A 72,089-nucleotide genomic window follows, 5' to 3' on the forward strand; every position below is an offset into this window, starting at 1 on the left:
ATGGGTCAAAATGGGTTAATGTTGTGTGTATCATCAGGTCCGGTGACCGGTTCCTCTTATCTTATCTCAGGTCCGGGGACCGGGACCGCTACGGGAGGCTCCGACAGTACGGGCGCCGCTCCATGTCCCGCGACCGCGAGAGGAGGAGGAGGCGGAGCCGAGACGAGGACAAGTTCAAGGGCAGCCTATCAGAGGGCATGAAGGTCGACCAGGAGTCATCGGGAGAGGAAGTGTGAGTGTGTGTGTGTGTGTGTGTGTGTGTGTGTGTGTGTGTGTGTGTGTGTGTGTGTGTGTGTGTGTGTGTGTGTGTGTGTGACTGTGTGTGTGTGTGTGATCTAAGGTGGTTTTTACACGAGAAGGGTGTTCATAAGAAACGGCAAAATAAAGTATCGTTTGCTGGGGTCCGTTTAGACGAGAAGGGTGTTTTCAGGAGGTGAAAACGCAACAAAGTGAAACCACCTCCCAGAGTGGAAATCTTTGAGAACGCCGTTTTATCCCTTCTCCATGTAAACAGGCAAAACGGTGAATCCGCAAAACTTATAACATCATGGCTCACGTTGGCTCGCAGTTCCTGAACAAGCCTCCCTCCTCGCCTACAAAACGCTGCTCATCAGCGATGGTGAATGTAAAACCATGATGTAAATAAAATGCCTTAATCGTGATAGGTGGCAGCCGCGGCAGCATCGTTTATGTAGGCTAATGTATTATAAAATATATAACCATCCCGTGGCACGCTCTGCCTGCATGCTCTGGGCTGTCTGTCAGCCTGTGTGTCACCTCAACGTGTTATAGAAAGCAGGCAGCGAGCGACGGCCACAACCACGTTGTGTTCTGATTTGTTATAGATTTGTAATGTTCTATTATTTTCTATACTAACTATTCTCCAACACATTTCCCAATGGAAATGGAGACATACGGTATTGTTTACTGTCGTGTCTCTTTAGTTTCTAGAGAGAGACAGATCAATATTATTAAAATTCATTTTTTTAACATCCAATATTCAGCTATAATGTAACATTAATGTTGAATAGCAAAACCCCGATAGGATTGCGTGAAGGGGGAGCTGGCTCTTCTTCTTGTACATAATGTGGGTGACTGGTCTATTTGCCACCTAGCGATATTATAGCGTTTTCATAAAGTGTGCGTTCTCGTCTAAAGGGTCAATACAAAATGAGAACGCAACGGGACCGTTTTATCTGGAGATGGTCGCCGTGTAAAAGGAGTCTAAATCATAACGTCTAGTTCTAACCAAAGATCCTGTGTCTGACGGCCCACCGCGGTCCCGTCGCTAGATCCTGTGTCTGACGGCCCACCGCGGTCCCGTCGCTAGATCCTGTGTCTGACGGCCCACCGCGGTCCCGTCGCTAGATCCTGTGTCTGACGGCCCACCGCGGTCCCGTCGCTAGATCCTGTGTCTGACGGCCCACCGCGGTCCCGTCGCTAGATCCTGTGTCTGACGGCCCACCGCGGTCCCGTCGCTAGATCCTGTGTCTGACGGCCCACCGCGGTCCCGTCGCTAGATCCTGTGTCTGACGGCCCACCGCGGTCCCGTCGCTAGATCCTGTGTCAGACGGCCCACCGCGGTCCCGTCGCTAGATCCTGTGTCTGACGGCCCACCGCGGTCCCGTCGCTAGATCCTGTGTCTGACGGCCCACCGCGGTCCCGTCGCTAGATCCTGTGTCTGACGGCCCACCGCGGTCCCGTCGCTAGATCCTGTGTCTGACGGCCCACCGCGGTCCCGTCGCTAGATCCTGTGTCTGACGGCCCACCGCGGTCCCGTCGCTAGATCCTGTGTCTGACGGCCCACCGCGGTCCCGTCGCTAGATCCTGTGTCAGACGGCCCACCGCGGTCCCGTCGCTAGTCGCGTTAGAATTAATCATACCTCCCGTTGTTGTCGATCGCCTCTAGAGTGTTTTGGCTACATTTAGCTGCTCCAGCTACATCCGGGATAACATCCGGTCCGTCGCTAAATGTGCTGCTATAAATCGCTGGGCTCTGATTTAATGGATTAAATAACCTCTGATTTAATGGATTAAATAACCCCGGGTGTTCGGGGTGTTAAAGGACTGTGTCTCTGTGTGTGACCAGGTGTTAAAGGACTGTGTCTCTGTGTGTGACCAGGTGTTAAAGGACTGTGTCTCTGTGTGTCACCAGGTGTTAAAGGACTGTGTCTCTGTGTGTGAACAGGTGTTAAAGGACTGTGTCTCTGTGTGTGAACAGGTGTTAAAGGACTGTGTCTCTCTGTGTGTTAAAGGACTGTGTCACTGTGTGTGACCAGGTGTTAAAGGACTGTGTCTCTTTGTGTGAACAGGTGTTAAAGGACTGTGTCTCTGTGTGTGAACAGGTGTTAAAGGACTGTGTCTCTCTGTGTGTGAACAGGTTGGACTTTGACGACGTTGAAGAGTTGGACGAAGAGGCTCTGATCGAACAGCGACGCCAGCAACGCCTCGCCATCGTCCAGGTCTGGTTCCTATATATTTGGGGGTCCTTGTTTGCGACAAAGTATAAAAAAAGTAGAATTGTCCTCAGGTCTAAATGGGAGGTAATGTTAAATTATTCCAACAGAAATACAAGGCGGGGGTCGGCGGTGGCGAGGACCCCTCCTCCACCAATCAGACGTCGGAGCCCAGCAGCCCTCAGAGCAGCACGCGGAGCCGCTCCCCTTCCCCCGACGACGTGCTGGAGCGCGTGGCGGCCGACGTCAAGGAGTACGAGAGAGAGAACCTCAACACCTTCGAGGCCAACATCAAGGCCAAGCACAACCTCATCGCCACCGAGAAGGACGGTAACTAATGATATTAATAATACAACCTTTACATCAAAGCTAAACACAACCTCATCGCCACCGAGAAGGACGGTAAATAATGATATTAATAATACAACCTTTACATCAAAGCTAAACACAACCTCATCGCCCAGGAGAAGGACGGTAACTAATGATATTAATAATACAACCTTTACATCAAAGCTAAACACAACCTCATCGCCCAGGAGAAGGACGGTAACTAATGATATTAATAATACAACCTTTACATCAAAACTAAGCACAACCTCATCGCCCAGGAGAAGGACGGTAACTAATGATATTAATAATACAACCTTTACATCAAAACTAAACACAACCTCATCGAGGTTTACAGAGTAAAAGCGTCCATGTCTTTCCGGGACCCCGAGCTTCTATTTTGAAGGAATCCCGGCGCTGATTGTGTTAATCCAGAGCGATTTACAGTAAGAAGAACAACACATGGTATTACATCATCAGACCAGCATCCACTAATCACAGAACAACACATGGTATTACATCATCAGACCAGCATCCACTAATCACAGAACAACACATGGTATTACATCATCAGACCAGCAATCACTAATCACAGAACAACACATGGTATTACATCATCAGACCAGCATCCACTAATCACAGACCAACACATGGTATTACATCATCAGACCAGCATCCACTAATCACAGAACACATGGTATTACATCATCAGACCAGCATCCACTAATCACAGAACAACACATGGTATTACATCATCAGACCAGCAATCACTAATCACAGAACAACACATGGTATTACATCATCAGACCAGCATCCACTAATCACAGAACAACACATGGTATTGCATCATCAGACCAGCATCCACTAATCACAGAACACATGGTATTACATCATCAGACCAGCATCCACTAATCACAGAACAACACATGGTATTGCATCATCAGACCAGCATCCACTAATCACAGAACACATGGTATTGCATCATCAGACCAGCATCCACTAATCACACATTATTTTAGATAATCACACTTACTTGTGCATAGTCGTCTTATCGTTTCCATGTTGAGAAATGTCCGGACAGGTTTATCAAAAAATATATATATATTTATTTCACTTTCTGACGTGTTGTGAGCTTGTAGATCTGTGTCTCCACTCACCTCCGTGTTGTGAGCTTGTAGATCTGTCTCCACTCACCTCCGTCTCTCTCTGCTGCCCCCTGCTGTACAGGAGCCAACCCAAAGAAGCCCTCGGCCCCCGACATGTTTACAGAGTCGGACGACATGTTTGCGGCCGACTTCGATGTGAGTCTCACAGGAACTACAATAAATAACAATGTTTATGTTATGTAAAGACTGGGACAGACAGACAGACAGACAGACAGACTGACTGACTGACTGACTGACTGACTGACTGACTGACTGACTGACTGACTGACTGACTGACTGACTGACTGACTGACTGACTGACTGACTGACTGACTGACTGGGACAGAGTAACAGATATTATTGAATTGATTAGAAATAGCTCTGCATTAGATTAGAAAGTCTGAGCAAGGCAGAATATACAGCTCCATCTCAATGAATTAGAATATTGTGTAAAAGCTAATTTTCTTCCGTAATATAATTAAAAAAGTGAAAATTTCATATATTCTCAATTCGTTGTGCATAAAGTGAAGTATTTTTTTTTGTTTTAATCTTGATGGTTATGGCGTACAGCTCATGAAAATCAAAAAAGCCGATCTCAACAAATTAGAATATTTAACGAGGCCACTAAAAAAATGTTTTCTTTTAAACCGACCATCAGAAAAGTATGAATGTATGCAGTCAATACTTGGGGCTACTTTTGAACAAATCATTTCATCAATGGGGCGTGGCATGGAGGTGATCAGCCAATGGGGCGTGGCATGGAGGTGATCAGCCAATGGGGCGTGGCATGGAGGTGATCAGCCTGTGGCACTGTTGAGGTGTTATGGAAGCCCAGGTTTGCTTTGATAACAGCCGTAAATTAATTTAATTTAATTTAGTAATACCATGGTCTGTACACCAATTGTTAGTAGTTTTAACACAGTAATACCATGGTCAGTACACCAGTTACTAGTAGTTTTAACACAGTAATACCATGGTCAGTACACCAGTTACTAGTAGTTTTAACACAGTAATACCATGGTCAGTACACCAGTTACTAGTAGTTTTAACACAGTAATATCATGGTCAGTACACCAGTTACTAGTAGTTTTAACACAGTAATACCATGGTCAGTACACCAGTTACTAGTAGTTTTATCACAGTAATACCATGGTCAGTACACCAGTTACTAGTAGTTTTAACACAGTAATACCATGGTCAGTACACCAGTTACTAGTAGTTTTAACACAGTAATACCATGGTCAGTACACCAGTTACTAGTAGTTTTAACACAGTAATACCACGGTCAGTACACCAGTTACTAGTAGTTTTAACACAGTAATACCATGGTCAGTACACCAGTTACTAGTAGTTTTAACACAGTAATACCATGGTCAGTACACCAGTTACTAGTAGTTTTAACACAGTAATACAATGGTCTGTACACCAGTTGTTAGTAGTTTTAACACAGTAATACCATGGTCAGTACACCAGTTACTAGTAGTTTTAACACAGTAATACCATGGTCAGTACACCAGTTACTAGTAGTTTTAACACAGTAATATCATGGTCAGTACACCAGTTACTAGTAGTTTTAACACAGTAATACCATGGTCAGTACACCAGTTACTAGTAGTTTTATCACAGTAATACCATGGTCAGTACACCAGTTACTAGTAGTTTTAACACAGTAATACCATGGTCAGTACACCAGTTACTAGTAGTTTTAACACAGTAATACCATGGTCAGTACACCAGTTACTAGTAGTTTTAACACAGTAATACCATGGTCAGTACACCAGTTACTAGTAGTTTTAACACAGTAATACCATGGTCTGTACACCAGTTGTTAGTAGTTTTAACACAGTAATACCATGGTCAGTACACCAGTTACTAGTAGTTTTAACACAGTAATACCATGGTCAGTACACCAGTTACTAGTAGTTTTAACACAGTAATACCATGGTCAGTACACCAGTTACTAGTAGTTTTAACACAGTAATATCATGGTCAGTACACCAGTTACTAGTAGTTTTAACACAGTAATACCATGGTCAGTACACCAGTTACTAGTAGTTTTATCACAGTAATACCATGGTCAGTACACCAGTTACTAGTAGTTTTAACACAGTAATACCATGGTCAGTACACCAGTTACTAGTAGTTTTAACACAGTAATACCATGGTCAGTACACCAGTTACTAGTAGTTTTAACACAGTAATACCATGGTCAGTACACCAGTTACTAGTAGTTTTAACACAGTAATACCATGGTCAGTACACCAATTACTAGTAGTTTTAACACAGTAATACCATGGTCAGTACACCAGTTACTAGTAGTTTTAACACAGTAATATCATGGTCAGTGCACCAGTTACTAGTAGTTTTAACACAGTAATACCATGGTCTGTACACCAGTTACTAGTAGTTTTAACACAGTAATATCATGGTCAGTACACCAGTTACTAGTAGTTTTAACACAGTAATACCATGGTCAGTACACCAGTTACTAGTAGTTTTATCACAGTAATACCATGGTCAGTACACCAGTTACTAGTAGTTTTAACACAGTAATACCATGGTCAGTACACCAGTTACTAGTAGTTTTAACACAGTAATACCATGGTCAGTACACCAGTTACTAGTAGTTTTAACACAGTAATACCATGGTCAGTACACCAGTTACTAGTAGTTTTAACACAGTAATACCATGGTCAGTACACCAGTTACTAGTAGTTTTAACACAGTAATACCATGGTCTGTACACCAGTTGTTAGTAGTTTTAACACAGTAATACCATGGTCAGTACACCAGTTACTAGTAGTTTTAACACAGTAATACCATGGTCAGTACACCAGTTACTAGTAGTTTTAACACAGTAATACCATGGTCAGTACACCAGTTACTAGTAGTTTTAACACAGTAATATCATGGTCAGTACACCAGTTACTAGTAGTTTTAACACAGTAATACCATGGTCAGTACACCAGTTACTAGTAGTTTTATCACAGTAATACCATGGTCAGTACACCAGTTACTAGTAGTTTTAACACAGTAATACCATGGTCAGTACACCAGTTACTAGTAGTTTTAACACAGTAATACCATGGTCAGTACACCAGTTACTAGTAGTTTTAACACAGTAATACCATGGTCAGTACACCAGTTACTAGTAGTTTTAACACAGTAATACCATGGTCAGTACACCAGTTACTAGTAGTTTTAACACAGTAATACCATGGTCTGTACACCAGTTGTTAGTAGTTTTAACACAGTAATACCATGGTCAGTACACCAGTTACTAGTAGTTTTAACACAGTAATACCATGGTCAGTACACCAGTTACTAGTAGTTTTAACACAGTAATACCATGGTCAGTACACCAGTTACTAGTAGTTTTAACACAGTAATACCATGGTCAGTACACCAGTTACTAGTAGTTTTAACACAGTAATACCATGGTCAGTACACCAGTTACTAGTAGTTTTGGCTCTGTGGGCAGGTGCCAAATTGAGCTGGAAAGGAAAATTAGCATCTCCATGAAGCTTGTCAACATACTGAAGCACAATGTACTCTAAAAAGATGGCTGTGTTGAAACCATTGTTAACTTTTCACTGTCAGTGGATCAACACCATAGCAGATAACATGGCCTAAATCATCACTGTAGTTTTTGCTCTGTGGGCAGGTGTAGTTTTGGCTCTGTGGGCAGGTGTAGTTTTGGCTCTGTGGGCAGGTGTAGTTTTGGCTCTGTGGGAAGGTGCCAAGTGCTGCTGGAAAAGGAAGATCAGCATCAACATAAAGCTTGTCAATGTACGGAGGCTCACAGTTCTGTAAAATAGATGGTTGATTGTTATATTACCAATTACAGTAAGGATTAAGTAACATTATTGTGTTGATGGTTAACAGAGAGATGAGGTTACTAACTGTAACCTCTGTGTTAACAGAGTGCCAGGATGAGGTTACTAACTGTAACCCTTCTGTTAACAGAGTGATGAGGTTACTAACTGTAACCCCTGTGTTAACAGAGTGCCAGGATGAGAGCAGCAGGCGTTGGGAAGGACTTCAAGGAGAATCCCAACCTGAGAGACAACTGGACGGATGCAGAGGGTTACTATAGTAAGTACACACTATATACTAGTACTACACTAAGTACACACTACAGTATCTAACCCCAACCTGAGAGACAACTGGACGGATGCAGAGGGTTACTATAGTAAGTACACACTATATACTAATACTACACTAAGTACACACTATATACTACTAGTACTACACTAAGTACACACTACAGTATCTAACCCCAACCTGAGAGACAACTGGACGGATGCAGAGGGTTACTATTGTAAGTACACACTATATACTAATACTACACTAAGTACACACTATAAGTACACACTACAGTATCTAACCCCAACCTGAGAGACAACTGGACGGATGCAGAGGGTTACTATAGTAAGTATATACTACTAATACTACACTAAGTACACACTATATACTAATACTACAGTAAGACTCATTTAGTTTAGGGGCGGCGGTGGCTCAGGGGTAGAGTGTCTGGATGGTAACCGTAAGGTTGCCAGTTCGAACCCGGGCTCCCCCAGAGTTACTGTCGAAGTGTCCTTGAGCAAGACACTGAACCCCTAATTGCTCCCGATGTGCTAGTTGGTGCCTTGCATGGTTTCCGCTGTCATCGGTGTGTGAATGGGTGAATGTAATGCACAATCTCTGTAAAGCGCCTTGGATAAAGGCGCTATATAAATGCACCATTTACCATTTACCATTTATTTAGTTTACATTAATACAGCTGGTCCTGGGTGTGGTCCTGGGTGTGACCCACAGAGCTGAGGTGATGAGCGAGCACCCTCACTGCTCACCTCGGTGACCTACAGAGCTGTGGTGATGGGCGAGCACCCTCACTGCTCACCTCGGTGACCCACAGAGCTGAGGTGATGAGCGAGCACCCTCACTGCTCACCTCGGCTCACCTTGCTGTTTGTATTCTTAGTTCCAACTATCTCTAAATGCTCACCTTGCTGTTTGTATTCTTAGTTCCAACTATCTCTAAATGCTCACCTTGCTGTTTGTATTCTTAGTTCCAACTATCTCTAAATGCTCACCTTGATCTTTGTATTCTTAGTTCCAACTATCTCTAAATGCCCACCTTGCTGTTTGTATTCTTAGTTCCAACTATCTAAATGCTCACCTTGATGTTTGTATTCTTAGTTCCAACTATCTAAATGCTCACCTTGATGTTTGTATTCTTAGTTCCAACTATCTCTAAATGCTCACCTTGCTGTTTGTATTCTTAGTTCCAACTATCTCTAAATGCTCACCTTGATCTTTGTATTCTTAGTTCCAACTATCTCTAAATGCCCACCTTGCTGTTTGTATTCTTAGTTCCAACTATCTCTAAATGCTCACCTTGATGTTTGTATTCTTAGTTCCAACTATCTCTAAATGCTCACCTTGATGTTTGTATTCTTAGTTCCAACTATCTCTAAATGCTCACCTTGCTGTTTGTATTCTTAGTTCCAACTATCTCTAAATGCTCACCTTGATGTTTGTATTCTTAGTTCCAACTATCTAAATGCCCACCTTGCTGTTTGTATTCTTAGTTCCAACTATCTCTAAATGCTCACCTTGATGTTTGTATTCTTAGTTCCAACTATCTCTAAATGCTCACCTTGATGTTTGTATTCTTAGTTCCAACTATCTCTAAATGCTCACCTTGATGTTTGTATTCTTAGTTCCAACTATCTCTAAATGCTCACCTTGCTGTTTGTATTCTTAGTTCCAACTATCTCTAAATGCTCACCTTGATGTTTGTATTCTTAGTTCCAACTATCTCTAAATGCTCACCTTGCTGTTTGTATTCTTAGTTCCAACTATCTCTAAATGCTCACCTTGATGTTTGTATTCTTAGTTCCAACTATCTCTAAATGCTCACCTTGATGTTTGTATTCTTAGTTCCAACTATCTCTAAATGCTCACCTTGCTGTTTGTATTCTTAGTTCCAACTATCTCTAAATGCTCACCTTGATGTTTGTATTCTTAGTTCCAACTATCTCTAAATGCTCACCTTGATGTTTGTATTCTTAGTTCCAACTATCTCTAAATGCTCACCTTGATGTTTGTATTCTTCCAACTATCTCTAAATGCTCACCTTGCTGTTTGTATTCTTAGTTCCAACTATCTCTAAATGCTCACCTTGCTGTTTGTATTCTTAGTTCCAACTATCTCTAAATGCTCACCTTGATGTTTGTATTCTTAGTTCCAACTATCTAAATGCTCACCTTGATGTTTGTATTCTTAGTTCCAACTATCTAAATGCTCACCTTGATGTTTGTATTCTTAGTTCCAACTATCTCTAAATGCTCACCTTGATGTTTGTATTCTTAGTTCCAACTATCTCTAAATGCTCACCTTGATGTTTGTATTCTTCCAACTATCTCTAAATGCTCACCTTGATGTTTGTATTCTTCCAACTATCTCTAAATGCTCACCTTGATGTTTGTATTCTTCCAAATATCTCTAAATGCTCACCTTGATGTTTGTATTCTTCCAACTATCTTGTGCAAACCTCCACACGCTGGTCGCAAACATTAACATGTTTTTACCATGTTCCTAGGGGTGAACATCGGGGAGACGCTGGACATTAACATGTTTTTAACGTGTTTAGGGGTGAACATCGGGGAGACTGGACATTAACATGTTTTACCATGTTTCTAGGGGTGAACATCGGGGAGACGCTGGACATTAACATGTTTTTACCATGTTTCTAGGGGTGAACATCGGGGAGACGCTGGACATTAACATGTTTTTAACGTGTTTAGGGGTGAACATCGGGGAGACTGGACATTAACATGTTTTACCATGTTTCTAGGGGTGAACATCGGGGAGACGCTGGACATTAACATGTTTTTACCATGTTTCTAGGGGTGAACATCGGGGAGACGCTGGACATTAACATGTTTTTACCATGTTTCTAGGGGTGAACATCGGGGAGAAGCTGGACATTAACATTTAACGTGTTCCTAGGGGTGAACATCGGAGACATTAACATGTTTTTAACGTGTTTCTAGGGGTGAACATCGGGGAGACTCTGGACAAGCGCTACGACGTGTATGGCTACACGGGTCAGGGCGTGTTCAGCAACGTGATCAGAGCCAGGGACACCGCCCGCGCCGGCCAGGAGGTGGCAGTGAAGATCATCAGGAACAACGAGCTCATGTGAGTCAATGGAGACATAATTCATATGAAACATGACATCATTCAATCAACATTTGGTCTATGAATATGTCTTTGAATCATGTTTATTGGCTGCCCTAAAAGAGGATTTAAAGGTATTTGTAAGTGAAGGTTTTCGGTTAAATTAAAACATGTATCTTTAATATATTCTGATGGGTAATCCTTGCTACAGAGTGATTGTTCTGTAGCAGAGCTCTCCCTGTCTCTCCTCCAGAGTGATTGTTCTGTAGCAGAGCTCTCCCTGTCTCTCCTCCAGAGTGATTGTTCTGTAGCAGAGCTCTCCCTGTCTCTCCTCCAGAGTGATTGTTCTGTAGCAGAGCTCTCCCTGTCTCTCCTCCAGAGTGATTGTTCTGTAGCAGAGCTCTCCCTGTCTCTCCTCCACTAGCCTCGGAAACCCACACCTTTTTATTTACAGGGAGAGAAAAAAAAGTCTGGGTCAGAGTCCACTTCAATCCGGCATAGAGCAGCGCAAACGTCGATCACTCTCTGATTTCTGATCGTCTGCACCTTTGTTAAATTGACGCGCACACACACACACACACACACACACACACACACACACGGGTGAATGTAATGCACACTCCTCTCTCTCTCTGTCGCTCTAATTAATTACCGGTAGTCTCATGTCACGCAACTGCGTCTAGACTGCCAGGCTACTCCTCCACCAACTGATAGTGCTGTTCTGTGATACTCTCATAGATGTTACAGATGTTCTGTGGGGCGGCTGTGGCTCAGGAGGTAGAGTGGGTCGTCCAATGATCCCTGGGTCGGTTGTTCGAATCCTGGCTCCTCCTCCTGAACCCCACACTGCCTCCAATGAGACACTGAACCCCACACTGCCTACAATGAGACACTGAACCCCACCCTGCCTCCAATGAGACACTGAACCCCACCCTGCCTCCAATGAGACACTGAACCCCACCCTGCCTGCAATGAGACACTGAACCCCACTCTATCTCCAATGAGACACTGAACCCCACCCTGTCTCCAATGAGACACTGAACCCCACCCTGCCTCCAATGAGACACTGAACCCCACCCTGCCTACAATGAGACACTGAACCCCACCCTGCCTCCAATGAGACACTGAACCCCACTCTATCTCCAATGAGACACTGAACCGCACACTGTCTCCAATGAGACACTGAACCCCACCCTGCCTCCAATGAGACACTGAACCCCACACTGTCTCCAATGAGACACTGAACCCCACCCTGCCTACAATGAGACACTGAACCCCACACTGCCTCCAATGAAACAGAGCCCCACACTGTCTTCAGTGAAACACTGAACCCCACACTGTCTCCAGTGAGACACTGAACCCCACACTGTCTCCAGTGAGACACTGAACCCCACACTGCCTCCAATGAGACACTGAACCCCACACTGCCTCCAATGAGACACTGAACCCCACCCTGCCTCCAATGAGACACTGAACCCCACACTGTCTCCAGTGAGACACTGAACCCCACACTGCCTCCAATGAGACACTGAACCGCACACTGTCTCCAATGAGACACTGAACCCCACCCTGCCTCCAATGAGACACTGAACCCCACACTGTCTCCAATGAGACACTGAACCCCACCCTGCCTACAATGAGACACTGAACCCCACACTGCCTCCAATGAAACAGAGCCCCACACTGTCTTCAGTGAAACACTGAACCCCACACTGTCTCCAGTGAGACACTGAACCCCACACTGTCTCCAGTGAGACACTGAACCCCACACTGCCTCCAATGAGACACTGAACCCCACACTGCCTCCAATAAGACACTGAACCCCACCCTGCCTCCAATGAGACACTGAACCCCACACTGTCTCCAGTGAGACACTGAACCCCACACTGCCTCCAATGAGACACTGAACCCCACACTGCCTCCAATGAGACACTGAACCCCACACTGCCTCCAGTGAGACACTGAACCCCACACTGCCTCCAATGAGACACTGAACCCCACACTGTCTCCAGTGAGACACTGAACCCCACCCTGCCTCCAATGAGACACTGAACCCCACACTGTCTCCAATGAGACACTGAACCCCACACTGCCTCCAATGAGACACTGAACCCCACTCTATCTCCAATGAGACACTGAACCCCACACTGTCTCCAATGAGACACTGGACCCCACCCTGCCTCCAATGAGACACTGAACCCCACACTGTCTCCAATGAGACACTGAACCCCACCCTGCCTCCAATGAGACACTGAACCCCACCCTGCCTCCAATGAGACACTGAACCCCACACTGCCTCCAATGAGACACTGAACCCCACCCTGCCTCCAATGAGACACTGAACCCCACACTGCCTCCAATGAGACACTGAACCCCACCCTGCCTACAATGAGACACTGAACCCCACCCTGCCTCCAATGAGACACTGAACCCCACCCTGCCTACAATGAGACACTGAACCCCACCCTGCCTCCAATGAGACACTGAACCCCACTCTATCTCCAATGAGACACTGAACCGCACACTGTCTCCAATGAGACACTGAACCCCACCCTGCCTCCAATGAGACACTGAACCCCACACTGTCTCCAATGAGACACTGAACCCCACCCTGCCTACAATGAGACACTGAACCCCACACTGCCTCCAATGAAACAGAGCCCCACACTGTCTTCAGTGAAACACTGAACCCCACACTGTCTCCAGTGAGACACTGAACCCCACACTGTCTCCAGTGAGACACTGAACCCCACACTGCCTCCAATGAGACACTGAACCCCACACTGCCTCCAATGAGACACTGAACCCCACCCTGCCTCCAATGAGACACTGAACCCCACACTGTCTCCAGTGAGACACTGAACCCCACACTGCCTCCAATGAGACACTGAACCCCACACTGCCTCCAATGAGACACTGAACCCCACACTGTCTCCAGTGAGACACTGAACCCCACACTGCCTCCAATGAGACACTGAACCCCACACTGCTTCCAATGAGACACTGAACCCCACCCTGACTCCAGTGAGACACTGAACCCCACCCTGCCTCCAATGAGACACTGAACCCCACCCTGCCTCCAATGAGACACTGAACCCCACACTGTCTCCAGTGAGACACTGAACCCCACCCTGCCTCCAATGAGACACTGAACCACACCCTGCCTCCAGTGAGACACTGAACCCCACACTGTCTCCAATGAGACACTGAACCCCACCCTGCCTCCAATGAGACACTGAACCCCACCCTGACTCCAGTGAGACACTGAACCCCACCCTGCCTCCAATGAGACAATGAACCCCACACTGCCTCCAATGAGACACTGAACCCCACCCTGTCTCCAATGAGACACTGAACCCCACCCTGCCTCCAATGAGACACTGAACCCCACACTGTCTCCAATGAGACACTGAACCCCACCCTGCCTCCAATGAGACACTGAACCACACCCTGCCTCCAGTGAGACACTGAACCCCACACTGTCTCCAGTGAGACACTGAACCCCACCCTGCCTCCAATGAGACACTGAACCCCACCCTGCCTCCAGTGAGACACTGAACCCCACCCTGCCTCCAATGAGACACTGAACCCCACACTGTCTCCAATGAGACACTGAACCCCACCCTGCCTCCAGTGAGACACTGAACCCCACCCTGCCTCCAATGAGACACTGAACCCCACACTGTCTCCAATGAGACACTGAACCCCACACTGCCTCCAATGAGACACTGAACCCCACCCTGCCTCCAATGAGACACTGAACCCCACCCTGCCTCTAATGAGACACTGAACCCCACACTATCTCCAATGATACACTGAACCGCACACTGTCTCCAATGAGACACTGAACCCCACGCTGTCTCCAATGAGACACTGAACCCCACCCTGCTTCCAATGAGACACTGCACCCCACCCTGCCTCCAATGAGACACTGAACCCCACCCTGCCTCCAATGAGACACTGAACCCCACCCTGCCTCCAATGAGACACTGAACCCCACCCTGCCTCCAATGAGACACTGAACCCCACACTGTCTCCAATGAGACACTGAACCCCAACCTGCCTACAATGAGACACTGAACCCCACACTGTATCCAGGGCTCGACGCTTAGCATTTTTCCAAGTAGCACGTGTGCGACTAAGTTGAAAAATCTAGTAGCACACAAATTATTTTAGGAGCACGATGAAAAGTTATCAAATAATGTGTTTTTGAGGGGCGCCAGCCCCTCCCTCCTATATACAGCTGTAGTACCCACACGTCTCAATATCTGCCATTGACAATGAAAGGAGAAATTAGGTCAAAATTCCGCTAAATATGATGTAAATTAAACATCAAAACATTAAACGCCATTGACATTGAAAGGACAATGTATGTCATATGTAAACGAGAAAATCAGCTAACCAATCACAGGCATTCTGATTGGCCAATATTAGATGATTCATGATGATGTATGATGATAAGAGCGCCCTCACTTCACACAGGTGTGATTTTTCTTTAATACAGTGATATGAGGTAGGGGGCGGGCAATATGAAAAAATATTATTATCACAATATCTTTCAGAAATGATCACAATATTGATATTCATCTGGATTTGTTTGTTTTTATATAATCTATATAATCAATTTGTTTTTATGCTGATAGTCTATTCGTTTTTTTATGCAAATAGATAGAGGGATAGATGGATAGATAGATGGATAATCAATTCATTTTATGTTGCTCATGTATGGATGGATGGACAGACAGACAGACAGACAGACAGACTTTCTATCCGTTTTTATCCTGCTGTTCTATCGTGTGAGATTCGGTGCAGGGCACCGCAGACTACTCGATGGTACTATTAGTATTGTAACATTCTCCTTGGCTTTGACTGCTTCAGTTCAGACCATCGTACATAGGCTATACACCTCGGCGTGGTGGAAGGAGGTAGTGGGGGGCTCTTTGCCTTTTTTCCGTCGCTCGTTATGCAGGCTACTGACTAATATGTACCCAGCCAAGTCGGTCATTCGTATTATCATTTGCGCTGCGCACAGGATTTTGTAAGCGAGGTGCTGAGCGATGGTTGTTTTGGTAGAATCCGTGCACGGTGCACACGTGCACTCTTTGCGTGCACGGCCGCACGCTGTTTCACCCACGCTTGGTTAAAAGTTATCGAGTGATGTTTGAACATTAAACTTTCCAAATAACTTTAGTATTCAACGTGTCGGGGTCCTAGCAACTCCTGTGCTATCATGCTATCCTGCAGCTCCGCTGCTGACAGGGAAGAGAAGTACTGAGCAGCAACACATGGAGGGGCGGGGCGGTGGGAGCAAAAGGGACAGATCTTCAAATGAACGCCGCATTGAGTCTCGACACGTTGTTAGCTTGTAGATCTGCTCTTTTTGGCGAACGACACCGCCGTACTATATAAATATAAATGTAGGTATAGAACCGCGACTATAGACTGTGCACTTGCTGTAGAGCCTTGTCTTTATCACGATTGAACGGTCAAATTCTGTAGTCGCACGGGTGCTACAAAGTGAATTTGACAACTCGCACGGTGATATTTTAACTCGCAAATGCGAGTACCTAGTCGCACTGTCGAGCCCTGACTGTATCCAGTGATACACTGAACCCCACACTGCCTCTAATGAGATACAGAACCCCACACTGCCTCCAATGAGACACTGAACCCCACCCTGCCTCCAATGAGACACTGAACCCCACACTGTCTCCAGTGAGACACTGAACCCCACACTGCCTCCAATGAGACACTGAACCCCACACTGCCTCCAATGAGACACTGAACCCCACACTGCTTCCAATGAGACACTGAACCCCACCCTGACTCCAGTGAGACACTGAACCCCACCCTGCCTCCAATGAGACAATGAACCCCACACTGCCTCTAATGAGACGTACGTAATGTCTGGTATTTGAACCTCTAAGGTACGTAATGTCTGGTCTTTGAACCTCTAAGGTACATAATGTCTGGTCTTTGAACCTCTAAGGTACATAATGTCTGGTCTTTGAACCTTTAAGGTACATAATGTCTGGTCTTTGAACCTCTAAGGTATGTATAGAGACCTGTGTCTGGTCTTTGAACCTCTAAGGTATGTACAGAGACCTGTGTATGGTCTTTGAACACTGAACCCCACACTGCCTCCAATGAGACACTGAACCCCACCCTGCCTCCAATGAGACACTGAACCCCACACTGTCTCCAGTGAGACACTGAACCCCACACTGCCTCCAATGAGACACTGAACCCCACACTGCCTCCAATGAGACACTGAACCCCACACTGCTTCCAATGAGACACTGAACCCCACCCTGACTCCAGTGAGACACTGAACCCCACCCTGCCTCCAATGAGACAATTAACCCCACACTGCCTCTAATGAGACACTGAACCCCACACTGCCTCCAGTGAGACACTGAACCCCACACTGCCTCCAATGAGACACTGAACCCCACACTGTCTCCAATGAGACACTGAACCCCACACTGTCTCCAATGAGACAATGAACCCCACACTGCCTCTAATGAGACACTGAACCCCACACTGCCTCCAATGAGACACTGAACCCCACACTGCCTCCAATGAGACACTGAACCCCACCCTGCCTCCAATGAGACAATGAACCCCACACTGCCTCTAATGAGACACTGAACCCCACACTGCCTCCAATGAGACACTGAACCCCACACTGCCTCCAATGAGACACTGAACCCCACACTGCCTCCAATGAGTCTGTCGGTGTGAGCTCGGCACCGTCGGTGTGAGCTCGCCACCGTCGGTGTGAGCTCGCCACCGTCGGTGTGTGAATGTGGGAAGTGAGGACGCTGGCGTCGACTGTTCACCGCTTCACCTCCCAATGTATGAATGAATGGACCGTTGTAAAGTGCTTTGAGTAAGCATAGAAAAGCGCTATAAACATGTAATCCATTATTATTATTATTATTTCCATAAACATGACAGATGTTGTGTTCCGTTTCCAGGCAGAAGACGGGTCTGAAGGAGCTGGAGTTCCTGAAGAAGCTCAACGACGCCGACCCAGACGACAAGTTCCACTGCCTGCGTCTCTTCAGACACTTTTACCACAAGCAGCACCTGTGTCTGGTCTTTGAACCTCTAAGGTACATAATGTCTGGTCTTTGAACCTCTAAGGTATTTACAGAGACCTGTGTCTGGTCTTTGAACCTCTAAGGTACGTAATGTCTGGTCTTTGAACCTCTAAGGTACATAATGTCTGGTCTTTGAACCTCTAAGGTACATAATGTCTGGTCTTTGAACCTCTAAGGTACATAATGTCTGGTCTTTGAACCTCTAAGGTACATAATGTCTGGTCTTTGAACCTCTAAGGTACATAATGTCTGGTCTTTGAACCTCTAAGGTATTTACAGAGACCTGTGTCTGGTCTTTGAACCTCTAAGGTACGTAATGCCTGGTCTTTGAACCTCTAAGGTACATAATGTCTGGTCTTTGAACCTCTAAGGTACATAATGTCTGGTCTTTGAACCTCTAAGGTACATAATGTCTGGTCTTTGAACCTCTAAGGTATGTACAGAGACCTGTGTCTGGTCTTTGAACCTCTAAGGTATTTACAGAGACCTGTGTCTGGTCTTTGAACCTCTAAGGTACGTACAGAGACCTGTGTCTGGTCTTTGAACCTCTAAGGTACGTAATGTCTGGTATTTGAACTTCTAAGGTACGTAATGTCTGGTCTTTGAACCTCTAAGGTACATAATGTCTGGTCTTTGAACCTCTAAGGTACATAATGTCTGGTCTTTGAACCTTTAAGGTACATAATGTCTGGTCTTTGAACCTCTAAGGTATGTACAGAGACCTGTGTCTGGTCTTTGAACCTCTAAGGTATGTACAGAGACCTGTGTCTGGTCTTTGAACCTCTAAGGTATGTACAGAGACCTGTGTCTGGTCTTTGAACCTCTAAGGTATGTACAGAGACCTGTGTCTGGTCTTTGAACCTCTAAGGTACGTACAGAGACCTGTGTCTGGTCTTTGAACCTCTAAGGTACATAATGTCTGGTCTTTGAACCTCTAAGGTACATAATGTCTGGTCTTTGAACCTCTAAGGTACATAATGTCTGGTCTTTGAACCTCTAAGGTACGTAATGTCTGGTCTTTGAACCTCTAAGGTACATAATGTCTGGTCTTTGAACCTCTAAGGTACGTAATGTCTGGTCTTTGAACCTCTAAGGTACATAATGTCTGGTCTTTGAACCTCTAAGGTACATAATGTCTGGTCTTTGAACCTCTAAGGTACGTAATGTCTGGTCTTTGAACCTCTAAGGTACATAATGTCTGGTCTTTGAACCTCTAAGGTACGTAATGTCTGGTCTTTGAACCTCTAAGGTACTTACAGAGACCTGTGTCTGGTGTTTGAGCCTCTAAAGTACGTAGGAGAGGGGGCAGCAGTGGATCAGGGGGTAGAGTGGCCCGTACAGCAGCTGGATAGGAACCGTGAGGTTCCCGTTTTTATCCCTGTGGGCTCCCCCAGAGTTAGTGTGGAAATGTCCTTGAGCAAGACTCTGAACCCCTGAATGCTCCTTGTGTGTGTGTGTGTGTGTGTGTGTGTGTGTGTGTGTGTGTGTGTGTGTGTGTGTGTGTGTGTGTGTGTGTGTGTGTGTGTGTGTGTGTGTGTGTGTGTGTGTGTGTGTGTGTGTGTGTGTGTGTGTGTGTGTGTGTGTGTGTGTGTGTGTAAAGGGCCCTGGATAAAGGCGTGTATATTGAAAAATAGCAGATCTACAAGCTCATAGCGCGCCACCGAGTGGCACGCTACGAGCTTGTAGGTCTGTTATTTTTTGAAAAATCGAAGAACGACTGACATAGAAACATGTCAGGATGTAGAAGACATTTTTAGAATCTGATCTCGGGTCAAAATGGTTTAACTCCTGTTGTGTTGTTCTCTGCAGCATGAACCTGCAGATCTGATCTACAAGCCCTACATTAAGTCCTGTTGTGTTGTTCTCTGCAGCATGAACCTGAAGATCTGATCTACAAGCCCTACATTAACTCCTGTTGTGTTGTTCTCTGCAGTATGAACCTGCGTGAGGTCCTGAAGAAGTACGGTAAAGACGTGGGTCTTCACATCAAGGCGGTTCGCTCCTACAGCCAACAGCTGTTCCTCGCTCTGAAGCTCCTCAAACGATGCAACATCCTCCACGCTGACATCAAACCTGACAACATCCTGGTGAGTCTGTAGTTCTGACACAACATCCTGGTGAGTCTGTAGTTCTGACATCATCCTGGTGAGTCTGTAGTTCTGACACAACATCCTGGTGAGTCTGTAGTTCTGACACAACATCCTGGTGAGTCTGTAGTTCTGACACAACATCCTGGTGAGTCTGTAGTTCTGACACAACATCCTGGTGAGTCTGTAGTTCTGACACAACATCCTGGTGAGTCTGTAGTTCTGACATCATCCTGGTGAGTCTGTAGTTCTGACACAACATCCTGGTGAGTCTGTAGTTCTGACACAACATCCTGGTGAGTCTGTAGTTCTGACGCAACATCCTGGTGAGTCTGTAGTTCTGACACAACATCCTGGTGAGTCTGTAGTTCTGACACAACATCCTGGTGAGTCTGTAGTTCTGACACAACATCCTGGTGAGTCTGTAGTTCTGACACAACATCCTGGTGAGTCTGTAGTTCTGACACAACATCCTGGTGAGTCTGTAGTTCTGACATCATCCTGGTGAGTCTGTAGTTCTGACATCATCCTGGTGAGTCTGTAGTTCTGACATCATCCTGGTGAGTCTGTAGTTCTGACAACATCCTGGTGAGTCTGTAGTTCTGACATCATCCTGGTGAGTCTGTAGTTCTGACACAACATCCTGGTGAGTCTGTAGTTCTGACATCATCCTGGTGAGTCTGTAGTTATGACATCATCCTGGTGAGTCTGTAGTTCTGACACAACATCCTGGTGAGTCTGTAGTTCTGACATCATCCTGGTGAGTCTGTAGTTCTGACACAACATCCTGGTGAGTCTGTAGTTCTGACATCATCCTGGTGAGTCTGTAGTTCTGACACAACATCCTGGTGAGTCTGTAGTTCTGACAACATCCTGGTGAGTCTGTAGTTCTGACAACATCCTGGTGAGTCTGTAGTTCTGACATCATCCTGGTGAGTCTGTAGTTCTGACATCATCCTGGTGAGTCTGTAGTTCTGACATCATCCTGGTGAGTCCGTAGTTCTGACATCATCCTGGTGAGTCTGTAGTTCTGACACAACATCCTGGTGAGTCTGTAGTTCTGACATCATCCTGGTGAGTCTGTAGTTCTGACATCATCCTGGTGAGTCGGTAGTTCTGACATCATCCTGGTGAGTCTGTAGTTCTGACATCATCCTGGTGAGTCTGTAGTTCTGACACAACATCCTGGTGAGTCTGTAGTTCTGACATCACCTGGTGAGTCTGTAGTTCTGACATCATCCTGGTGAGTCGGTAGTTCTGACATCATCCTGGTGAGTCTGTAGTTCTGACATCATCCTGGTGAGTCTGTAGTTCTGCGTAGCTACCTAGTTCAGGCAGACAACTTGTGAGCGCGCCTACCTGATCAGGTGACTAGATGCAGGTGTTACTCTCATAATGGTGTCCTAATGAAACCTGTGTCTCTCTGTGCTGAAGGTGTTACACTCATAACTGTGTCCTAATGAAACGTGTGTCTCTGGGCTGCAGGTGTTACTCTCATAACTGTCCTAATGAAACCTGTGTCTCTCTGTGCTGCAGGTGTTACTCTCATAACTGTCCTAATGAAACGTGTCTCTGGGCGGCAGGTGTTACTCTCATAATGGTGTCCTAATGAAACATGTGTCTCTGGGCTGCAGGTGAACGAGTCGAAGACCATCCTGAAGCTGTGTGACTTTGGCTCAGCGTCTCACGTGGCCGACAACGACATCACTCCCTACCTGGTGAGCCGGTTCTACAGAGCGCCAGAGATCAGTAAGTACACACTCACACCCTAAACCCTATTCGCGTTAGCGCGCGTGCACATTTTTTGAATTAATGAATGAATTAATACTTACTTTTGCCTTCACTTTCCTATTTGTTATAAATATGAAGTATCACATTTGCTTGATTGCCTGCAGACAGTTTGTGATCGATCAAAATTCAATTAGAAAATTGTGAAATCATGACACTGACTGACACTGTGTGTGTGTGTGTGTGTGTGTGTGTGTGTGTGTGTGTGTCTCTCAGTCATAGGGAAGCCGTACGACTACGGCATCGACATGTGGTCGGTCGGCTGCACTCTGTACGAGCTCTACACCGGGAAGATCCTGTTCGCAGGATCCTCCAACAACCACATGGTCAAACTGGCCATGGATCTGAAGGGCAAGATGCCCAACAAGGTACTGCTTTTACCCCCCAGGGCCTAGACACAAGGTACTGCTTTTACCCCCCAGGGCCTAGACACAAGGTACTGATTTTACTCCCCAGGGCCTAGACACAAGGTACTCCTTTTACCCCCCAGGGCCTAGACACAAGGTACTGATTTTACCCCCCAGGGCCTAGACACAAGGTACTCCTTTTACCCCCCAGGGCCTAGACACAAGGTACTGCTTTTACCCCCCAGGGCCTAGACACAAGGTACTGATGTTACCCCCCAGGGCCTAGACACAAGGTACTGATGTTACCCCCAGGGCCTAGACACAAGGTACTGATGTTACCCCCCAGGGCCTAGACACAAGGTACTCCTTTTACCCCCCAGGGCCTAGACACAAGGTACTGATGTTACCCCCAGGGCCTAGACACAAGGTACTGATGTTACCCCCAGGGCCTAGACACAAGGTACTGATGTTACCCCCAGGGCCTAGACACAAGGTACTGATGTTACCCCCCAGGGCCTAGACACAAGGTACTGATGTTACCCCCCAGGGCCTAGACACAAGGTACTGATGTTACCCCCCAGGGCCTAGACACAAGGTACTGATGTTACCCCCTAGGACCTAGACACAAGGTACTGATGTTACCCCCAGGGCCTAGACACAAGGTACTGCTTTTACCCCCAGGGCCTAGACACAAGGTACTGATGTTACCCCCCAGGACCTAGACACAAGGTACTGATGTTACCCCCTAGGGCCTAGACACAAGGTACTGATGTTACCCTCTAGGGCCTAGACACAAGGTACTCCTTTTACCCCCCAGGGCCTAGACACAAGGTACTGATGTTACCCCCCAGGGCCTAGACACAAGGTACTGATGTTACCCCCCAGGGCCTAGACACAAGGTACTGATGTTACCCCCAGGGTCTAGACACAAGGTACTGCTTTTACCCCCCAGGGCCTAGACACAAGGTACTGATGTTACCCCCCAGGGCCTAGACACAAGGTACTGATGTTACCCCCCAGGGCCTAGACACAAGGTACGGATGTTACCCCCCAGGGCCTAGACACAAGGTACTGATGTTACCCCCAGGGCCTAGACACAAGGTACTGATGTTACCCCCCAGGACCTAGACACAAGGTACTGATGTTACCCCCCAGGGCCTAGACACAAGGTACTGATGCTACCCCCTAGGGCCTAGACACAAGGTACTGATGTTACCCCCCAGGGTCTAGACACAAGGTACTGCTTTTACCCCCTAGGGCCCAGACACAAGGTACTGATGTTACCCCCCAGGGTCTAGACACAAGGTACTGATGTTACCCCCCAGGGCCTAGACACAAGGTACTGATGTTACCCCCCAGGGCCTAGACACAAGGTACTGATGTTACCCCCCAGGGCCTAGACACAAGGTACTGATGTTACCCCCCAGGGCCTAGACACAAGGTACTGATGTTACCCTCTAGGGCCTAGACACAAGGTACTGATGTTACCCCCCAGGACCTAGACACAAGGTACTGATGTTACCCCCCAGGGCCTAGACACAAGGTACTGATGTTACCCCCTAGGGCCCAGACACAAGGTACTGATGTTACCCCCCAGGACCTAGACACAAGGTACTGATGTTACCCCCCAGGGCCTAGACACAAGGTACTGATGTTACCCCCCAGGGTCTAGACACAAGGTACTGATGTTACCCCCCAGGACCTAGACACAAGGTACTGATGTTACCCCCCAGGGCCTAGACACAAGGTACTGATGTTACCCCCCAGGGCCTAGACACAAGGTACTGCTTTTACCCCCCAGGGCCTAGACACAAGGTACTGATGTTACCCCCCAGGGCCTAGACACAAGGTACTGATGTTACCCTCTAGGGCCTAGACACAAGGTACTGATGTTACCCCCCAGGGCCTAGACACAAGGTACTGCTTTTACCCCCCAGGGCCTAGACACAAGGTACTGATGTTACCCCCCAGGGCCTAGACACAAGGTACTGATGTTACCCCCCAGGACCTAGACACAAGGTACTGATGTTACCCCCTAGGGCCTAGACACATGGTACTGATGTTACCCCCCAGGGCCTAGACACAAGGTACTGATGTTACCCCCCAGGGTCTAGACACAAGGTACTGATGTTACCCCCCAGGACCTAGACACAAGGTACTGATGTTACCCCCCAGGGCCTAGACACAAGGTACTGATGTTACCCCCCAGGACCTAGACACAAGGTACTGCTTTTACCCCCTAGGGCCTAGACACAAGGTACTGATGTTACCCCCCAGGGCCTAGACACAAGGTACTGATGTTACCCCCCAGGGCCTAGACACAAGGTACTGATGTTACCCCCCAGGGCCTAGACACAAGGTACTGATGTTACCCCCCAGGGTCTAGACACAAGGTACTGATGTTACCCCCCAGGACCTAGACACAAGGTACTGATGTTACCCCCCAGGGCCTAGACACAAGGTACTGATGTTACCCCCCAGGGCCTAGACACAAGGTACTGCTTTTACCCCCCAGGGCCTAGACACAAGGTACTGATGTTACCCCCCAGGGCCTAGACACAAGGTACTGATGTTACCCTCTAGGGCCTAGACACAAGGTACTGATGTTACCCTCTAGGGCCTAGACACAAGGTACTGCTTTTACCCCCCAGGGCCTAGACACAAGGTACTGCTTTTACCCCCCATGGCCTAGACACAAGGTACTGATGTTACCCCCCAGGACCTAGACACAAGGTACTGATGTTACCCCCCAGGGTCTAGACACAAGGTACTGATGTTACCCCCCAGGGCCTAGACACAAGGTACTGATGTTACCCCCTAGGGCCTAGACACAAGGTACTGATGTTACCCCCCAGGGTCTAGACACAAGGTACTGATGTTACCCCCTAGGGCCTAGACACAAGGTACTGATGTTACCCTCTAGGGCCTAGACACAAGGTACTGATGTTACCCCCCAGGGCCTAGACACAAGGTACTGATGCTACCCCCTAGGGCCCAGACACAAGGTACTGATGTTACCCTCTAGGGCCTAGACACAAGGTACTGATGTTACCCTCTAGGGCCTAGACACAAGGTACTCCTTTTACCCCCCAGGGCCTAGACACAAGGTACTGCTTTTACCCCCTAGGACCTAGACACAAGGTACTGATGTTACCCCCCAGGGCCTAGACACAAGGTACTGCTTTTACCCCCCAGGACCTAGACACAAGGTACTGATGTTACCCCCCAGGGCCTAGACACAAGGTACTGCTTTTACCCCCCAGGGCCTAGACACAAGGTACTGATGTTACCCTCTAGGGCCTAGACACAAGGTACTGATGTTACCCCCCAGGGCCTAGACACAAGGTACTGCTTTTACCCCCCAGGGCCTAGACACAAGGTACTGATGTTACCCCCCAGGGCCTAGACACAAGGTACTGATGTTACCCCCCAGGGCCTAGACACAAGGTACTGATGTTACCCTCTAGGGCCTAGACACAAGGTACTGATGTTACCCCCAGGGCCTAGACACAAGGTACTGATGTTACCCCCAGGGCCTAGACACAAGGTACTGCTTTTACCCCCCAGGGCCTAGACACAAGGTACTGCTTTTACCCCCCAGGGCCTAGACACAAGGTACTGATGTTACCCCCCAGGGTCTAGACACAAGGTACTGCTTTTACCCCCCAGGGCCTAGACACAAGGTACTGATGTTACCCCCTAGGGCCTAGACACAAGGTACTGATGTTACCCCCCAGGGCCTAGACACAAGGTACTGCTTTTACCCCCCAGGGCCTAGACACAAGGTACTGATGTTACCCCCCAGGGCCTAGACACAAGGTACTGATGTTACCCCCCAGGGCCTAGACACAAGGTACTGATGTTACCCCCCAGGGCCTAGACACAAGGTACTGATGATACCCCCCACGGCCTAGACATAAGGTACTGATGTTACCCCCAGGGCCTAGACACAAGGTACTGATGTTACCCCCCAGGGCCTAGACACAAGGTACTGATGTTACCCCCCAGGGCCTAGACACAAGGTACTGATGTTACCCTCTAGGGCCTAGACACAAGGTACTGCTTTTACCCCCCAGGGCCTAGACACAAGGTACTGATGTTACCCCCAGGGCCTAGACACAAGGTACTGCTTTTACCCCCCAGGGCCTAGACACAAGGTACTGATGTTACCCCCCAGGACCTAGACACAAGGTACTGATGTTACCCCCCAGGGCCTAGACACAAGGTACTGATGTTACCCCCAGGGCCTAGACACAAGGTACTGATGTTACCCCCCAGGGTCTAGACACAAGGTACTGATGTTACCCCCCAGGGCCTAGACACAAGGTACTGATGTTACCCCCCAGGGCCTAGACACAAGGTACTGCTTTTACCGCCCAGGGCCTAGACACAAGGTACTGCTTTTACCCCCCAGGGCCTAGACACAAGGTACTGCTTTTACCCCCCAGGGCCTAGACACAAGGTACTGCTTTTACCGCCCAGGTAGAGGCACCATATAATCAGTAGCATAATTGGAATCGGCCATAAAAATGCCAGATTGGTATCAAAATAATCACCAGCTAAAAAATCTAAAATAAAAAATCCTCAATGACTTCAATGTAAATCAAGTGTCTAGAACAGTGGTTCTCAACCTAGAACAGTGGTTCTCAACCTAGAACAGTGGTTCTCAACCTAGAACAGGTTCTCAACCTTTTTACACCAAGTACCACCACCGCCAAACGGGTGTGCACGTTTGGCGGAAATTAGGGTTGGGTGACGATACGAATCTATCGTCAATCTGAATGTACGAGAGTCCAATGTACGAGAGTCCAATGTACGAGAGTCCAATCGCCCAATATTTTTATTAGGCGATTTTTCGGGACGATTTTTTTCTTTTGGGCCGGGTGGAAAACCCCTCCTCCGTTATAATGGTATGCTCCCAGTCCCCGCACCGCAGCATCGGGGAACACTCTGGCAGCCAGAGTAAAGGCTGGGAGGGACCGAGCCGAGGGAGGCTACTGTACTGTAGCCTACATGTTGTTTATGCTCCGGAGTCCAGACCCATGCAGTTTAATAATATACAGTCACAACAGAATGCACACTGCTGTCTCGTGTCTCATCACAATCCCAATGCGCCACCCGTGAAGTCGGGGGGAAAATAAAAAACAGGCTGCTAGTGTTAGTGTAGGGTCGGGGATCGTTAGCTTAGCGCTTAGCTTAGCGTGTAGCTACTGATTCAACCCACTGATTGAACTTCATCTCCGCCTGTAATCTAGGTTATTTTTTTATTGACAACGTGAACGAACCCCGACACCAGCTTGTGGATCAGCCTCCCCGACGGTGCGGGGAGGCAAGAGTTCTCCGGGGAGGAGGAGAAGTTACCAGGGCAGGCTACATGTTGCTGCGGCTAACAACACTGTCACCAGCCAGTGGTTGTGATGTTAGCTTGGCTTGCAGCTGCTTGTCCGTTCCAACTTCACTTCATCTCCACCTGTTAACTTATTATTTTTTTTGTTACCCTTGCTGCGCAGCTGCGCAGCTGCGCTGCAAAAATAGACGGATCTACAAGCTCTCAACGCGTAGCGAACGGCGCTGCAAAAACAGGCAGGACGCGGCGCCTTGAGAACTTGTAGATCTGGCTTTTTTGCGACCTGTAGTGAGCTGTTCTCACTTTACTTTTATGACACGAATATATCGTCCATCGGCGATTTTTGGACAAACGATGGGCGATTGAAAACAATTGGCATATCGCCCAACCTTAGCGGAAATCTGCGGTTATTGATGCTTTTTTGGCGGTTTTATGATGGATTTCGGGTACATATATATATATATATACTGTTATCAAAATTATAATGACAATATGACCACCATTATTTCCCCTCCCCACACAAGCCCTTATTTCCCCCCCACACAAGCCCTTATTGGCCCCCACATAAGCCCTTATTGTGTGTGTGTGTGTGTGTGTGTGTGTGTGTGTGTGTGTGTGTGTGTGTGTGTGTGTGTGTGTGTGTGTGTGTGTGTGTGTGTGTGTGTGTGTGTGTGTGTGTGTGTGTGTGTGTGTGTGTGTGTGTGTGTGTGTGTGTGTGTGTGTGTGTGTGTGTGTGTGTGTGTGTGTGTGTGTGTATTCCAGACAGATGAACTGATGTGTGTTTCCTTCCCCAGATGATCCGTAAAGGTCTGTTCAAAGACCAGCACTTCGACCAGAACCTCAACTTCCTGTACATCGAAGTGGACAAAGTGACCGAGAGGGTTAGTTTCCTCTTCCTGTCCTCCTAACTTCCTCTTCCTGTCCTCCTAACGTCCTCTCCACCAGTGTTGTTTTCGTCGACTACCTTTTTCCCACTGACAAAAACGACATTAAAAACGAAATGGTGGAGAAACACTGCTCTCCACTCCTCCTAAAGCACAACACTGCTCTCCACTCCTCCTAAAGCACAACACTGCTCTCCACTCCTCCTAAAGCACAACACTGCTCTCCACTCCTCCTAAAGCACAACACTGCTCTCCACTCCTCCTAAAGCACAACACTGCTCTCCACTCCTCCTAAAGCACAACACTGCTCTCCACTCCTCCTAAAGCACAACACTGCTCTCCACTCCTCCTAAAGCACAACACTGCTCTCCACTCCTCCTAAAGCACAACACTGCTCTCCACTCCTCCTAAAGCACAACACTGCTCTCCACTCCTCCTAAAGCACAACACTGCTCTCCACTCCTCCTAAAGCACAACACTGCTCTCCACTCCTCCTAAAGGAGGAGCACAACACTGCTCTCCACTCCTCCTAAAGGCGATGGTGTCTTTGACCATAGACGATACAGGGCCAGACGATGGTGTCTTTGACCATAGACGATACAGGGCCAGGCGATGGTGTCTTTGACCATAGACGATACAGGGCCAGGCGATGGTGTCTTTGACCATAGACGATACAGGGCCAGGCGATGGTGTCTTTGACCATAGACGATACAGGGCCAGGCGATGGTGTCTTTGACCATAGACGATACAGGGCCAGGCGATGGTGTCTTTGACCATAGACGATACAGGGCCAGGCGATGGTGTCTTTGACCATAGACGATACAGGGCCAGGCGATGGTGTCTTGGACCATAGACGATACAGGGCCAGGCGATGGTGTCTTTGACCATAGACGATACAGGGCCAGGCGATGGTGTCTTTGACCATAGACGATACAGGGCCAGGCGATGGTGTCTTTGACCATAGACGATACAGGGCCAGGCGATGGTGTCTTTGACCATAGACGATACAGGGCCAGGCGATGGTGTCTTTGACCATAGACGATACAGGGCCAGGCGATGGTGTCTTTGACCATAGACGATACAGGGCCAGGCGATGGTGTCTTGGACCATAGACGATACAGGGCCAGGCGATGGTGTCTTTGACCATAGACGATACAGGGCCAGGCGATGGTGTCTTTGACCATAGACGATACAGGGCCAGGCGATGGTGTCTTTGACCATAGACGATACAGGGCCAGGCGATGGTGTCTTTGACCATAGACGATACAGGGCCAGGCGATGGTGTCTTTGACCATAGACGATACAGGGCCAGGCGATGGTGTCTTTGACCATAGACGATACAGGGCCAGGCGATGGTGTCTTTGTATTACAATGTCTACGTATGTGATGTGTTACCTTGTGTGACCAGATTTGACTGAGAGCCTGCCATCGCGCAAATTCCAGCTTTTCACCAGAGGAGAAAAACTTGTTTTTATCCAAAGTGAGTTAATAGCACAGGCAGACTCTTCACATACTAGAGCATGTCTGAAATAAGTGTCAGAGCTGAAATTGGCATGTAAATATGAAATAAATGCTTAAACATGTAGCTAGGTGTAATGTTAGACCACAGAAGACATGTAAATATGAAATAAATGCTTGAACATGTTGCTAGGTGTAATGTTAGAGACCACAGAAGACATGAAATAAATGCTTAAACATGTAGCTAGGTGTAATGTTAGACCACAGAAGACATGTAAATATGAAATAAATGCTTAAACATGTAGCTAGGTGTAATGTTAGACCACAGAAGACATGTAAATATGAAATAAATGCTTGAACATGTAGCTAGGTGTAATGTTAGAGACCACAGAAGACATGAAATAAATGCTTAAACATGTAGCTAGGTGTAATGTTAGAGACCACAGAAGACATGTAAATATGAAATAAATGCTTAAACATGTAGCTAGGTGTAATGTTAGAGTCCACAGAAGACATGTAAATATGAAATAAATGCTTAAACATGTAGCTAGGTGTAATGTTAGAGTCCACAGAAGACATGTAAATATGAAATAAATGCTTAAACATGTAGCTAGGTGTAATGTTAGAGTCCACAGAAGTGAACCTTTCAAGCCTGTTTTCTCAACTCGCTGTTTCTCTGCAAGACATTACTCTATAAGCCATATCTCCAAAACTGGTGGGTCAAACTGAACAACCAATATGTCCATTTGAAGCCCTGCTTTCATATGACATGACAAAAACAAAAATTCAAAACAATCCAATGGCAGCCCCTCAGTCAAATTTGGTCACTTGTGTTGTCCTTGCTTACTGTAAATCGTTCTGGATTGAGAAGTTCTGCTAAATGCCTACATTGTTTCATTTCAATCAATGTTGTTTTTGGCAGCAAATTGTTTTGAATAGTTTTCATTTAGTTTTAGTCACCTTTTAGTCACCTGGAATGTTTTAGTGTTAGTCTAGTTTTAGTCGACTAAATCTACTGTTTTATTCAAAATGTAACAAAATTTTTGGCGGTCCTTGATGCCGTCGTAATGACTGATTTTTTCACTTGCTGAAAATAGACGATCTACAAGCTCACAACGCGTCGCAGCGCGACGCGTTGTGAGCTTGTAGATCGTCTATTTTCAGCATGCAACTAATTATAAAATGACTTATACTGGATCTCTTGTCCACTAGTCCCTTTGTCCACTAGTCCCCTAGTCTAGTTTGTATTTGTTGACTAAATTGTCAGTATATCTAGTCTTAGTTTTAATCATAGCATTTAGTTTTTGTCAGTGGAAAAAGATAGTCGACGAACATCTTTCGTCTTGGTTTTAGACGGCGAGAAAACAACTCTGATTTCAATCTGACCTCCTGACTAACTGTGTTTTTGGCTCCACCTACAGGAGAAGGTGACGGTGATGAGCACCATCAACCCCACCAAGGACCTCCTGACTAACTGTGTGTTTTTGGCTCCACCTACAGGAGAAGGTGACGGTGATGAGCACCATCAACCCCACCAAGGACCTCCTGACCGACATGGTGGGAGGCCAGCGGCTGCCCGAGGACCAGCGGAAGAAGGTCCTGACGCTCAAAGACCTGATCGACGGCACGCTGATGCTGGACCCGGCCAAACGCATCAGCATCAACCAGGCCCTGCAGCACCCATTTATACAGGAGAAGATCTGACCCAGCCCCTTCATCCAGGAGAAGATATGCCCGCTGACCCAGCCCCTTCATCCAGGAGAAGATATGCCCGCTGACCCAGCCCCTTCATCCAGGAGAAGATATGCCCGCTGACCCAGCCCCTTCATCCAGGAGAAGATATGCCCCAACACCCCTTTATACAGTAGATCTGACCCAGCCCCACATCAGCGCCCCCTTCAAACCTGGTCTGGGCAGCATTCCTTTTCGGGTTTTAAGATCCAGTCGGGAGCGGATGATATCGTTACGTCAAGTTGTAGTCATTGTTTTGTAGTCATCAGGATGATATCGTTACGTCATGTAGTCATCAGGATGATGTCATTACGATGTAAGTTACCATCCTGATGACTACAAAACAATGACTACAACATGACGTAACGACATCATCCTGATGACTACAAAACAATGACTACAAAACAATGACTACAACATGACGTAACGACATCATCCTGATGACTACAAAACAATGACTACAACATGACGTAACGACATCCTGATGACTACAAAACAATGACTACAACATGACATAACGATATCATCCTGATGACTACAAAACAATGACTACAACATGACATAACGATATCATCCTGATGACTACAAAACAATGACTACAACATGACATAACGACATCATCCTGATGACTACAAAACAATGACTACAAAACAATGACTACAACATGACGTAACGACATCCTGATGACTACAAAACAATGACTACAACATGACATAACGATATCATCCTGATGACTACAAAACAATGACTACAACATGACATAACGACATCATCCTGATGACTACAAAACAATGACTACAACATGACATAACGATATCATCCTGATGACTACAAAACAATGACTACAACATGACATAACGACATCATCCTGATGACTACAAAACAATGACTACAACATGACATAACGATATCATCCTGATGACTACAAAACAATGACTACAACATGACATAACGACATCATCCTGATGACTACAAAACAATGACTACAAAACAATGACTACAACATGACATAACGACATCATCCTGATGACTACAAAACAATGACTACAAAACAATGACTACAACATGACATAACGACATCATCCGCTGCCGACCGGATCACACAGGGCGATTTAGTAACACACACACACCAGGCTTTCATCCAGGAGAAGATATGCCCCAAGCTCCCTTTCATCCAGGAGAAGATATGCCCCAAGCTCCCCTTCATCCAGGAGAAGATATGCCCCAAGCTCCCCTCCATCCAGGAGAAGATATGCCCCAAGCTCCCCTTCATCCAGGAGAAGATATGCCCCAAGCTCCCCTTCATCCAGGAGAAGATATTCCCCCACGCCACACACACCGACACCCTTCCAGAGCAGAACACACACAGACTTCTGTTTGAGAATGCTATGGATTTTATTTCTCTTTATTTTTTTTCATTATTGTACATAAGCCACTGAAATACGTAGCCATCAGTGTGTGTGTGCGTGATAGTCGTCGTGAACACTTGCCCCCTCCCTCTCCCCCCCCCTCTCTCCCATCCCCACAACGACAAAGTTATGGACTTTTTTTCTATTTAAACTGGCATTGAAGAAAGAAAAGAAGGAAAGAAGAATTCCTGTAAATATGTCTATTATTATTATTATCGCATAATTAATGCTGAGTGTCAGTTTAGTGGGTTTTTTAGTTTATTTTTTCTTCATCGTAGTTGCAAATATCAAACATACACACGTCGCTCTGAGGCGAGGCGCCGGCGTTCACACACGTCGCTCTGAGGCGAGGCGACTGCGTTCACACACGTCACTGCGAGGCGACGGCGTTCACACACATCGCTCTGAGGCGAGGCGACTGCGTTCACACGTCACTGCGAGGCGACGGCGTTCACACACATCGCTCTGAGGCGAGGCGTTCACACACGTCGCTCTGAGGTGAGGCGTTCACACACGTCGCTCTGAAGCGAGGCGTTCACACACGTCGCTCTGAGGCGAGGCGACGGCGTTCACACACATCGCTCTGAGGCGAGGCGTTCACACACGTCGCTCTGAGGCGACGGCGTTCACACACGTCGCTCTGAGGCGAGGCGACTGCGTTCACACACTTTTCTGTGTGTGCTCCGAGTTCTGTGACACGTGTGTGTGCATCAATGCCCCCCCCCCCCCCCCCCCCCCCCCTCCTCTCTTAATGGTCTGCACGTCTGGGGACTCTACCTTCACAGGTGTTAACGATTTTAACGAGGGCTCTGTTCCATTCTGGTCAAACAGAGTTTAACGAAGGCTCTGTTCCATTCTGGTCAAACAGAGTCTAACGAAGGCTCTGTTCCATTCTGGTCAAACAGAGTTTAACGAAGGCTCTGTTCCATTCTGGTCCACCAGGGTCTAACGAAGGCTCTGTTCCATTCTGGTCAAACAGAGTCTAACGAAGGCTCTGTTCCATTCTGGTCAAACAGAGTCTAACGAAGGCTCTGTTCCATTCTGGTCCACCAGGGTCTAACGAAGGCTCTGTTCCATTCTGGTCCACCAGGGTCTAACGAAGGCTCTGTTCCATTCTGGTCCAACAGGGTCTAACGAAGGCTCTGTTCCATTCTGGTCAAACAGAGTCTAACGAAGGCTCTGTTCCATTCTGGTCAAACAGAGTCTAACGAAGGCTCTGTTCCATTCTGGTCCACCAGGGTCTAACGAAGGCTCTGTTCCATTCTGGTCCAACAGGGTCTAACGAAGGCTCTGTTCCATTCTGGTCCACCAGGGTCTAACGAAGGCTCTGTTCCATTCTGGTCCAACAGGGTCTAACGAAGGCTCTGTTCCATTCTGGTCAAACAGAGTCTAACGAAGGCTCTGTTCCATTCTGGTCCAACAGGGTCTAACGAAGGCTCTGTTCCATTCTGGTCAAACAGAGTCTAACGAAGGCTCTGTTCCATTCTGGTCAAACAGAGTCTAACGAAGGCTCTGTTCCATTCTGGTCCACCAGGGTCTGTTCCATTCTGGTCAAACAGAGTCTAACGAAGGCTCTGTTCCATTCTGGTCAAACAGAGTCTAACGAAGGCTCTGTTCCATTCTGGTCAAACAGAGTCTAACGAAGGCTCTGTTCCATTCTGGTCAAACAGAGTCTAACGAAGGCTCTGTTCCATTCTGGTCCACCAGGGTCTAACGAAGGCTCTGTTCCATTCTGGTCCAACAGGGTCTAACGAAGGCTCTGTTCCATTCTGGTCAAACAGAGTCTAACGAAGGCTCTGTTCCATTCTGGTCCACCAGGGTCTAACGAAGGCTCTGTTCCATTCTGGTCCACCAGGGTCTAACGAAGGCTCTGTTCCATTCTGGTCAAACAGAGTCTAACGAAGGCTCTGTTCCATTCTGGTCCACCAGGGTCTGTTCCATTCTGGTCAAACAGAGTCTAACGAAGGCTCTGTTCCATTCTGGTCAAACAGAGTCTAACGAAGGCTCTGTTCCATTCTGGTCAAACAGAGTCTAACGAAGGCTCTGTTCCATTCTGGTCAAACAGAGTTTAACGAAGGCTCTGTTCCATTCTGGTCCACCAGAGTCTAACGAAGGCTCTGTTCCATTCTGGTCCACCAGGGTCTAACGAAGGCTCTGTTCCATTCTGGTCCACCAGGGTCTAACGAAGGCTCTGTTCCATTCTGGTCAAACAGAGTCTAACGAAGGCTCTGTTCCATTCTGGTCCACCAGGGTCTAACGAAGGCTCTGTTCCATTCTGGTCAAACAGAGTCTAACGAAGGCTCTGTTCCATTCTGGTCAAACAGAGTCTAACGAAGGCTCTGTTCCATTCTGGTCAAACAGAGTCTAACGAAGGCTCTGTTCCATTCTGGTCAAACAGAGTCTAACGAAGGCTCTGTTCCATTCTGGTCCAACAGAGTCAGGGTGCTGCTGTTCTGTTGAGAACACTCCGATACCCCCAGTGGGTCCAAATGGAACCCTATTGTGGCTCTGTAACTGAGAGTGGAACACATGTGTACCATGAGTATGACAACCTCATTGCTGTGGCGAACCTCCACCGCCAACAAACAAACCTCCACCGCCAACAAAAACTGAACTGGCAAAAAAAAATGGAGGCGTCTACCTTCCTTTCTGTGTCTGTGGAGATACAGACGGCCCAGAGACGAAGGAGGAGTCTACCTTCCTTTCTGTGTCTGTGGAGATACAGACGGCCCAGAGACGAAGGAGGAGTCTACCTTCCTTTCTGTGTCTGTGGAGATACAGACGGCCCAGAGACGAAGGAGGAGTCTACCTTCCTTTCTGTGTCTGTGGAGATACAGACGGCCCAGAGACGAAGGAGGAGTCTACCTTCCTTTCTGTGTCTGTGGAGATACAGACGGCCCAGAGACGAAGGAGGAGTCTACCTTCCTTTCTGTGTCTGTGGAGATACAGACGGCCCAGAGACGAAGGAGGAGTCTACCTTCCTTTCCCCAGGCGTTAGGCCTACATTCAGTCATCATGGTCTAAATGGACCCATATGTACGTATTGCTGTAAATCCGTTGACAGAATCTTTTTTTATTAATTTTTTTTGAAAGGCGCGCAGCAGTTTTTCTGTTGGTGAACAGATCAATACTTCACGGTTGGTGGTCCCCCCCCCCCCCCCCCCAAGGTCCTCCCCCCCCCAAGGTCCTCTCCCCCCAAGGTCCTCCCCCCCGCAAGGTCCTCTCCCCCCAAGGTCCTCCCCCCCCCCCCCCAAGGTCCTCTCCCCCCAAGGTCCCGGCTCTTTTAGGCTCTCAGATTTTAAGTGCCTCCCGTTAACGAGCCTCGTTTGTTACTCCAACCAACCAACCAATGGCAGCCTGTTCTGTATCTGTCCTCCAACCAACCAACCAATGACAGCATTGTCGACGCCCCCTCTGTATCCGTTGTCCTATCACAACACTGTACATATTCTATTGTTAGCATTGTTTCATGTTTTTTTTATTTTATTTTTATTTTTTTTCCCATTAAAGTGGTAAAAATTGTGATTTCAATAAAGATCTTAGTTGTGAAATGAAGCTCCACCTTCAGTGTAACACAACTTTTAGTAATAAAAAAAAACATTTAATATTCGATAGTGTTTGATTTGTTTAAAATACATTGTTTGACCTGTAGACAGCTATGTGTGTCCCTGGGTCTGTCCCTGTGTCCCTGGCTGTGTCCCTGTGTCCCTGGCTGTGTCCCTGTGTCCCTAACCTATAGAGCGTCGCAGTCCCGCCCCCTACCATGGACCAGGAAATGAAACCCAATGCATTATTCTCATAGACATTTCTTAAAGTATTTATTTAAAGACGGTTACGCCGCGGACAAAGCCAACTCGAGTCGTGACAACTCATGACGACACAAACAATATTTTGGACCAAACAAATAATTACAAAGAAGAAAAACAACAAAAAAAGTGTTGTAACCTTCCGTTTTTTCTTCTTTCTAATTATTTTTTCGGCCCCAAAAATTGTTTGTGTCATGATTTGTCACGACTCGAGTTGGCTTTGTCCGCGGCGTAAACGTCTTTAAATAAATACTTTCTGAAATGTCTGAGGAAAATGAACGGAGAATCATTTCCTGGTCCATGGTAAGGGGCGGGACTGCGACGCTCTATAGACAGCTATGTGTGTCGCTGGGTATGACGCTCTATAGACAGCTATGTGTGTGGCTGGGTATGTCCTCTATAGACAGCTATGTGTGTGGCTGGGTATGTCCTCTATAGACAGCTATGTGTGTGGCTGGGTATGTCCTCTATAGACAGCTATGTGTGTGGCTGGGTATGACGCTCTATAGACAGCTATGTGTGTCGCTGGGTATGTCGCTCTATAGACAGCTATGTGTGTGGCTGGGTATGACGCCCTATAGACAGCTATGTGTGTCGCTGGGTATGTCGCTCTATAGACAGCTATGTGTGTGGCTGGGTATGTCGCTCTATAGACAGCTATGTGTGTCGCTGGGTATGTCGCTCTATAGACAGCTATGTGTGTGGCTGGGTATGACGCCCTATAGACAGCTATGTGTGTCGCTGGGTATGTCGCTCTATAGACAGCTATGTGTGTGGCTGGGTATGTCGCTCTATAGACAGCTATGTGTGTGGCTGGGTATGACGCTCTATAGACAGCTATGTGTGTGGCTGGGTATGACGCTCTATAGACAGCTATGTGTGTGGCTGGGTATGTCGCTCTATAGACAGCTATGTGTGTGGCTGGGTATGACGCTCTATAGACAGCTATGTGTGTGGCTGGGTATGACGCTCTATAGACAGCTATGTGTGTGGCTGGGTATGGCGCTCTATAGACAGCTATGTGTGTGGCTGGGTATGTCCGCTATGCTCTATAGACAGCTATGTGTGTGGCTGGGTATGACGCTCTATAGACAGCTATGTGTGTGGCTGGGTATGACGCTCTATAGACAGCTATGTGTGTGGCTGGGTATGTCCGCTATGCTCTATAGACAGCTATGTGTGTGGCTGGGTATGTCCGCTATGCTCTATAGACAGCTATGTGTGCGGCTGGGTATGTCCGCTATGCTCTATAGACAGCTATGTGTGTGGCTGGGTATGTCCGCTATGCTCTATAGACAGCTATGTGTGTGGCTGGGTATGTCCGCTATGCTCTATAGACAGCTATGTGTGTGGCTGGGTATGTCCGCTATGCTCTATAGACAGCTATGTGTGTGGCTGGGTATGTCCGCTATGCTCTATAGACAGCTATGTGTGTGGCTGGGTATGTCCGCTATGCTCTATAGACAGCTATGTGTGTGGCTGGGTATGTCCGCTATGCTCTATAGACAGCTATGTGTGTGGCTGGGTATGTCCGCTATGCTCTATAGACAGCTATGTGTGTGGCTGGGTATGTCCGCTATAGCATTTTTTTTAAATGAAACCTTTGAACAGGCATTACTCATGTCTCGTTTGCCCAAAAGTGATGGCACTTGTTTCCATGTGTTCTTTGACCAGTAAGCTCCGCCCTTTTGAGCAGAAAAATGCTTTATACCCGATTTTCTACCTGGGTCTACACACAATTCTACGTTCTACACACAATCTATGGACCGTTATCTGAAACCCCAGTTGAATACAAGTTTTTACGTGAAAAAATTTACAGCAAACACACTGTAGAAATGGTTGATGATCCTCAAAAGATACATAATTATCATCACAAACACTGAATGATGTTGCTGTTAACAATATAGAACAACTGATTGTGTCCGGATGACGCGTGCTGTAACTTCTTTGTCGAGCTTGGGCGGCCAATCGCCTTCCTGGATTCTCTGTGCATAGGAAGACGTCCCCGCCTCCAGTGTGGGGGTCTCCGCCTCCAGCCAATCAGGTAAGCCCCTCCCCTGACTACCTTTTAACCTTTCAGGCCACGACCAGCCCCCCTCGAAGGGCCCCTGGGAGGGAGTCAGAACTACAGACTCACTCCCAATCTAAACTATGGAATGAACTTCCCATTGCAGTCAGAACTACAGACTCACTCCCAATCTAAACTATGGAATGAACTTCCCATTACAGTCAGAACTACAGACTCACTCCCAATCTAAACTATGGAATGAACTTCCCATTGCAGTCAGAACTACAGACTCACTCCCAATCTAAACTATGGAATGAACTTCCCATTGCAGTCAGAACTACAGAGTCACTCCCAATCTAAACTATGGAATGAACTTCCCATTGCAGTCAGAACTACAGACTCACTCCCAATCTAAACTATGGAATGAACTTCCCATTACAATCAGAACTACAGACTCACTCCCAATCTAAACTATGGAATGAACTTCCCATTGCAGTCAGAACTACAGACTCACTCCCAATCTAAACTATGGAATGAACTTCCCATTGCAGTCAGAACTACAGACTCACTCCCGATCTAAACTATGGAATGAACTTCCCATTGCAGTCAGAACTACAGACTCACTCCCGATCTAAACTATGGAATGAACTTCCCATTGCAGTCAGAACTACAGACTCACTCCCAATCTAAACTATGGAATGAACTTCCCATTACAATCAGAACTACAGACTCACTCCCAATCTAAACTATGGAATGAACTTCCAATTGCAGTCAGAACTACAGACTCACTCCCAATTTAAACTATGGAATGAACTTCCCATTGCAGTCAGAACTACAGACTCACTCCCAATTTAAACTATGGAATGAACTTCCCATTGCAGTCAGAACTACAGACTCACTCCCAATCTAAACTATGGAATGAACTTCCCATTGCAGTCAGAACTACAGACTCATTCCCAATCTAAACTATGGAATGAACTTCCCATTGCAGTCAGAACTGCAGACTCACTCCCAATCTAAACTATGGAATGAACTTCCCATTGCAGTCAGAACTACAGACTCACTCCCAATCTAAACTATGGAATGAACTTCCCATTGCAGTCAGAACTGCAGACTCACTCCCAATTTAAACTATGGAATGAACTTCCCATTACAATCAGAACTACAGACTCACTCCCAATCTAAACTATGGAATGAACTTCCCATTGCAGTCAGAACTACAGACTCATTCCCAATCTAAACTATGGAATGAACTTCCCATTGCAGTCAGAACTACAGACTCACTCCCAATCTAAACTATGGAATGAACTTCCCATTGCAGTCAGAACTACAGACTCACTCCCAATTTAAACTATGGAATGAATTTCCCATTGCAGTCAGAACTACAGACTCACTCCCAATCTAAACTATGGAATGAACTTCCCATTGCAGTCAGAACTACAGACTCACTCCCAATCTAAACTATGGAATGAACTTCCCATTACAATCAGAACTGCAGACTCACTCCCAATCTAAACTATGGAATGAACTTCCCATTGCAGTCAGAACTGCAGACTCACTCCCAATCTAAACTATGGAATGAACTTCCCATTACAATCAGAACTGCAGACTCACTCCCAATCTTCCGCCGTAGTCTGAAAACCCACCTCTTCAGACTCCATCTTAGGGCGTAGCACTTGCCCTAGCCTCGATGACCTTACAGGCGTATGCATCAACGTATGCATTTCATGTAGTCTAGACATGGACCTCTATAGTGTAGTCTAGACATGGACCTCTATAGTGTAGTCTAGACATGGACCTCTATAGTGTAGTCTAGACATAGACCTCTATAGTGTAGTCTAGACATGGACCTCTATAGTGTAGTCTAGACATGGACCACTATAGTGTAGTCTAGACATGGACCTATATAGTGTAAACTATAGTGTAGTCTAGACATGGACCTCTATAGTGTAAACTATAGTGTAGTCTAGACATGGACCTCTATAGTGTAAACTATAGTGTAGTCTAGACATGGACCTCTATAGTGTAGTCTAGACATGGACCTCTATAGTGTAGTCTAGACATGGACCTCTATAGTGTAGTCTAGACATAGACCTCTATAGTGTAGTCTAGACATGGACCTCTATAGTGTAGTCTAGACATGGACCTCTATAGTGTAGTCTAGACATGGACCTCTATAGTTTAGTCTAGACATGGACCTCTATAGTGTAGTCTAGACATGGACCTCTATAGTGTAGTCTAGACATGGACCTCTCCTGACGTCACTCGCTCATCCCCTCGATTCCCCTGGTTCACGGAAGTAATTTCTCTAGGGAGAATAACATGGGGTGATCTTAAAATCGGTTCATAAGCGTTGTGGTCCAAAAATAAACAAGCTGTCTTGGCTGTTATTGTCAGGGAGGTGTCTCTGTATCGTTATATTGTCAGGGAGGTGTCTCTGTATTGTTATATTGTCAGGGAGGTGTCTCTATCGTTATATTGTCAGGGAGGTGTCTCTGTATCGTTATATTGTCAGGGAGGTGTCTCTGTATTGTTATATTGTCAGGGAGGTGTCTGTATCTTTATATTGTCAGGGAGGTGTCTCTGTATCGTTATATTGTCAGGGAGGTGTCTGTATCTTTATATTGTCAGGGAGGTGTCTCTGTATCGTTATATTGTCAGGGAGGTGTCTCTGTATCTTTATATTGTTAGGGGGTTGTCTCTGTATCGTTATATTGTCAGGGAGGTGTCTCTGTATCGTTGTATTGTCAGGGAGGTGTCTCTGTATCGTTATATTGTCAGGGAGTTGTCTCTGTATCGTTATATTGTCAGGGAGGTGTCTCTGTATCGTTATATTGTCAGGGAGGTGTCTCTGTATCGTTATATTGTCAGGGAGGTGTCTCTGTATCGTTATATTGTCAGGGAGTTGTCTCTGTATCGTTATATTGGGAGTTGTCTCTGTATCGTTATATTGTCAGGGAGTTGTCTCTGTATCGTTATATTGTCAGGTAGGTGTCTCTGTATCGTTATATTGTCAGGGAGGTGTCTCTGTATCGTTATATTGTCAGGGAGGTGTCTCTGTAACGTTATATTGTCAGGGAGGTGTCTCTGTATCGTTATATTGTCAGGGAGTTGTCTCTGTATCGTTATATTGTCGGAGTTGTCTCTGTATCGTTATATTGTCAGGGAGGTGTCTCTGTATCGTTATATTGTCAGGGAGGTGTCTCTGTATCGTTATATTGTCAGGGAGGTGTCTCTGTATCGTTATATTGTCAGGGAGCTGTCTATTTCGTTTGCGACCGTCAGTCACTCATATTTGATACAATCTGTTTCTAGCGAACATGTAACTAATTCAGCAGCAGTAACAATAGCGTTTTCTCTCAGTCAGTTGATTCTTCATATCCATATGAGTGAAACGGCCTGGATGACATGTTTATTTTTCAAACACAGTTATTATATGAGGCGATCTAAAATCCTCCTATGTGGATTACAATGCAAATACTGCAATGGGAAGTTCATTCCATAGTTTAGATTGGGAGTGAGTCTGTAGTTCTGACTGCAATGGGAAGTTCATTCCATAGTTTAGATTGGGAGTGTGTCTGTAGTTCTGACTGCAATGGGAAGTTCATTCCATAGTTTAGATTGGGAGTGAGTCTGTAGTTCTGACTGCAATGGGAAGTTCATTCCATAGTTTAGATTGGGAGTGAGTCTGCAGTTCTGATTGTAATGGGAAGTTCATTCCATAGTTTAGATTGGGAGTGAGTCTGTAGTTCTGACTGTAATGGGAAGTTCATTCCATAGTTTAGATTGGGAGTGAGTCTGCAGTTCTGATTGTAATGGGAAGTTCATTCCATAGTTTAGATTGGGAGTGAGTCTGTACTTCTGACTGCAATGGGAACTTCATTCCATAGTTTAGATTGGGAGTGAGTCTGTAGTTCTGACTGCAATGGGAAGTTCATTCCATAGTTTAGATTGGGTGTGAGTCTGCAGTTCTGATTGTAATGGGAAGTTCATTCCATAGTTTAGATTGGGAGTGAGTCTGTAGTTCTGATTGCAATGGGAAGTTCATTCCATAGTTTCGGAGCCAGAAGGGAGAAGAGTTTGGGACGTGTGGAGCGGTTCCCCAGCGTTCATGTACAATAGACTGTTGTTTCAGTCAAAAGGGAGTCAAATATGTTTACAGATGTCAGATTCAGGAATACTTAAATACTTGCCGTCTATATAAGTCTGTATAAAATGTTATAAAGTGCTATAGGCCATGATGGAGTCTGAACAGGTGGGATTTCAAACTACGGCGCGGAGTGAGTCTGTAGTTCTGACTGTAATGGGAAGTTCATTCCATAGTTTAGATTGGACTGGGAGTGAGTCTGTAGTTCTGACTGTAATGGGAAGTTCATTCCATAGTTTAGATTGGACTGGGAGTGAGTCTGTAGTTCTGACTGCAATGGGAAGTTCATTCCATAGTTTAGATTGGACTGGGAGTGAGTCTGTAGTTCCGACTGTAATGGGAAGTTCATTCCATAGTTTAGATTGGACTGGGAGTGAGTCTGTAGTTCTGACTGCAATGGGAAGTTCATTCCATAGTTTGGATTGGACTGGGAGTGAGTCTGTAGTTCTGACTGCAATGGGAAGTTCATTCCATAGTTTAGATTGGACTGGGAGTGAGTCTGTAGTTCTGACTGCAATGGGAAGTTCATTCCATAGTTTAGATTGGACTGGGAGTGAGTCTGTAGTTCTGACTGTAATGGGAAGTTTATTCCATAGTTTAGATTGGACTGGGAGTGAGTCTGTACTTCTGACTGCAATGGGAAGTTCATTCCATAGTTTAGATTGGACTGGGAGTGAGTCTGTAGTTCTGACTGTAATGGGAAGTTCATTCCATAGTTTAGATTGGACTGGGAGTGAGTCTGTAGTTCTGACTGCAATGGGAAGTTCATTCCATAGTTTAGATTGGACTGGGAGTGAGTCTGTAGTTCTGACTGCAATGGGAAGTTCATTCCATAGTTTAGATTGGACTGGGAGTGAGTCTGTAGTTCTGACTGCAATGGGAAGTTCATTCCATAGTTTAGATTGGACTGGGAGTGAGTCTGTAGTTCTGACTGCAATGGGAAGTTAATTCCATAGTTTAGATTGGACTGGGAGTGAGTCTGTAGTTCTGACTGTAATGGGAAGTTCATTCCATAGTTTAGATTGGACTGGGAGTGAGTCTGTAGTTCTGACTGCAATGGGAAGTTCATTCCATAGTTTAGATTGGACTGGGAGTGAGTCTGTCGTTCTGACTGTAATGGGAAGTTCATTCCATAGTTTAGATTGGACTGGGAGTGAGTCTGTAGTTCTGACTGTAATGGGAAGTTCATTCCATAGTTTAGATTGGACTGGGAGTGAGTCTGAAGTTCATTCCATATTTTAGATTGGACTGGGAGTGAGTCTGTAGTTCTGACTGTAATGGGAAGTTCATTCCATAGTTTAGATTGGACTGGGAGTGAGTCTGTAGTTCTGACTGTAATGGGAAGTTCATTCCATAGTTTAGATTGGACTGGGAGTGAGTCTGTAGTTCTGACTGTAATGGGAAGTTCATTCCATAGTTTAGATTGGACTGGGAGTGAGTCTGTAGTTCTGACTGTAATGGGAAGTTCATTCCATAGTTTAGATTGGACTGGGAGTGAGTCTGTAGTTCTGACTGTAATTGGAAGTTCATTCCATAGTTTAGATTGGACTGGGAGTGAGTCTGTAGTTCTGACTGTAATGGGAAGTTCATTCCATAGTTTAGATTGGACTGGGAGTGAGTCTGTAGTTCTGACTGTAATGGGAAGTTCATTCCATAGTTTAGATTGGACTGGGAGTGAGTCTGTAGTTCTGACTGTAATGGGAAGTTCATTCCATAGTTTAGATTGGACTGGGAGTGAGTCTGTAGTTCTGACTGTAATGGGAAGTTCATTCCATAGTTTAGATTGGACTGGGAGTGAGTCTGTAGTTCTGACTGTAATGGGAAGTTCATTCCATAGTTTAGATTGGACTGGGAGTGAGTCTGTAGTTCTGACTGCAATGGGAAGTTCATTCCATAGTTTAGATTGGACTGGGAGTGAGTCTGTAGTTCTGACTGTAATGGGAAGTTCATTCCATAGTTTAGATTGGACTGGGAGTGAGTCTGTAGTTCTGACTGTAATGGGAAGTTCATTCCATAGTTTAGATTGGACTGGGAGTGAGTCTGTAGTTCTGACTGTAATGGGAAGTTCATTCCATAGTTTAGATTGGACTGGGAGTGAGCGGGAGGGTTTACCGTACAACCCCAGTAGGCCAAGAAAGAAGCTTCACATCTGGATTTGTACGCACGCAGATACAAGTGGTGTGTGTGTTGTGAAGACAGTAGGCTACTCCTGTTAACCTACCAGGTTTATTTAATGTATGGCTTTAGTAGGCTATCCGCTACTTTATAAATGTTTATAAAGTTTATAAATGCTGCAATTCGAAACTGGCCCCCGTAAAATCGGAATCCCCCACCCACCCCTTTTTCCCCTCACTGTGTATGTTTCTTTTCCCTTTTTACTTCCTTTATGATGAATTCCTGTTCTGTTCTTTGGCTATAGCCTATATAGAAGTGTATTTGTACGTCTCTAAATGTTTTGATGAATTGAACAAGGTGGACCCTCTTGTAAACAAGTGTAATGCTTTATGGTGTCGTCCACTCACAGTTAACAGTTTTTGTATTGAATTGTGCTTGAAATGTACTGTAATTCTGCAAACTGTCTCAATCAATCAATCAAATTACAGAGCTGTCTGGGTGCTGTAAATATTGATATGACAATTAACATTTTTATGTTTTATGTTTTTATTTTAAATTATGTTGTATTAGCCTACTGTATGATAGACAATATATTAAAAGTGGGTTTCAGGTGTGGTAATCTGAACACAGCGTCTTTACACTCTAGTGAAATAGTGCATTTCATATTTAATGTAAACATACAACAGGACTAAGGTGAGGCAGTCAGCAGGTCACAGTGATGTGGCTTCAACAGGACTAAGGTGAGGCAGTCAGCAGGTCACAGCGCTGTAGGGCTTCCAACCAGGACTAAGGTGAGGCAGTCAGCAGGGCACAGCGCTGTAGGGCTTCCAACCAGGACTAAGGTGAGGCAGTCAGCAGGTCACAGCTCTGTAGGGCTTCAACAGGACTAAGGTGAGGCAGTCAGCAGGTCACAGCGCTGTAGGGCTTCAACAGGACTAAGGTGAGGCAGTCAGCAGGTCACAGCGCTGTAGGGCTTCCAACCAGGACTAAGGTGAGGCAGTTAGCAGGGCACAGCGCTGTAGGGCTTCAACAGGACTAAGGTGAGGCAGTCAGCAGGTCACAGCGCTGTAGGGCTTCAACAGGACTAAGGTGAGGCAGTCAGCAGGTCACAGCTCTGTAGGGCTTCCAACCAGGACTAAGGTGAGGCAGTCAGCAGGTCACAGCGCTGTAGGGCTTCCAACCAGGACTAAGGTGAGGCAGTCAGCAGGTCACAGCTCTGTAGGGCTTCCAACCAGGACTAAGGTGAGGCAGTCAGCAGGTCACAGCGCTGTAGGGCTTCCAACCAGGACTAAGGTGAGGCAGTCAGCAGGTCACAGCTCTGTAGGGCTTCAACAGGACTAAGGTGAGGCAGTCAGCAGGTCACAGCTCTGTAGGGCTTCAACAGGACTAAGGTGAGGCAGTCAGCAGGTCACAGTGCTGTAGGGCTTCCAACCAGGACTAAGGTGAGGCAGTCAGCAGGTCACAGCTCTGTAGGGCTTCAACAGGACTAAGGTGAGGCAGTCAGCAGGGCACAGCGCTGTAGGGCTTCAACAGGACTAAGGTGAGGCAGTCAGCAGGTCACAGCGCTGTAGGGCTTCAACAGGACTAAGGTGAGGCAGTCAGCAGGTCACAGCGCTGTAGGGCTTCAACAGGACTAAGGTGAGGCAGTCAGCAGGTCACAGTGCTGTAGGGCTTCAACAGGACTAAGGTGAGGCAGTCAGCAGGTCACAGCGCTGTAGGACTTCAACAGGACTAAGGTGAGGCAGTCAGCAGGTCACAGTGCTGTAGGGCTTCCAACCAGGACTAAGGTGAGGCAGTCAGCAGGTCACAGCGCTGTAGGGCTTCAACAGGACTAAGGTGAGGCAGTCAGCAGGTCACAGCTCTGTAGGGCTTCAACAGGACTAAGGTGAGGCAGTCAGCAGGTCACAGTGCTGTAGCGCTTCAACAGGACTAAGGTGAGGCAGTCAGCAGGTCACAGTGCTGTAGGGCTTCAACAGGACTAAGGTGAGGCAGTCAGCAGGTCACAGCGCTGTAGGGCTTCCAACCAGGACTAAGGTGAGGCAATCAGCAGGTCACAGTGCTGTAGGGCTTCCAACCAGGACTAAGGTGAGGCAGTCAGCAGGTCACAGCGCTGTAGGGCTTCAACAGGACTAAGGTGAGGCAGTCAGCAGGTCACAGCGCTGTAGGGCTTCCAACCAGGACTAAGGTGAGGCAGTCAGCAGGTCACAGCGCTGTAGGGCTTCAACAGGACTAAGGTGAGGCAGTCAGCAGGTCACAGTGATGTGGCTTCAACAGGACTAAGGTGAGGCAGTCAGCAGGTCACAGCGCTGTAGGGCTTCAACAGGACTAAGGTGAGGCAGTCAGCAGGTCACAGCGCTGTAGGGCTTCAACAGGACTAAGGTGAGGCAGTCAGCAGGTCACAGCTCTGTAGGGCTTCAACAGGACTAAGGTGAGGCAGTCAGCAGGTCACAGCGCTGTAGGGCTTCAACAGGACTAAGGTGAGGCAGTCAGCAGGTCACAGCTCTGTAGGGCTTCAACAGGACTAAGGTGAGACAGTCAGCAGGTCACAGCTCTGTAGGGCTTCAACAGGACTAAGGTGAGGCAGTCAGCAGGTCACAGCGCTGTAGGGCTTCAACAGGACTAAGGTGAGGCAGTCAGCAGGTCACAGCGCTGTAGGGCTTCAACAGGACTAAGGTGAGGCAGTCAGCAGGTCACAGCTCTGTAGGGCTTCAACAGGACTAAGGTGAGGCAGTCAGCAGGTCACAGCGCTGTAGGGCTTCCAACCAGGACTAAGGTGAGGCAGTCAGCAGGTCACAGCGCTGTAGGGCTTCAACAGGACTAAGGTGAGGCAGTCAGCAGGTCACAGCGCTGTAGGGCTTCAACAGGACTAAGGTGAGGCAGTCAGCGGGTCACAGCGCTGTAGGGCTTCAACAGGACTAAGGTGAGGCAGTCAGCAGGTCACAGTGCTGTAGGGCTTCAACAGGACTAAGGTGAGGCAGTCAGCAGGTCACAGCGCTGTAGGACTTCAACAGGACTAAGGTGAGGCAGTCAGCAGGTCACAGTGCTGTAGGGCTTCCAACCAGGACTAAGGTGAGGCAGTCAGCAGGTCACAGCGCTGTAGGGCTTCAACAGGACTAAGGTGAGGCAGTCAGCAGGTCACAGCTCTGTAGGGCTTCAACAGGACTAAGGTGAGGCAGTCAGCAGGTCACAGTGCTGTAGGGCTTCAACAGGACTAAGGTGAGGCAGTCAGCAGGTCACAGTGCTGTAGGGCTTCAACAGGACTAAGGTGAGGCAGTCAGCAGGTCACAGCGCTGTAGGGCTTCCAACCAGGACTAAGGTGAGGCAATCAGCAGGTCACAGTGCTGTAGGGCTTCCAACCAGGACTAAGGTGAGGCAGTCAGCAGGTCACAGCGCTGTAGGGCTTCAACAGGACTAAGGTGAGGCAGTCAGCAGGTCACAGCGCTGTAGGGCTTCCAACCAGGACTAAGGTGAGGCAGTCAGCAGGTCACAGCGCTGTAGGGCTTCAACAGGACTAAGGTGAGGCAGTCAGCAGGTCACAGTGATGTGGCTTCAACAGGACTAAGGTGAGGCAGTCAGCAGGTCACAGCGCTGTAGGGCTTCAACAGGACTAAGGTGAGGCAGTCAGCAGGTCACAGCGCTGTAGGGCTTCAACAGGACTAAGGTGAGGCAGTCAGCAGGTCACAGCTCTGTAGGGCTTCAACAGGACTAAGGTGAGGCAGTCAGCAGGTCACAGCGCTGTAGGGCTTCAACAGGACTAAGGTGAGGCAGTCAGCAGGTCACAGCTCTGTAGGGCTTCAACAGGACTAAGGTGAGGCAGTCAGCAGGTCACAGCTCTGTAGGGCTTCAACAGGACTAAGGTGAGGCAGTCAGCAGGTCACAGCGCTGTAGGGCTTCAACAGGACTAAGGTGAGGCAGTCAGCAGGTCACAGCGCTGTAGGGCTTCAACAGGACTAAGGTGAGGCAGTCAGCAGGTCACAGCTCTGTAGGGCTTCAACAGGACTAAGGTGAGGCAGTCAGCAGGTCACAGCGCTGTAGGGCTTCCAACCAGGACTAAGGTGAGGCAGTCAGCAGGTCACAGCGCTGTAGGGCTTCCAACCAGGACTAAGGTGAGGCAGTCAGCAGGTCACAGCGCTGTAGGGCTTCAACAGGACTAAGGTGAGGCAGTCAGCGGGTCACAGCGCTGTAGGGCTTCAACAGGACTAAGGTGAGGCAGTCAGCAGGTCACAGCGCTGTAGGGCTTCGAACCCTATATCCAGCAGAAGCTTGGATAGTACTTATTACTACCAGTGCTTTTTTTTGCTTTGCAACACCATGCCTTTACTTGCATGTGAATTATTTTGTTTTGGCGGTACTTGTAGGTTCTATATTTTTGTCTAAATAAAATAGGCTATTCATTTAATCAATCAATCAAAGTAAACCCATTCATTAACCTGTTACCCTCTAGGAGTCTCAATAACAGTTATATTAAAGTAACTGCTGTTTAATGTAGCAGAAGAGGCAATTCATTGAACACAGTTTTGCACAATTGTATCATCCCAGATCGATTGAAATATGAATCCACTGTGCTACACCTCCATGATATCAATATGAATCCACTGTGCTGACTACACCTCCATGATATCAATATGAATCCACTGTGCTGACTACACCTCCATGATGTAAATATGAATCCACTGTGCTGACTACACCTCCATGATATCAATATGAATCCACTGTGCTGACTACACCTCCATGATATAAATTATGAATCCACTGTGCTGACTGACTACACCTCCATGATGTAAATATGAATCCACTGTGCTGACTACACCTCCATGATATCAATATGAATCCACTGTGCTGACTACACCTCCAAGATATCAATATGAATCCACTGTGCTGACTACACCTCCATGATATATGAATCCACTGTGCTGACTACACCTCCATGATATATGAATCCACTGTGCTGACTACACCTCCAAGATATCAATATGAATCCACTGTGCTGACTACACCTCCATGATATATGAATCCACTGTGCTGACTACACCTCCATGATACTGTATATAGGAGCACAATACAATTTACAATTTAGGCATTTATCAGACGCTCTTAATCCAGAGCGATTTACATTAAGCAATAACAAAAAGCATGGCAATACATCACATAGGCCTACATAAAAGTAGTTTATGTATGCATGAAACATGCGTAAGCTAAGAACGTAACAGTGGAATAATTAAACTATACATATATACTATATGCTATACATATGTACTATGAAGTGCTATGACTACATACAATGCAATTCTAATGCTGTCTACGTAACATGCTATAAGTCTGTATCAAATGCTATAATGACAATAACTTTGCATTTTGAATAAAAACGTAACCAGTGTGGTTGCAGTGTAATGCTAAAGGTTTAATCACAGGGCTGTCTGATTATATGTACAACTACAGTACCAGTGCATTCTGGTATTGTGAATCAATGCACCAACTTCAGTGTTTACTGACTTACCTACAATCACAATATATAATAGCACAGTGAGTCTCAGACTGCAGGGTCCGTCCGGGGACCCCCAGATTTCGTGTTTTTTAATATAGCATCAACATCAGCTGTAGCCACTATAAACCCTATAGGCTACACATCGGCTATTTGAAACTAGCCAATCTACGAGCTTGTTGATCAGCCACCTTTAAACTCAGTCAAATACATTTCAAATCATATGAAATAAAACATCGGGTCTTTAGTAGGGTCTAAGGGTCTAAGGGTCTAGGGTCTAAGGGTCTTTAGTAGGGTCTAAGGGTCTTTAGTAGGGTCTAAGGGTCTTTAGTAGGGTCTAAGGGTCTAAGGGTCTTTAGTAGGGTCTAAGGGTCTAAGGGTCTTTAGTAGGGTCTAAGGGTCTTTAGTAGGGTCTAAGGGTCTTTAGTAGGGTCTAAGGGTCTAAGGGTCTAGGGTCTAAGGGTCTTTAGTAGGGTCTAAGGGTCTTTAGTAGGGTCTAAGGGTCTTTAGTAGGGTCTAAGGGTCTTTAGTAGGGTCTAAGGGTCTAAGGGTCTTTAGTAGGGTCTAAGGGTCTTTAGTAGGGTCTAAGGGTCTTTAGTAGGGTCTAAGGGTCTAAGGGTCTTTAGTAGGGTCTAAGGGTCTTTAGTAGGGTCTAAGGGTCTAAGGGTCTTTAGTAGGGTCTAAGGGTCTTTAGCAGGGTCTAAGGGTCTAAGGGTCTTTAGCAGGGTCTAAGGGTCTTTAGTAGGGTCTAAGGGTCTTTAGTAGGGTCTAAGGGTCTTTAGTAGGGTCTAAGGGTCTTTAGTAGGGTCTAAGGGTCTTTAGCAGGGTCTAAGGGTCTTTAGTAGGGTCTAAGGGTCTTTAGCAGGGTCTAAGGGTCTAAGGGTCTTTAGTAGGGTCTAAGGGTCTAAGGGTCTTTAGTAGGGTCTAAGGGTCTTTAGTAGGGTCTAAGGAGTAAACAGTGATCCTGTGAGTTATTATTAATCGTCTGCTGGTTGCTATGCAGCGTTCAGCCCCATCATGTACAGTAACAGTCAGCTGGTTGCTATGCAGCGTTCAGCCCCATCATGTACAGTAACAGTCAGCTGGTTGCTATGCAGCGTTCAGCCCCATCATGTACAGTAACAGTCAGCTGGTTGCTATGCAGCGTTCAGCCCCATCATGTACAGTAACAGTCAGCTGGTTGCTATGCAGCGTTCAGCCCCATCATGTACAGTAACAGTCAGCTGGTTGCTATGCAGCGTTCAGCCCCATCATGTAAAGTAACAGTCAGCCCAGTGGGCTACAGTAGGCCTATTAAGTATTAACAGATCCCTGATTGAAAAAACGAATCCACCATATAGTAATTCACCAAATCACCAAGACTGCAAAGCATTAAAACGTTTCCTTTGGAAAGTCAGAAAGTGATCTATTAGACGTGCAAAATAAAAATAAAATCAGCCAATTTATACACACTACGTTACGTACCTTTTCTGTGGTCAAGAAAAAGCATTTGACCTGTCTAGTCAGTGCTGCTGCTGCTGCTGCTCGGGTCTTGACTCTTCATGTAGCCTATAGCCTAGTTGTGGCGTAAACACTAAATCCAGGCCAAAATCGCGAGATAGTCAGCTAGTCATTAATTCAAGATTCAAGATTGCTTTATTTGTCATTCTTTCCAACTGCAGCAGCAGAAAAAAACGAAATTACGTTTCTCCTAGTTAAAAGACAGCACAGGCTCATACAATAATAAATATATCAAGTGCAAGACAATAATGAATATAAATAAGTCCTAAAAAACTACAGGAGTCCATAAAAAATAAAATAAATAGAATAAGAAAAACATTTAAGAACTGAACATAGAGTTCATGTCATCAGTTCATGGCCTATCTGCCAGGGATACTACAGTTCAAGAGTCTGATTGCCTGGGGAAAGAAGCTGCTCCGCATCCTTTCCGTCCTGGCACTAATGCTCCTGTACCGTTTCCCAGATGGCATAAGGGAGATCAGGCCGTGAGAGGGGTGGGTGGCATCCTCAATGATGAGGAGATCAGGCCGTGAGAGGGGTGGGTGGCATCCTCAATGATGAGGAGATCAGGCTGTGAGAGGGGTGGGTGGCATCCTCAATGATGAGGAGATCAGGCTGTGAGAGGGGTGGGTGGCATCCTCAATGATGAGGAGATCAGGCCGTGAGAGGGGTGGGTGGCATCCTCAATGATGAGGAGATCAGGCTGTGAGAGGGGTGGGTGGCATCCTCAATGATGAGGAGATCAGGCTGTGAGAGGGGTGGGTGGCATCCTCAATGATGAGGAGATCAGGCTGTGAGAGGGGTGGGTGGCATCCTCAATGATGCCAGTTGCTCTCCTCATGCACCTCTGCTTGTATATGTCTGCCAGGGAGGGCAGCGAGGCACCAATGATCTTACTAGCTGTTCTCACCGTCCTGTCCAGCTGTTTTCTCTCCTCAGCTGTGCTGTTTCCATACCAGGAGGTAAAACAGTAGGTGAGAATGCTTTCAATTGTGCCTCTTTAGAACATGGTCAGGGCTGGGACAGGCAGGTCGACTCTCTTCAGCTGACGGAGGGGGTAGAGACGCTGCTGGGCCTTTTTAATGATGGCAGTGGTGTTGCTGCTCGGGGCCAGGTTGTCCGTCAGCAGCACTCCCAAGAATGTAGTGCTTGCTACCCTCTCTACGTCTGAGCCATCGATGGTCATAGGATGGTGTTGTGGCCTGGTTCTCGTCCTGAAGTCGACAATCATTTCCTTGGTCTTTTTGGTGTTGAGGGAAAGATTGTGCGCCTTGCACCAAGCTGCCAACTGTTGGACCTCCTCTCTGTAGGCAGCTTCATCCCCCTTTGTTATGAGGCCGACCACGGTGGTGTCATCAGCAAACTTTATGATGTGGTTGCTTCTGAACCTGGCCCTGCAGTCATGTGTAAGCAGAGTGAACAATAGGGGGCTCAGTACGCACCCCTGAGGAGATCCTGTGTTCACTTCAATGGCCTTGGATGCTTTGTTGCCTACTCTGACTGTTTGCCTCCGCTGTGTCAGGAAATCCAGGATCCAGTTACAGGTACCAGTGTCCACCTTCAACACCCTCAGCTTCTCCACCAGCTGCTGTGGTATGATAGTGTTGAAGGCAGAGCTGAAGTCCAAAAAAAGGATCCTGGCATAGGTGTCTGCCTTTTCCAGATGTGACAGAGTGAGGTGGAGCATGGTGGAAATAGCATCCTCTGTAGACCGGTTTGGTCTATAAGCGAACTGGTATGGGACTATGGGTCCAGGTCGGCGCTGAGGCCTCCTTTAATGCGTTCCATGACCAGCCTCTCGAAGCATTTCATAACGACTGGGGTAAGGGCCACAGGGCGGTAGTCGGTCATGCAGCCTGGGCTGGATTTTTTGGGCACAGGTATAATGGTGGCGCTCTTCCAACAGACAGGCACTCTGGCTTGACTGAGAGAGATGTTGAAAATGTCAGTAAAAACATATTTTAACTGCTCTGCACAGTCTTTCAGCACCCGGCCTGGTATGTTGTCTGGTCCAGTAGCCTTTCGTGGGTTAATGCTGGAAAAGGCCCTCTTAACCTCAGTGGTAGATAGCTGGGGTACCTGGTCTGTGGGTGAGGTTGGAAATCTCTGCACCTCCCTGTCCCTGTGTGTAAAAGGCATTGAGGTTGTCAGGAAGGGATGGATCGGTGGGGACTGGCTGCGAAGCAGGCTTGTAGCCCGTTACTGTGTGAAATCCCTGCCACAGTTGCCGAGTGTCCTTGTTGTCATTAAATAGACTTGCCATCCTTTTCCCATATATTCCTTTTGCCTCTTTTATGCCTCTGTCCAGGTCGTTCCTTGCCTTCCGATAGGCCACTGGATCGCCAGATCTAAAGGTAACATCCCTGGCCCTCAATAGTAGGCGTGTCTTCTTGGTCAGCCATGGTTTTTGGCTAGCACGTACTTGTATCGTCTTCGTTACAGTCACATCGTCTATGCATTTGGTTACATAACCTGTCACAGCCTCTGTGTATTCCTGTAAATCTGTGACCCCCTCACATGTCGCTGCCTCTTTAAACACATGCCATAGTGTACAGTCAAAGCACCCCTGTAATGTTTCTGTAGCCCCCCTTGGCCATATTCTGATCTCCTTTATGACTGGGCGTTCCTGCCTCACCTTTGGTTTATAGGTGGGCGTCAGCATCACAGTCAAGTGGTCAGAACCTCCAATATGTGGTAGGCTACGTGCTCTATATGCTTTTTTAATATTTGTGTACACTTTGTCCAAGGTGTTTTTCCCCCTTGTTGCACATTTAACATGTTGATAGAACTTAGGTAGGACAGATTTCAAATTTGCCTGGTTGAAATCCCCCCCCACCAGATAAAAAGCATCAGGATGAGCCAGTTGTAACTCACTGATGGCACTGTATAACTTGCTCATGGCATCCTTTCCATTTGCGCTGGGTGGGACATAAACAGCAACAATGAAAGCAGCTGTCAGTTCTCGCGGCATGTAAAAGGGACGGCATTTTAAAATCATGTATTCCACATTTTCATCGCAGAATGATGATATTAGCGTGACGTCACGACACCAGGAGTTGTTGGTATACACCAAGGGGGCAGGCAGACTTTCCAACGTTGAAGCTCTGGGTCCTAGTGGTAGGAGGAGGGACTACAGGCGGACCCGTGGATTCATGACCGGGAAACCCCGTGCAGCTGGGCTTTAACGTTGAGCGCTCGGTTGCCCTACGTCACTCAGGACCTCAAAGTTGAGGTCCTGGGAGGGACTTCCGGCAGTCTTCCGGGTGCTTCAAAACGCCACTGAGCAACTTCCACTGACATGAATAGCTGGGGGGGCGGAGCTTCGCGCCAGTTCAGTCTCTATTATATATATACTCTATGGTATACACGGCCACGCCTCCTCCCTTCACTTTTCCCGAAGTAGCAGCTGATCTGTCCGCTCTGTAAAGTGTCAGCCCAGTCTGCTCGATTGCAGCGTCTGTGATGTTGTCCTTCAGAAACGTCTCTGTGAAAGTGAAGACGCAACAGTCTCTCATTTCCCGATGAGATGCTCTCCACAGACTGATATCATCCATTTTGCTTTTCAAAGCACGGACGTTTGCCAACACAACAGTCGGGATTGACGGTTTGGTAGGGTTAGCCTTTAGCCTGACGTTTGCTCCTCCTCGCTTCCCCCTCTTCCGTGCTCTGTCACACCGCTTGCTTGTCCTTCTCACTGACCCTGCAGACGGAGCCGTGTTCTCGGCGCGGCTCGCAGTGCACAGCAGACCCAGTGCGGTCAGCTGCTCCTTTGGAACAATCGGTTGGTGGTTACCACACTGATTCCTTATATCTAATAAAAGCTGCCGACTATATCTAAACTTGGCCTGTTTATAAACGTTGTATGTCAAGCTGTCTGATAACCTATTTTGCACTGTCTGTCTGTCTCTGTGAGGAGTGGCCGCAGCAAGCGTCGGTCGCTTGCTGCCATGTTACAGTGGCAGCGGTGGCCGGACGGATTGCGGAGCGGTCTTGATACCGGAAGGTCGCCAGTTCGAATCAGCGGTCGGACACGTTAAAATTACCACCGCTGAAGTGCCCTTGAACAAGGCATTGAACCACTACGATGAATTGAACATTGTGGACCCTATTGGAAACAATTGTAATGCTTAATTGGGTCGTCCACTCACAGTTAACAGCCTTTGTATTGAGTTTGTGCTTGAAATGTACTGTAATTCTGCAAACTGTTAATACATTTTTCAATCAATCAATCAAAAGCAGGGCCTGGCTGGAAACAAGTTCTTGAGCTTAGCCCAGATACCCTGGGTAAATATAGTAATCATTTCATTTCATTTACAGAAGCATTTCACAGACCTTGATTTGATTGTTCGCTGTGATAAAGGACTAAGGACTAACTAACTAAAAGGTGATCATGAAGAACAGCAGAGGGAAAAAAGTAAACACACGTCAGTTGGCAGCGCCACAGCCCATTGGGGTGCAGCGCCACAGCCCATTGGGGTGCAGCGCCACAGCCCATTGGGGTGCAGCGCCACAGCCCATTGGGGTGCAGCGCCACAGCCCATTGGGGTGCAGCGCCACAGCCCATTGGGGTGCAGCGCCAAAGCCCATTGGGGTGCAGCGCCACAGCCCATTGGGGTGCAGCGCCACAGCCCATTGGGGTGCAGCGCCACAGCCCATTGGGGTGCAGCGCCACAGCCCATTGGGGTGCAGCGCCACAGCCCATTGGGGTGCAGCGCCACAGCCCATTGGGGTGCAGCGCCACAGCCCATTGGGGTGCAGCGCCACAGCCCATTGGGGTGCAGCGCCACAGCCCATTGGGGTGCAGCGATTGACACCCACGTTGTGGCCAGAAATGTCATTCCGTTTATTACACATTTCTAGAGTTTCTCAGAGTTACATTAACCTTGATTTTACAATATAAATTGGGGGTCCCCGAGATAGAAATGCCATTAAATGGGGGTCCGTAGCCTAATGCAGGTCAAACTAACCCTCACAAAAACAAGTAATCCGTGGATGTTGGAAAAGTATCGGAGGGGCCTTGAACTCGCGACGTTGTGAAGTTTAGACTGAAAGACCGATGTGGAGTGACTAGACCACTGAAAATGCTGCCAATCTGGGGATCAGGCTCTGTAATGACTATTTAAGCCATGACGTCAGCCGCTCTTCCACAGCCACTTTCGGGTCTTACACATCATATATTTTCTTTGTCGTGGACACTACAGTTACATTATTAATTCTAGTTCGAGTTGGAAGCATTAAGACCCATTTTAACCCTCAATGGCTTCCTTTCTGAAAAAGAACGCGTTGCTAGTATTTACAATGAGAAGCGGACGGGAGCTGGTGAGGACTAGGACCCGGATGTAATGTAGTAGGACTACAAATGACTACAACAGACGCCCCCCATAAATACCGCGCAGACGCATTGCTGCGGGTTTGATCACAGTTTGTTGAGAATGCCACGTCACCCATCGTGCTCGTCGTCTGCAGGTAAATAATTAATGTTATTTAATACTTAGCGCTGTTTTTGTTGTTGTTCAGACATCTGTTATCACTTATAACGTTACTCATTATGTTATTTATATATTGCGGGAAGAAACAAACAAACAACGTTTGGAACTAGTAGGAATCGAACCAGGGCACTCATGTTTACAAGGTGCCGAGACTAACCATTCTACTATCAAGTACTGCTAATGACTACTATCAACACGTTCCTTGATATTTTATTTATATGTTATGTTAATGCTATGATGTTGCATTGTGGTGGTGTAACCGTATGGTTAGAATCCGGAGTTTTGTTAACATCAGGGCCCGGCTTCTCGTCCCCGTCGAGGCAGGAGTTTTATACCTATTTACCAACCAAACAAACGACATTTTTTTCACATCTAGTCGAGGTCCATTATTTATTCAGCATTTGAGCCACGGCCATGACCATTGGCTCAAATGGGCCTGAGAGGCTAAATGGCCTCAAATGGTGGTCCGTGGCTCAAATGCTGAATACATAATCGACTAGATGTGAAAAGAGTACTATTTGTTTGTTTGGTAAAAGGACAAATATTCTGTGGAATTGGCGGGAAGCAACAAACATCGGAACTAGTAGGAATCGAACCCGGGCACTCATGTTTACAAGGTGCCGAGTCTAACCATTCGGCTACTGTAATATATAAGTACAGTCAACACGACTCTCACAATGGTAGCCACTGGCTCAAATGGGTCTGAGAGGCTAAATGTCACCAAATGGTGGTCCGTGGCTCAAATGCTGAATAAATAATCGACTAGATGTGAAAAGAGTATTGTTTGGTTCGTAAAAGGACAAACATTCTGTGAAATTGGCAGGAAGAAGACAAACATTCTTTGGAATTGGCGGGAACCGAACCCAGGTCCTCATGGGAACGCAGCACAGTCACTAACCGCTCTGCAACTGTAATATATATAAATATTATCAGCATTGTACAAACAAACGATCAAAAGTAGCAATCTTCTACATTCTAGTTTTTTGGAAATTAAGCAGGTGCTTAAAAACAATTAAACTATTGAGAGTGAAAAGATCTACTATTGGGGTCCATTTGGTTACCTAAATTAAATTGCTCTGTATTGTGACAGTAATCATTGCTATAGTGTGTGTTCAGTAACAGTGTTAAATAGCTCTATAGTGTGTGTTCAGTAACAGTGTTAAATAGCTCTATAGTGTGTGTTCAGTAACAGTGTTAAATAGCTCTATAGTGTGTGTTCAGTAACAGTGTTAAACAGCTCTATAGTGTGACAGTAATCATTGCTATAGTGTGTGTTCAGTAACAGTGTTAAATAGCTCTATAGTGTGTGTTCAGTAACAGTGTTAAATAGCTCTATAGTGTGTGTTCAGTAACAGTGTTAAATAGCTCTATAGTGTGTGTTCAGTAACAGTGTTAAATAGCTCTATAGTGTGTGTTCAGTAACAGTGTTAAATAGCTCTATAGTGTGTGTTCAGTAACAGTGTTAAATAGCTCTATATTGTGTGGAATTGTAATGTAACAGACACAATGAGAACTGGAACATTAAGCTCATAACTAGCTACTTGCTCCTGATTGGCTGAAGTGTTGTCACCTACCTGATTTTTTTTTAAACCCTTTTCTATTTATTAAAGAGCTGGAGAGACAGGGATATTCCTGTTACTGAACACACTCTATAGCAATGATTACTGTCACAATATAGAGCTATTTAACACTGTTACTGAACACACACTCTATAGCAATGATTACTGCCACACTATAGAGCTATTTAACACTGTTACTGAACACACACTCTATAGCAATGATTACTGTCACAATATAGAGCTATTTAACACTGTTACTGAACACACACTCTAGCAATGATTACTGCCACAATATAGAGCTATTTAACACTGTTACTGAATGCACACTATAGCAATGATTAGGCTACTGTCACAATATAGAGCTATTTAACAATGTTACTGAATGCACACTATAGCAATGATTACTGCCACAATATAGAGCTATTTAACACTGTTACTGAATGCACACTCTATAGCAGGGGTGCCCAAAAGGTAGATCGCGATCTACCAGTAGATCACAAAGGCTGTGCAGGTAGATCACATGACATGCCCCTAAAGAGTATTTCATTAAAAAATTAAAAAAAAACATTTCTCCCCCTCTATTTCCCATTCCAAGTGCATTTGTCTTATACTGTACAGAATGTAACACGAACTCTACAATTCCGAAGCCCCCTCAGGTACATATTTAAACTATTTTCAGCAATGGTATAATAATTGATTTGGTGGGTAGATCTTGCCGAGCTGGTCATTTTGAAAGTAGCTCTCAAGTCAAAAAGTGTGGGCACCCCTGCTCTATAGCAATGATTACTGCCACAATATAGAGCTATTTAACACTGTTACTGAACACACACTATAGCAATTATGACTGTCACAATAACTTTGTAATGCTACTAACGTTTGTGTGCAACATTTGAGCTGACAGGCCTTTTTTATGTAAATCAATCAAGTCACCTATACATTTAGGGGCATGCCATGTGGTCTACCTGCACAACCTTTGTGATCTATTGGTAGATCACAATGTACCTTTTGGGCACCCCTGCAATACAGGATTCCTGTCCAGAATTGTTTTATTAAATATAGAGGGTTTAAGTCGTTCTGAATTTATGTGCGTTTCTTTTTCTGTCTTTCTTTTTTAGGACGGAGATCAAGGTAGACGCCGTTGGAAGGCTCTAGCCAGCAAGCCCGCCCAGTCAGCCAACGCAGCCAGCCAGCCAGCCAGCCCCGCCAGTCAGCCAGTGTAGAAAGTCAGGCTGCCAATCCAGCGCACATCAGCCCTTGCAACCAGCCATTGCAGCCAGCCTTGCTCAGTCAGCTCAGCCAGGCCTCTCTCACGGCCTGGCTCTCTGTCTGCCTGGCCCGGTCTGCCCCGCCTTGCCTTGCAGCAACAGAACCAGCCGGCTTGGCAAGCCAGCCAGCTCAGAATGCGAGCCCAGCAAGCCAGTGCAGCGAACATTTTTACAAGCCCAGACTCAGCATGCCCAGACAGCCTGTGCAGCCAACAGTCAGCCAGCCCAGACCAGCATTTGCAGCAAGCCAGGATCCAACCCTTGCAGCGCAGCCTTAGGCCGGATAGTCCCCCTGCCTGCACTTTGTTGCTTAACTGTGCCTTGCCTGCTTGCCTCGGTCTGCCACAAACTGTCTGTCCTGCCTGTCTGAAACTGGCTTGCCTGACTGCGTGCTTGCCTGACTGCGTTCTTGCCTGTGGGCTTGCCTGACTGCTTGCCTCATGCCTCAGCTGCCTGCGTGCCTGCCTTGCCTCTGCCTGCTTGCTTGCCTGCCCCTGCCTGGCTGCCTGCCTCGGCCGGCCTACCTGCGTGCCTGCCTTGGCCTGCTTGCTTGCCTGCGTGCTTGCCTGTCTCGTCCTGCCTGCCTGCCTGCCTGCCTGCCTGCCTGCCTGCAACTTGAATGAGGTGTGTAAACATTTATTTCACGGGTGTGGGTGTTGACCGTGGCTTTTGTGTTCTCCAGGTGTTTTTTGAAGGAGAGTGTCCTGTCCAGTGTAACTCCAAGTTACATGGGGTGGGTATGGTTGGAGAGGTTGTGACCATCCCAAGTACGCTCAGTTATTTTTTCGCGTCTCAGTTCCTCAGGTGGAAGCTGCGTAGTTGGGTTTTTGATGGGTTGGGTTTCAGGTGGTTGTATTGTAGTAGCTTGACATTTCTTGGAGGGCACTTTCAAGGACAGACTCAATCTTCTGGAAGTCTGCTTGTTGGGTGGTAATGCAGAGGTCGTCGGCGTAGATGAAATGCTGGCATTCTGTGGGTAGTGGCTGGTCATTTGTGTAGATATTGAAAAGGAGGGGGGCGAGCACGCTACCTTGTGGGAGGCCGTACTTTTGGGCTTTCCATTTACTCCTCTGGTCATTTAACTGGACATACAATTTACAATTACAATTTAGGCATTTAGCAGACGCTCTTAATCCAGAGCGACTTACAATAGGCAAGAACAAAAAGCATGGGAATACATCACATATGTAACAAAATGCATTTATCGCGAAACATGCGTAAGCTAAGACCGTGACTAGAACATATCTATATAATGACACTATACATATAAACTATAACTAGAACATATCTATATAATGACACTATACATATAAACTACACATATGTGCTATACTATGCTGTACATATATACTATGAAGTGCTATGACTACATACAATGCACTTATTGTGCTGTCTACATGACATGCTATAAGTCTGTTTCAAATGCTATATAAGTCTAAGAAGTGCTGTCTAAGGGGGTAGGGTAAGTGCTATGGGCCATGATGGAGTCTGAAAAGGTGGGTTTTCAGACTACGGCGGAAGATCGGGAGTGATGCTGCAGTTCTGATTGCAACGGGAAGTGCATTCCACAGTTTTGGGGCCAGAAGGGAGAAGAGTTTGGGACGTGTGGAGCGTTGTCCCGGCGTTTTTAGTGAGGGTACTTCCAGCTTCCCTGCGTTGGCTGATCTGAGTGCGCGGGAGGGTTTGTAGGGTTCAATCATGCTGGCAAGATATGGGGGAGCCATACCTTTGGTTGCTTTAAATGCCAACATCAGAGTTTTGTATTCTGTGCGGGCAGCGACCGGGAGCCAGTGCAGGGAGCGGAGCAGGGGGGAGACATGTGAGAATTTTGGCTGGTTGAAGACCAAGCGAGCTGCGGCATTTTGGATCAGTTGGAGAGGCTTCAGTGCACATGCCGGTAGGCCAGTAAGGAGAGAGTTACAATAGTCAAGTTTTGACAGGACTGTTGTCTGGATTAGGAGCTGGGATGATTCCTGGGTGAGGAACGGTCTAATTCGTCGTATGTTATAGAGTGTGAACCTACAGGATCGAGTGACAGCTGTGATGTGAGTTTTGAACGAGAGCTGACTGTCCAGGACAACACCAAGGTTCCTGGCTGTTGGGACAGACGTTACCAGGGCGTTGTCTACGGAAATAGTTAGCTCCCGCATCGGGCAGGACTTAGCTGGGAAGAAGAGAAGCTCAGTCTTGTCTGGGTTCAGCTTGAGGTGGTTGGAGGACATCCACTGTGAGATGTCAGCCAGGCAAGCAGTGATGCGCTCTTCCACCTGGGTGGCAGAGGGGGGGAAGGATAGAAACAGTTGTGTGTCATCGGCATAACAGTGATAGGATATATTGTGGGCAGAGATGATAGTGCCAAGGGATTTAGTGTACAGTGAGAAAAGGAGGGGACCAAGTACAGATCCCTGTGGGACCCCAGTTTGGAGGGTTCGGGGGGATGATAACAGACCTTTCCAGGAGACCTGGTAGGTCCGGTCGGTGAGGTAAGAGGAGAACCACTTTAGTGCCGTCCCGCCGATGCCTAGATCCGCTAGGGTGTCTAGGAGCAGCTGGTGGTTCACTGTGTCAAATGCTGCTGATAGGTCTAGGATGACATAGAAGCGCCTGTTGTTGAGGAGGCTTTTCCTGACCATTGTGCTGTGTTGGACAGTGTCGTAGGCAGCAGAGAGATCTCTGAATGCTGCTCCAGTTATTTGTTTTCCCTCAAACCCATCCTCAATGTGTTGGGTGAGGTTGAGCTCTGTCCAGCACAGGAGGGGCCGGGACGGAAACCAGCTTGGTCTTTAGTCAGCTTGGTGTCTGAGTGGCATGAGGAGTTGGAGTAGCAGCCTCTCATAGAGCTTGTAGGTGATAGCCTGGCTAATAAGCCAGACTAATATCACACAACACTGTCGCGGTATATTAGTCTGGGCTGGCTCCACTTGGATTTCATTTCCCGGGGGGCGGGTTCAAACATTTTCTCTTCGACGCAATTGGTCAGAGCTACTGTCAATCAAAGGTCTCAAGCATTGAACGTCACTGTACCAAAGCCCGCCCATATTGCATACCGTGTCCCGATTGGCCCGACCTGTTCTCGGTTGTAGGAAAGAGGCGTGCTACTGAGCCTCGCCAGACCCTAATCCGCTGACAGGCAATTTTTTTTTGCCAACGGCTGATTCGGTCTGGTTTATTAACCAGGCTATGTAGGTGATGCAGAGGAGGGAAATGGGTCGGTATCTCTTTGGGGATGATGGGTCTTTGCCAGGGTTGTGGCTTGTAACCACTCTGGCCTTTCTCCAGACAGAAGGGATGGTTTTCTGTGCCATGCATGTGTTCAGCATCCCCACGAGCCAGGTCTTTGCGTTAGGTCCCAGGTGCTGTATCATTTCTGCCAGTATGTCATCAATCCCTGCTGCTTTTCCGGGTTTCAACTTTCCCATTGCAGTTTCGAGTTCTTCTAGGTCGAAGGGTTTGGTTTGAGAGCTGGCTGATTGTGGTTCGACTGATACCACTGTGCGATGGTATTCTCCTGTGGGTCGGCGGCGGTGTTGGTTACAACTGTTGGCCACCAGTTGTGATGCAACAGAGTTTGCTGTGACCGTTTTGATTATGGGTTGCTCCCTGAGGTCCCTGATGGGTCCCCATGGGGTCCAACAGTGGTCATTGAAGCGTGCACACACACGCACGCACGCACACACACATACACCTACACACGCACAGGCGTACATGCGCATGCACACGCTAACCAAATGTAACTCTGAGAGTGTAACACATGTAACCAATTGGCCCCTACAGGTCTGTCATTCTGAGAGAGTAACACATGTAACCAAATGGACCCTTACAGGTCTGTCATTCTGAGAGAGTAACACATGTAACCAAATGGACCATCCATTACATGTCTGTAACTCTGAGAGTGTAACACATGTAACCAAATGGACCATCCAGTACATGTCTAACTCTGAGAGTGTAACACATGGAACCAAATGGACCATCCATTACATGTCTGTAACTCTGAGAGTGTAACACATGTAACCAAATGGACCATCCATTAAATGTCTAACTCTGAGAGTGTAACACATGTAACCAAATGGACCCTTACAGGTCTGTAACTCTGAGAATATATATGGCCGACTGGCACATACAGGTCTAGTGTAACCAAATGGACCATTTGGTCCATGTCTGTAAGTCAGAGTGTAACACATGTAACCAAATGGACCCTTACAGGTCCAACACTGGTTATCGAAGCGTGCGCACGCACGCCTAACCAAATGGATCCTTACAGGTACAACACTGTTTTTTGTTAATCATCGAATGAAATGTGGGAGGTCGGCAAGAGAAAGTTTAAAAAATCAAAGCAAATACCGGTAATTAGAAAATGTTATTTTTGTGCTTCTATGTTTTTCTTCTTTATATATTACTTTACTGTTGAAATGTAAAATTTACATTTCAACGAAAGGACCTGTAAATGACAACACAAAAACTAAGGCACTGGTGTCGTACTTCTGGTTTACCGGAACAGGGTTCAACTCCCTGCAGTGCCCTGCTCAATGTGTTGTATTTACATGGAGCGATTCTTCATCATTGTTGAGGATTTGAAAAAAGGCTGAAATCGTGGAAAAGCGAAAGGCTATAGTCCATGGTGTCGGAGGGTCGGAGGATTTGAAAAAAAGTGAAAATAACTGAAAAGCGACAGGCTATAGTCCATGGTCTCGGAGCACATGCTACAGGGTGCCATTTTTCACGGTTTCGGAGGATTTAAAAAAAAAAGGTGAAAATCACTGAAAAGCGACAGGCTATAGTCCATGGTCTCGGAGCACATGCTATAGGGTGCCATTTTTCACGGTTTCGGAGGATTTGAAAAAAAGGTGAAAATCACTGAAAAGCGACAGGCTATAGTCCATGGTCTCGGAGCACATGCTATAGGGTGCCATTTTTCACGGTTTCGGAGGATTTGAAAAAAAGGTGAAAATCACTGAAAAGCGACAGGCTATAGTCCATGGTCTCGGAGCACATGCTACAGGGTGGCATTTTTCACGGTTTCGGAGGATTTGAAAAAAAGGTGAAAATCACTGAAAAGCGACAGGATAGTCCATGGTCTTGGAGCACATGCTATAGGGTGGCATTTTTCACAATTTCGGAGGATTTGAAAAAAAGGTGAAAATCACTGAAAAGCGAAAGGCTATAATCCATGGTGTCGGAGGGTTGGAGGATTTGAAAAAAAGGTGAAAATCACTGAAAAGCGACAGGCTATAGTCCATGGTCTCGGAGCACATGCTATAGGGTGGCATTTTTCACAATTTCGGAGGATTTGAAAAAAAGGTGAAAATCACTGAAAAGCGACAGGCTATAGTCCATGGTCTCGGAGCACATGCTACAGGGTGCCATTTTTCACGGTTTCGGAGGATTTAAAAAAAAGGTGAAAATCACTGAAAAGCGACAGGCTATAGTCCATGGTCTCGGAGCACATGCTACAGGGTGGCATTTTTCACGGTTTCGGAGGATTTGAAAAAAAGGTGAAAATCACTGAAAAGCGACAGGCTATAGTCCATGGTCTCGGAGCACATGCTACAGGGTGGCATTTTTCACGGTTTCGGAGGATTTGAAAAAAAGGTGAAAATCACTGAAAAGCGACAGGATAGTCCATGGTCTTGGAGCACATGCTATAGGGTGGCATTTTTCACGGTTTCGGAGGATTTGAAAAAAAGGTGAAAATCACTGAAAAGCGAAAGGCTATAGTCCATGGTGTCGGAGGGTCGGAGGATTTGAAAAAAAGGTGAAAATCACTGAAAAGCGACAGGCTATAGTCCATGGTCTCGGAGCACATGCTACAGGGTGGCATTTTTCATGGTTTCGGAGGATTTGAAAAAAAGGTGAAAATCACTGAAAAGCGACAGGCTATAGTCCATGGTCTCGGAGCACATGCTATAGGGTGGCATTTTTCACAATTTCGGAGGATTTGACAAAAAGGTGAAAATCACTGAAAAGCGACAGGCTATAGTCCATGGTCTCGGAGCACATGCTACAGGGTGCCATTTTTCACGGTTTCGGAGGATTTGAAAAAAAGGTGAAAATCACTGAAAAGCGACAGGCTATAGTCCATGGTCTCGGAGCACATGCTACAGGGTGGCATTTTTCAAGGTTTCGGAGGATTTGAAAAAAAGGTGAAAATCACTGAAAAGCGACAGGCTATAGTCCATGGTCTCGGAGCACATGCTACAGGGTGGCATTTTTCACGGTTTCGGAGGATTTGAAAAAAAGGTGAAAATCACTGAAAAGCGACAGGCTATAGTCCATGGTCTCGGAGCACATGCTACAGGGTGCCATTTTTCACGGTTTCGGAGGATTTGAAAAAAAGTTGAAAATCACTGAAAAGCGACAGGCTATAGTCCATGGTCTCGGAGCACATGCTACAGGGTGGCATTTTTCACGGTTTCGGAGGATTTGAAAAAAGGTGAAAATCACTGAAAAGCAACAGGCTATAGTCCATGGTCTCGGAGCACATGCTACAGGGTGGCATTTTTCACGGTTTCGGAGGATTTTAAAAAAAGGTGAAAATCACTGAAAAGCGACAGGCTATAGTCCATGGTCTCGGAGCACATGCTACAGGGTGGCATTTTTCACGGTTTCGGAGGATTTGAAAAAAAGGTGAAAATCACTGAAAAGCGACAGGCTATAGTCAATGGTCTCGGAGCACATGCTACAGGGTGCCATTTTTCACGGTTTCGGAGGATTTAAAAAAAAAGGTGAAAATCACTGAAAAGCGACAGGCTATAGTCCATGGTCTCGGAGCACATGCTACAGGGTGGCATTTTTCACGGTTTCGGAGGATTTGAAAAAAAGGTGAAAATCACTGAAAAGCGACAGGCTATAGTCCATGGTCTCGGAGCACATGCTACAGGGTGCCATTTTTCACGGTTTCGGAGGATTTGAAAAAAAGGTGAAAATCACTGAAAAGCGACAGGCTATAGTCCATGGTCTCGGAGCACATGCTACAGGGTTGCATTTTTCATGGTTTCGGAGGATTTGAAAAAAAGGTGAAAATCACTGAAAAGCGACAGGCTATAGTCCATGGTCTCGGAGCACATGCTACAGGGTGGCATTTTTCATGGTTTCGGAGGATTTGAAAATCACTGAAAAGCGACAGGCTATAGTCCATGGTCTCGGAGCACATGCTATAGGGTGGCATTTTTCACGGTTTCGGAGGATTTAAAAAAAAAGGTGAAAATCACTGAAAAGCGACAGGCTATAGTCCATGGTCTCGGAGCACATGCTACAGGGTGCCATTTTTCACGGTTTCGGAGGATTTGAAAAAAAGTTGAAAATCACTGAAAAGCGACAGGCTATAGTCCATGGTCTCGGAGCACATGCTACAGGGTGGCATTTTTCACGGTTTCGGAGGATTTGAAAAAAGGTGAAAATCACTGAAAAGCAACAGGCTATAGTCCATGGTCTCGGAGCACATGCTACAGGGTGGCATTTTTCACGGTTTCGGAGGATTTTAAAAAAAGGTGAAAATCACTGAAAAGCGACAGGCTATAGTCCATGGTCTCGGAGCACATGCTACAGGGTGGCATTTTTCACGGTTTCGGAGGATTTGAAAAAAAGGTGAAAATCACTGAAAAGCGACAGGCTATAGTCAATGGTCTCGGAGCACATGCTACAGGGTGCCATTTTTCACGGTTTCGGAGGATTTAAAAAAAAAGGTGAAAATCACTGAAAAGCGACAGGCTATAGTCCATGGTCTCGGAGCACATGCTACAGGGTGGCATTTTTCACGGTTTCGGAGGATTTGAAAAAAAGGTGAAAATCACTGAAAAGCGACAGGCTATAGTCCATGGTCTCGGAGCACATGCTACAGGGTGCCATTTTTCACGGTTTCGGAGGATTTGAAAAAAAGGTGAAAATCACTGAAAAGCGACAGGCTATAGTCCATGGTCTCGGAGCACATGCTACAGGGTTGCATTTTTCATGGTTTCGGAGGATTTGAAAAAAAGGTGAAAATCACTGAAAAGCGACAGGCTATAGTCCATGGTATCGGAGCACATGCTACAGGGTGGCATTTTTCACGGTTTCGGAGGATTTGAAAAAAAGGTGAAAATCACTGAAAAGCGACAGGCTATAGTCCATGGTATCGGAGCACATGCTATAGGGTGGCATTTTTCACGGTTTCGGAGGATTTAAAAAAAAAGTGAAAATCACTGAAAAGCGACAGGCTATAGTCCATGGTCTCGGAGCACATGCTACAGGGTGCCATTTTTCACGGTTTCGGAGGATTTTAAAAAAAGGTGAAAATCACTGAAAAGCGAAAGGCTATAGTCCATGGTGTCGGAGCACATGCTACAGGGTGGCATTTTTCACGGTTTCGGAGGATTTGAAAAAAAGGTGAAAATCACTGAAAAGCGACAGGCTATAGTCCATGGTCTCGGAGCACATGCTACAGGGTGCCATTTTTCACGGTTTCGGAGGATTTGAAAAAAAGGTGAAAATCACTGAAAAGCGACAGGCTATAGTCCATGGTCTCGGAGCACATGCTACAGGGTTGCATTTTTCATGGTTTCGGAGGATTTGAAAAAAAGGTGAAAATCACTGAAAAGCGACAGGCTATAGTCCATGGTCGCGGAGCACATGCTATAGGGTGGCATTTTTCACGGTTTCGGAGGATTTAAAAAAAAAGGTGAAAATCACTGAAAAGCGACAGGCTATAGTCCATGGTCTCGGAGCACATGCTACAGGGTGGCATTTTTCACGGTTTCGGAGGATTTGAAAAAAAGGTGAAAATCACTGAAAAGCGAAAGGCTATAGTCCATGGTCTCGGAGCACATGCTACAGGGTGGCATTTTTCACGGTTTCGGAGGATTTGAAAAAAAGGTGAAAATCACTGAAAAGCGACAGGCTATAGTCCATGGTCTCGGAGCACATGCTACAGGGTGGCATTTTTCACGGTTTCGGAGGATTTGAAAAAAAGGTGAAAATCACTGAAAAGCGACAGGCTATAGTCCATGGTCTCGGAGCACATGCTACAGGGTGCCATTTTTAACGGTTTCGGAGGATTTAAAAAAAAAGGTGAAAATCACTGAAAAGCGACAGGCTATAGTCCATGGTCTCGGAGCACATGCTACAGGGTGGCATTTTTCACGGTTTCGGAGGATTTGAAAAAAAGGTGAAAATCACTGAAAAGCGACAGGCTATAGTCCATGGTCTCGGAGCACATGCTACAGGGTGCCATTTTTCACGGTTTCGGAGGATTTGAAAAAAAGGTGAAAATCACTGAAAAGCGACAGGCTATAGTCCATGGTCTCGGAGCACATGCTGCAGGGTGCCATTTTTCACGGTTTCGGAGGATTTGAAAAAAAGGTGAAAATCACTGAAAAGCGACAGGCTATAGTCCATGGTCTCGGAGCACATGCTACAGGGTGCCATTTTTCACGGTTTCGGAGGATTTGAAAAAAAGGTGAAAATCACTGAAAAGCGACAGGCTATAGTCCATGGTCTCGGAGCACATGCTACAGGGTGGCATTTTTCATGGTTTCGGAGGATTTGAAAATCACTGAAAAGCGACAGGCTATAGTCCATGGTCTCGGAGCACATGCTATAGGGTGGCATTTTTCACGGTTTCGGAGGATTTAAAAAAAAAGGTGAAAATCACTGAAAAGCGACAGGCTATAGTCCATGGTCTCGGAGCACATGCTACAGGGTGCCATTTTTCACGGTTTCGGAGGATTTTAAAAAAAGGTGAAAATCACTGAAAAGCGAAAGGCTATAGTCCATGGTGTCGGAGGGTTGGAGGATTTGAAAAAAAGGTGAAAATCACTGAAAAGCGACAGGCTATAGTCCATGGTGTCGGAGGGTCGGAGGATTTGAAAAAAAGGTGAAAATCACTGAAAAGCGACAGGCTATAGTCCATGGTCTCGGAGCACATGCTACAGGGTGGCATTTTTCATGGTTTCGGAGGATTTGAAAAAAAGGTGAAAATCACTGAAAAGCGACAGGCTATATAGTCCATGGTCTCGGAGCACATGCTATAGGGTGGCATTTTTCACAATTTCGGAGGATTTGACAAAAAGGTGAAAATCACTGAAAAGCGACAGGCTATAGTCCATGGTCTCGGAGCACATGCTACAGGGTGCCATTTTTCACGGTTTCGGAGGATTTGAAAAAAAGGTGAAAATCACTGAAAAGCGACAGGCTATAGTCCATGGTCTCGGAGCACATGCTACAGGGTGGCATTTTTCAAGGTTTCGGAGGATTTGAAAAAAAGGTGAAAATCACTGAAAAGCGACAGGCTATAGTCCATGGTCTCGGAGCACATGCTACAGGGTGGCATTTTTCACGGTTTCGGAGGATTTGAAAAAAAGGTGAAAATCACTGAAAAGCGACAGGCTATAGTCCATGGTCTCGGAGCACATGCTACAGGGTGCCATTTTTCACGGTTTCGGAGGATTTGAAAAAAAGTTGAAAATCACTGAAAAGCGACAGGCTATAGTCCATGGTCTCGGAGCACATGCTACAGGGTGGCATTTTTCACGGTTTCGGAGGATTTGAAAAAAGGTGAAAATCACTGAAAAGCAACAGGCTATAGTCCATGGTCTCGGAGCACATGCTACAGGGTGGCATTTTTCACGGTTTCGGAGGATTTTAAAAAAAGGTGAAAATCACTGAAAAGCGACAGGCTATAGTCCATGGTCTCGGAGCACATGCTACAGGGTGGCATTTTTCACGGTTTCGGAGGATTTGAAAAAAAGGTGAAAATCACTGAAAAGCGACAGGCTATAGTCAATGGTCTCGGAGCACATGCTACAGGGTGCCATTTTTCACGGTTTCGGAGGATTTAAAAAAAAAGGTGAAAATCACTGAAAAGCGACAGGCTATAGTCCATGGTCTCGGAGCACATGCTACAGGGTGGCATTTTTCACGGTTTCGGAGGATTTGAAAAAAAGGTGAAAATCACTGAAAAGCGACAGGCTATAGTCCATGGTCTCGGAGCACATGCTACAGGGTGCCATTTTTCACGGTTTCGGAGGATTTGAAAAAAAGGTGAAAATCACTGAAAAGCGACAGGCTATAGTCCATGGTCTCGGAGCACATGCTACAGGGTTGCATTTTTCATGGTTTCGGAGGATTTGAAAAAAAGTTGAAAATCACTGAAAAGCGACAGGCTATAGTCCATGGTCTCGGAGCACATGCTACAGGGTGGCATTTTTCATGGTTTCGGAGGATTTGAAAATCACTGAAAAGCGACAGGCTATAGTCCATGGTCTCGGAGCACATGCTATAGGGTGGCATTTTTCACGGTTTCGGAGGATTTAAAAAAAAAGGTGAAAATCACTGAAAAGCGACAGGCTATAGTCCATGGTCTCGGAGCACATGCTACAGGGTGCCATTTTTCACGGTTTCGGAGGATTTGAAAAAAAGTTGAAAATCACTGAAAAGCGACAGGCTATAGTCCATGGTCTCGGAGCACATGCTA

The 72,089-nt window shown here is 46.6% G+C and overlaps 1 protein-coding gene across 1 annotated transcript; it reads left to right on the forward strand.

The window, feature by feature from the left end:
* Positions 1 to 70: 70 nt before the first annotated feature.
* prpf4bb (pre-mRNA processing factor 4Bb) lies at positions 71 to 34,763 on the forward strand (the record flags this gene model as incomplete). Its single annotated transcript, XM_079531443.1, has 12 exons — positions 71 to 232; positions 2,381 to 2,462; positions 2,567 to 2,786; positions 4,011 to 4,084; positions 7,933 to 8,023; positions 10,989 to 11,136; positions 18,096 to 18,233; positions 20,155 to 20,308; positions 21,943 to 22,057; positions 22,313 to 22,464; positions 28,585 to 28,671; positions 31,633 to 34,763. Coding segments are annotated over 12 exons (1,627 nt in total), but the record flags the coding sequence as incomplete, so codon positions are not given.
* Between the last annotated feature and the right edge of the window lie 37,326 nt (positions 34,764 to 72,089).

This window comes from Electrona antarctica (genome assembly GCF_951216825.1).
Source record: "Electrona antarctica genome assembly, contig: scaffold_244, whole genome shotgun sequence".
Lineage (NCBI taxonomy): Eukaryota > Metazoa > Chordata > Actinopteri > Myctophiformes > Myctophidae > Electrona > Electrona antarctica.